Source organism: Citrus sinensis, chromosome 9 (assembly GCF_022201045.2).
Source record: "Citrus sinensis cultivar Valencia sweet orange chromosome 9, DVS_A1.0, whole genome shotgun sequence".
Lineage (NCBI taxonomy): Eukaryota > Viridiplantae > Streptophyta > Magnoliopsida > Sapindales > Rutaceae > Citrus > Citrus sinensis.
Window position 1 is genome coordinate 5,807,134 of NC_068564.1, and position 71,763 is coordinate 5,878,896.

A 71,763-nucleotide genomic window follows, 5' to 3' on the forward strand; every position below is an offset into this window, starting at 1 on the left:
TACAAATTTTGTATCCCAATTTTCATATAACCGTCATCATCTTATGAGATCATGCGATTAGTAACCACTCAATCATATCACTTCTTATCAAATGGTGAATTTTAATTGGTATCACATTAATTGAAATTTAAACGATGTATCTTAATTTTGTAAGTGTATCACAACTCTAAACCGGTTGTGCTACTAAAAATCGAGTGGCCACCGGGCGTAGAAGACCTATGTGATTACTGATGCATCTCGAACTCTTCAGGGACAATGTCATGGGCAATATCTAGATGACATGAACAAGCGGCAATAATAAAATACACTGTAACATTCTTGCATTGCTATTGATCAAAATTCCAAAACAATTTTCGTGAAGGACAGAGAAAGCCATGCCCAAGAACATTCAAATAATGTAAAATCAAGTTGGATTTACATACAAGGCAAACCAAAAAAAGAAAAAATGAGGCAGTATTTTAGTGCATTGTTCACAGAGGAATTGAGTGCTCCTGCGAACTAGAGAGCTCGATACTCAGAAGACTAGTCCTTGTGCTGAGGGAATGAAGTGCTTTCACTACTTCAAACATTGATGGTCGTTTTTCAGGCATCACAGAAGTGCAGCGCAGAGCGATTTCCAGTGCTCCAAGCATCTGTTGCTGATAACAGTTCGCTATCTTGGGGTCTAGAACTTGGATTGCCCCATTGGTTATGTTGATTTTTCTACGAACCCACTTCACAACGTCAAGAGACTCTGCTGGCTCAGCTTGCTCAGCTTGTCGGCCAGTTATGAGCTCTAATAACACAACACCGAAGCTGTATGCATCCATCTGTTCAGTTGCTTTCTTACTGTATCCATATTCTGCAAGCAAAAAGAAAATTTAGTAATGTTGCCATTTCAGTTTAGTCCCCTGCCTATTTAGGAATGGCTAGTTTAGAAGTAACAGTGAGTTATCTAATATATTTAATAGCAACCTAAGTTTTCCTTTAAGCCTTCAAATTCGTCTTTTACATACATTCACATTAAAAATACAGCAATTGATACAACAATGTTGGAAGAAATGATGCATAACGAGTTGAAAAAGAATATGTATGAGATCTTAATTATACCTGGTGCATTGTAACAGGAGAGTGCATATTCTGAAGACATGGTTGATTGAAATGCAGCTTCTCCCACAATTCGGTCAAGAGCAAAATCTGTGAGCTTTGGTTCAAAATCAGCATCCAGGAGAATATTTTTGGACTTTACGTTTCTATGAAGTAAATGTGGAACATAATCCTTGTGAAGGTATGCCAATCCCTGAGCAACCCCAATGGCAATTTTCAATCTAATACTCCACTGCAACTGAAAATCCTGCCTGCAAATCAAATCGCCTAAGCTCCCCATTTGTAGAAATTCGTATATCAGAAAGATTGATTCATCTGAATGAAAAAACCCCAGAACTTTAACAATGTTCTTATGCCTGATCTTGGCTAACGTCTTCACCTCAGTCTTCAAAGTTTTCGAAGATTGGCATCCAAAATTGACCAGCTTCTTAACAGCAATTAGCTCGCCACTTGGTAGGCTTAAAATGTAAACTCTACCAAAAGGTCCACCATTTCCCGCAGAACTTTTCTCGTCCATCCCAATCACCAAATCATGTTCAGTGACTCTGAGTGGATAAAAGAACAGTGAGCGCCAAACACCTGCTTGAGATTTCTTCTTGGAATATCGATGAAACACAAAAAACCCAGCAGCAACCATCATAATTCCAACAGCAACTGCTAGAGAAATCATCACACATGCCAATGCTGTGGGGCCAGAAGTACGATGTTTTGGCTGATTTTCGTCGCAAGAATTTGACAACCCAGGGCCACAAAGTCCAGGATTCCCTTGCAAGTACGATGCTGGGAGACCTGAGATCAAGGAGTAGGGGACTCTACCAGATAGTTTGTTGAAGGATACATTAAACAGGGCAAGCTTCAAGTTCTGAAGCCCCTGCGGGATTGGACCTGTCAGATTGTTATCCGACAGATCAAGGTAGGTTAGCACAGGCAATTCAGCTAGGGATGGGGGGATTTCTCCGGTAAGACTATTGTCTGCTAATGACAATGAGACTAGTTTCCTACACTTTTTCAGCTCTGGAATTTGACCCGAAATTGAATTCTGGGAGAGATTAATGATACTCATGACAGGGGAATCACAAAAGTTTGGAGGAAGTGAACCATAGAAACTATTCTGAGAGGCAGAGAATCTGTATAAGCTCTTAACTGACCCAAGACCCTGAGGGATGCTACTAGTGAATCTATTGTTATCAATTTGAACTTGCTCCAGTTGAGCAGCCATAGATATTGAATCTGGTATTGCTCCGGAAAATCTATTGCTTTCAGCTCTGATGAGCTTAATCCTAGGTAGTGACCATAATTTATCAGGGAAATCACCAGAAAAACCATTGTCTTGAACCTGGAACCTCTCGAGATTCAAGCATTCATTAATGGAACCGGGGATTGAACCATTGAAAAAATTTTTATGGAGACTAAGGTTTACAAGGCCATTTGCTGTGCAAATACCATTTGGGAATGAACCTGAAAGCTTGTTCTGAGAAACATCAAAAGACACTAATTTCAACAGAGAAGAGCCAAGGGATTGAGGAACCTCACCGGTCAGATTATTCTGTGAAAGGTCCAAAATGGACAAACTTTGCAACCCCACAAAAGAATCAGGAATCACCCCATGAAAACCAGAGCTTTGCAGAAACAGCTGCTCAAGCTTCTCAAGCTTGCCAATATCACTAGGAATTTCACTGATCAAATATGCATTTTGTGACAAATCAAGAACAACAAGCTCACTAAAATTCCCAAAAACAAAAGGCACACTACCCGAAAGCAAGTTGCTTCCCAAGTTGAGAACCTGAAGATTCACCAATGAGCCGATGCTCTCTGGGATCTTTCCTTCAATATGGTTTCTGCTCAAATCAAGAACTTTCAAAGAACCAAACTGAGAAATCTGATCTGGGATAGTACCCCAAATGAGATTATTACTAAGATTCAAAGTCTCCAAAGAGCTACACTGAGAAAGATGTAAAGGTATAGGCTGGTTAAAGAGATTGTCAGCAAGGTTCAAGTTACTGAGTCTAGAAAGCTCACATACTGAAGATGAGATTTCACCAGAAAGATTCAGACTTTGAAGATTGATGGAAGCAACAGTAAGTGAAGCTGTGGCAGTAGTAACACAAGTGACCCCAGTCCAGTTACAGTAGTGAATGTTCGAAGTATTAGACCAGGTTGAAAGAGAGTTCTTGGAGTCATCAATGGAGGCCTTGAAGGAAAGAAGGGTATCTTTTTCAGTTGAAGCAGAAGTGAAAGCGAAGAATGTTAAGCATACAAGAAGGTGGAGGCAAAGAAATGAAAGTGGGGAGGAGGCCGTAGCCATTGTCACTGAAGGAGACTGAGAGAGTGCTTTGTGTTGATTTGTTTTCAATCTTTTTAATATATCAGTAGATCAAAGTGAGACTTTATGAGAGGTCGACTGTAACGCAGAGCATCTACACAGAGCTACAAAACAGTCATAATGACTTTTGTTGCTGAAGATTTCATAGAGAAAAGAAAAATATTACAGCAAAGTTACAGGAAATCAGCTGAAAATAAACTAAAGCACGTAAATATTATATGTAGACACCATTGTCACAAGATTATTAAAAAAATAATAAATTAATGTCCTATTTTTGTCACATTATAAGCTTGAAAATGGACAATGCATATGGTCAATTAATGGGTTCAAAAGGTACAGGCATTGATATGGGCAATGTTTTTTGGACCTTATACTACATGATCAACACAGCATGTTTCTGAAGAATTACTACTGTAATTTTGATTCTCAATAATTATTATTATTATTATAATAGTACTGTAATTTTGAAAAGAAAGCTGAGAATTTAACCTCTTTATGACTTTTCTTGCTTGTGGGCTCAACGTTAAACTTTATTACTTTTTCCGTGAAATACAAAAAGATAATACGATTTGACCTCCCAACAACCATAGACAAGTCTTTTTTTTTTGCTATTTAAAATTCAATAGGTTTTACTTATTTTTACTTTATTTCATAGTACTAATATGTTCAGATGAAAAGATTTTGACAAAAACATTATAAATTTGATCGAGTTCCTTTATTTGTGTTCATTTAAATTTTTTTTTTCAGTTAAGGGTTTTTTTTTTTAATTCTATTATGTGTGTGTTGACCTGTTTGTGCAGCCTTATGGTAATAAACAGAAATGAGAATCAATTTTTATGATATTATTAAGAAAGTGGTAAAAGTCTGAAAGTCAAGACTTCGAAAGAAAAAAATAATAATAATAATTATAACAAAAATAGACAAAATGCAAAACTCGAAAAGTTCTCGTGAGCTAGTGATAGTGACGACAAAAAGATTCTGAAGAGACCAGACAAGACTTCCCTTGGCACGTGTCCACATCACGAGAGAATACGATTATTTTTTGTAATTTAATATCTATCTATATATATAGATTGATAATTATAGAATGCGGAGAGATTTAGAGAAAGATGTGGTCGCCGTCTGATCAAGAGGCTGATTGGATATGATGAAAGTGAATGATCACCCGGCTTCGGCGCCGGGAGGTTCCAGGGAGGGATGAGATCGGTGGTTGCCACATTTTCTTGATTCCAACGGTGAAGATCTAATCAAACTTGGTGGGGGCCACCAAGGAGTTAACTGAGAAATTTATAACGATGTCGTGATCATTCCAAACAAATCAAAAGGCTATAAAAATATAGCCTACGTTGGACCACACCATACGCAATTCATAATTCACTCCAATTATAAGGGTGCATTTTTCTTTTTTCTTAAAAGAAACAACTTGGAAATTTAATTGGAAATCTTCAATCAACAGGATCATGATGTAGTTGGTATATTTTATCACAATTTTAAAAACAATAACCCAATATAGTATATGAATATGATGATGGTGCCTTATAACCTATGGTTACTGTACTTTCACAATTTAGACACCATTAGATGATGATAAAAAAAAAGTCAACAATTATCAACAAATTCTTATTATTTAACGGTGCCCAAATTGTGAGGAACAATACTCTTGGAGTGTCGTAGTCATAACATTACTATAAAGATAGTCTAAATATTTCTTCAAAGGTAAAAAAAACATTTAAGTAAATCAGATCCATTGTAATAACTTTAGATTTGTTTGGAATGATCTAAAAATTTATCATCAAACTATTGGACGGTCTTCTCGTAAAAGCGTGTGAAAGAAGAGTAAAATTCTATTGAGTGTAATAATTATACAAGCATGCCCAGTCAAAGAAAAATTACTATGAGATTTGTGAAAATAAAATAGTTACTTTCCCTCGTGCTAAATACATTATTGGATTCAATTTTTTGCTCATCTTATATAAACTTTTACCATACTCCCTTTTATTCAAATCTTCTCATAATCATTATAGGCAGAGGGGGGATGTATCAAATTGTAGTTCATAATCACAAGTAATTTAATTTGAAAAACCAATTAACATTTTCTTAATTACTTTTAAATGAATCAAGGCATGCCCTATTGCCCAAAATTGATTGTGTTTTGTAAAGGGCAAAAATTGATGGAGGGGGGGGGGGGGGGCGTAGTTACTGAGTCCGTACAAAGTTCATTAAAAAAAAAACAAAGCGTAGTTGGTGGGGAAAACCAAAAATGTCAAATTTAATGCTTTTTGGCAAGAATGCTAGTTGACTTTTCAGACAATTAAGAAATTGAAATTTTTGACTTTTACTGTATAAGTGGAAAATGAAGGACAGCCATTATTGCAGCCTCCTGTCAAAAAATCTATACAAAATTTTGGCCTCATGTCAGCCATAAAGAAAAAAACAATCAAAGAAAGAAGGCAAGAAAGAAAGAAAGAAAGAAAGGTATCCTAAGAATCTTCTTTACACTTTACACAGCCTGCTTTTATTTTTTTTTGAACTTCCAATGACAAATTTCAGGCATGGTTATTGGACTTTCAAATGGGTACACTTTACATATGCTTTTCAATAAAAAGTTTCATGTGAAAAGAACCATCCAAGACCAAGAATAGCTTATCATGTTTCTAAAATGTGATTTGTTGTGAGAGCAGGTTTAGGGATGACAAAATTTCGGGCTCACGTCGGGTTTAGTAAAGTTTAGGTCCGTTTTTTTTTTTATTATTATTATTTTATTTGTGGTTAAATTGGACTTTAAAAGTTATGATTAAATGATTTAAAATTTTAAATATATATTATGGGTGGGTGGACTAAATATATGTTAAATATTGTATTTTAAATAAAATAATATTTATTTTCTAAAATTTTTTAAAGTATTTTTCGAGCTCGAGCTTCACCTAAAAAACCGGCCTGACCCATGATACTCGAGCTCAGGCCGAATTTTTCTACCATCCCTAAGTAAGTTTCCGCTTGGATTCGAGGTTGTGGGGGTTCTTCTTCCTCAAGTCTATGGTAGTTTTGATATTTTATTTGTGTTGGAAATTATTTTCTAGATGCAGATCTAAAAAATTACTAGACTTAGAATAACCCCATCATTATGCAAAGTTAGAAGAGTAGTTAGAGCCCACTGAAAAAGAATAATTTCATCGTGTACACGTTACTAGTGAGTGAGTGAACTACTCCTTGTGCTGATGAATTTCCTAGGTGTTCTGTGCTGTTTTATTGTTGGCTGAGTAATGAAATTATTATTATTATTATTATTATTATTATTTTGAAAGGACGAAATTATTATTTTGCACAAAAGTATTCCATCTATGATATGAACACCAATTGTGGGTAATGTCAAAGAAACTATCATACACACTCACAAAGTCAAAAATAACATGGTAGCCCATAAGTTCCTTATTATTTCCATGCAGAAATTGAACAGTTTGTTTACCGTGAATAGCAGCAAATTAACTTTGCCTACATAAAATTTACGACCAAAAAATGATACTAGCTAGAAATTGATGGGACTAAAGTTTAATATGTCAACCATATAGAAAAAAAAAAAAAAAAAGGTGTCCAAACCTCGAAAGCATCCACACTTCAATACTTTATCGTTTAATCAATAATCACTATTTTACTAAAATTTATACAAACAATATGAGGCCAGAATGATTATTGTCATATACAATAATAACACAAGATAAGGTTAGTTGATGCAATTCAATTTGTTGCTTTCTAAAAGTTTTCTACTCGTATTCACGAGTCAACTTTTAATATCAAATGAGAAAAAGGGGACTGAATTTGAAGCATCCAAGGGCGTTGTTTCTGTGTGTTTTGCCTTTGGGTCCAAAGTGCATATGATAATATATATTTTAAAGTCAATAATGAATTGTTTTATGTTTTGGTGTATGCGCGCTAGTTGTTTGTGCTGCAATATTCCCTAGATAAAGAAGCCCTCAAGTCCCAACAAAAATTTTGAGGCAGCCCTTTTTGTCTTCAATTTTGATGATCATGATTCATGATTTGGTGGGTGGTGGTGGTGGTGGTGAGTGAGTGAGTGAAAGTTGGCCGGCAATGCCCCAATTGGCATTATCAAAATTTTCACTTAATTGCAATGAAGAAAGCTATATACATAAAGAACAATAATAATAATAACTACAATGATACACATTATTTACTTTTGAGGATTACATTGCTTTCTGCAGACGGTGCGCTGTGTGGGGGAGAACAGCCGGCCACCTTCCTCAACAAATCTTCCTTACTAGTTGCTGGCTCGCTTTCTTCATTATATCATCCTTTGGCTTTTATTATTGTCCTTTCACCGTTAATTTTAACCCTTGATTTCCACAAATGCAATATATGAGTTTAAAAAAAGAAATACAAAAATCTTATTGCTCAACGATGCGCGTTAATCTTACGTTATGAATAAAGTCACTTAGCTTGTCATAACCCAACCCAGACCTGATAAGATATTATCCGCTTTGGACTTAATAAAATCCGCACGATTTTGTTCTAGGAGCGCCTATATACCCCAAAATACATCTTGTCAATTAAGGTGTGTATCACCCTTTATAAACCCAGCATGTGTGTTTGTCGATGTGGGATTTACTTAGGGTGTTACGTACACCCCCTTAGGGACTTAGCATCCTCGTTGAGGTTTTTCCCACCATTGTTCAAGAGGACACACGGAGCTGCGTTGATACCATCTGTCATGACCAAACCCAAACCTGCTAAGATATTATCCGCTTTGGGCCTTAATAAGACCCGCACAGTTTTATTTCTGGAATGCTCGTACACCCTAAAAATTTTGGGAAGTTTGGACTGGGTCATGACATGGCTTTATTTTTTTGTTCGAAATTTGAATAGATTTAAGAATCAAAATACAAATGTCTAAATGATATATTTGTTATTATTTTTCTAATATCTAAAATGTAAATGGTCTTTTTTTATAAATAAAAGAAATTCTTAAACATAATATTTGACATTTACATCTTTATAAGTAAAAAAATAATTAAATTTTATAATTTACGAAATAAATATATTTAATAGCAATATTTTTAAATATAATATTTACTTCTCATTCAAATAAAAATCACAAAAATTCACTTTTTTCTATTTAAATGTAAATATCTGAAATTCAAACATAAGTAAACAAAAAGACAAACTAATTTATAAAAGTATCTAAAATTAATAGAACTTATCGACTTTAAATATTTAGCAAAAAAAAATCTTCAAATGCATTTAAAATTTCTACTAAGATGACAAAAGAGTCAGACCTGATTTTTAATCCGATTGACCCGACTCATAATTTTCGGGCTTTGAACCAAATTTAAAAATCAAGAATCAGACTCAAGCATATATATTAAAGCCCAGTTAAATTCAAGTCAAGATTCAGACCCTACATACTCCAACTCGACCGGCCCAACTCTGAACTTAAAAAAAATAAATAGTTAATATTTATTAATAGTAACTATTTATTAATAGTGATGAACCATAATGATATGACTTTAAATAATTAAAACAAAACATATTTTAGGATATGAAAGTCACTTAGCCAACACGTTTTCCCCCCGAAATTTGAATAGATGTAAAATCTAAAAATATCCATATGCAAATGTCTAAATGATATACTTATAAATCTTATTACTCTAAATATAAATAATATTTTATTTATTTTTATAAATAAAGAACATTTTAAACATAATTATTTGATATTTATGTTTTATAAGAAAAAAGAAGAATTAAATTTTATAATTTAAGAAATAAATATATTTAATATATTTTTTAAACATATAATATTTACTTCTCATTTAATTAAAATAAAAAAATTCACCTTTTTATTAAATTTAAATATAAAAAAATCAAACATAAGTAAATAAAAAAGACAAACAAATAGATTTACAAAAATATCTAAAATTAATAAAACTTTAGACATTCAACAAATAAATCCTTGAAGTGCGTCTGAGATTGCCAAAAGGCCCATAAATCTAATATGTTCTCAAATTGCGTTTATTTTCACTTATAATCCACAAATTTTTTATTTAATTTTCCAAGTTGTAGCTAAGAAATACACGTGGTAAACATAGAAACATAAATAAACAACATCCATCGAGAGAGACTAACGTTGACACCCGAACCTCTAACCTCTCTCTCAGCTCCTTTGTATTGTACACAGCGTATCCAAAGACACAAATTATCTGGTAAGTGGTAACAATCTCACAACACACAATGAATAACAGCTTTAATGGCTCCGGTTCATAGCAAGAGAGGCACGAGGGATTTAGCCTGTCCTCCTCAGAACTAATTAAATTTAATGTTATATCTCAACAAATTCTTTATAGGCAAGGTGAACACCGCATACAATTCAACACATTTCCTGTTCATCAAAAATAGTGAAAAGCTGGAAGAGTCCTCAGAAACAAGGTAATGGCATTACTAACGAGGTCAAGAACATTCATGATATTGATGTTAATATGGTATTATAACCATAAATATATGTAAGTCAGCAAGGAGTCATAGAGTCAGAACAATGATTCTCAGTAGAAAGCAACTATTCATGCAAAGCGTGCTATTTTAGGAGGAGAAGACAATATCACCAAACTGCTAGAAGAAGATGATAAGTACTGAACCAGATGGCAGTAGATTAGCTTCAAAGATGCACCTAGTGCCGCAAATAAATATCTGTTTATGAAACAGAAAAATGCACATCAACCATAGAGCAATAACAAAAAGCATTCAGATATGGATACAACAACAGCGAGAGATAACTGAATCTAACTGAAAGTAGTGAGAAGAAAACATCAGTCGCAATCAGTGCAAAGCTCATACTTAAGGAGGATAAGGTGAGAACATAGACAACAGAAGGATAAAAGTAGTAATACAAGAAATGGCAGGAGAATAGTTGATAGATGTTTCGATGCACTGCAAATACCGATTTTTTTTTCCCTCATTTACTACTACAAAGAAATGCATACCAACCAGAAGCAATATTACAAATTAACCACAAAGTTGTCCATCAAAACCAGGCACAAATAGAGACTTACACACTGGAGCCAACAAGGGAATCCTTGCCAATCAGCAAGGAATATAACTGCAATGATGTCCTGAAAATCATGACCTGAAACCATTTATACCAATAAAGGACATCTAACCAGACAAGAAACCAACTTATATCATGCGTGCCTAAAAAGAAAAGCATCATATTCTTTGCATAAACCTTCAGTTCATCACTACTAGATTTTGTCAAGTTTCTCCGCCTTCACGACAGGGTTGGCTTTAGCAATTGCTTCCCGAGCAGCAGTCCTATAATCAAACGGACAGCCATGCTTGTCAGAGTATCGGTGAACTGCACAGAAGAGGTTCCCACATCTGCAATTGAACCCTGTCAAACCGACACGTTTATTGCAAGTTGTACACCTTTTAGGGCCTTCCTTTGCTTTCACTCCTGCGAACCCAAAGGAAGAACCACTAGATGGTTCCATGGAGAATTTCTTTATCTCAACTGGTCCCACTTGTAGATCCACGCTGCCAGCAACGATGGGCTCCTTGCCAGTCCCACCGGAGCTGCCATGCACAATGCTCCCAATAGATGAAGCTGCTAGTTGGGCCTGTTCCTGATTAAGGATCATGGCCTTGTGGCACTTGGAACACATATTCATGGTAGCAGCACTTCCGAAGAAGCCACAATTGTTGACGCAAAGAATGGGGCCTTCTGGAGCTTGGCATCCAGTTTCATCATGTGATTCCATCTTTTCTACCTCCTGCCAGGAAATCATCTTATCATCTATATTACTACATACAACTACTAAACCATACAAATGATTCAGCCACCAGCTCAATATCAATCAATATAATCCCATACAAAAATTGAACAAACTCACAGACCATGATGCATTCAAGAAAACTAACAAAACAAATACAAAATATGGACAAAGAAAAAGGAAAGAACTTAATCTGCACAAAACAACTTCAATCAATGCCACTAATCACTATAACTAGTCAATTCACTGCAATGCATCATGATTGACTAAGCATAGGAAAAGAGTGCTCTATGATATTAAAAAAAAAGAAATGACCAGGATACCTTAGGTTAAGACTTAAGGGTGACATTTACAGAACCTAAATCAGCGGCTATCAGCCAGGAGAGGACGTAAGAGCTTAATAGAGTTAATTGCTAAAAGGGATACAAGCATATATCATACATAACACAGTTAATCTATAATATTCATCCTCAAAAGTTCAAAATGGAATGAAAAAAAAATCATAAAACAATAGTAGGTAGATGGCTCGAATGCATTCACTCGTTATTCAATTGGGTACTGGTTTCAATAATATCCAAGAAACTACAAAATACCTACACAAGTATTCATGTTCACATCCAGAAGGACTTAGAGTTCATAAATGAAAATATTTCTAGGACTCGGGAAAACTCTGTTATCCATCAGTAAGCTTGCAGGTTGTGCGCCTACAAATCATCAATCTCGTGACAGCACAAAAATTAAATTTACCATGGTCGAAACTGGTATAGCAAGTGAACATAACACTATAAATTTCAAACGAATCTGAAACAGATATGAATTGTTTTCACTTTGCACAAATCCCCTAACCCACAATATTTGAAACAGATACAAAAACCAATTAAAAAAAAAAGAAACAAGTAAACACATACGAAAGGAATTATAATCTCGACCAATTAACCCAAAATTCAGGATGGTTTCACAGAGCACAACCCCAACTTCTCATTTTGCCTCACACTTCAAAACTTTGAAGCAATCAAAGTTTCTATTTTTGAAGCCATAATCAGAAATCATCAAAAACCTAGCACAAAAATTGAGAAAAAAATCTCATTTTTAACCAACTACTATGTAAACTAAACTATAATTCCAACTAAATAATTAAATAAATAAGCAAACTCCCATAAATAAATAAATAAAGAAAACCCTCACCTATTCGTCCGATCTTGATTTACAAAATCGAACCGAATTAATCTGTAAAAAAAAATTCCCCAAAAATCAGTTTCAAAAATCAAGGTTTTGATCAACCGACAAGACTGAAACTAATCGACGTCGTTTTATGGACGTGAAAGCTTGCCTTCAATCGAAGAGATAATCGTAGGTAATAATATTGAAAAAGAAAAAAAAAGTGAGGCCAAGCAAAAATAAAAAAGAAAAGAGACAGAGAGAGAGAGAGAGAGAGAGAGAGACGGGGCGTTTTATTTTTTTAAAAAAATTTTCTTCCAAGTTCTCTCTCTCGCTACGGCTTTGCTCTATTTAAGACGACGCTTCCACTTTTTCATCACCAACGAGAGCTTTCCACCGAGTCGGTGATGCTTAACTCATGCCCTGGATGCAGTTTCTATTTGCTGCTTTGCCATTCGCGCTTGATTTCGTGGCTGACTTGGGTTGGTTAACCCGCTCTGTTGTTGCGGGGCATCTTGCGCTGGGCTGGGCCTGGGTAGGTTTCTGGTGGCACTGCTGTCGGTATGTGAGGTCCAATTTGTCCAAGTATGACCAGACCAGTTGGTGTATATGCTTAAAATGGATAAACTTTGGATACGTTCTTGTTTTATATAAATCTCAGGGGTGTATATGAAAGTAAGTTTGTTAAGTGACAGGAGATAGGCAAGTGAAGCAAAATACAAATAAATTTTTTTAGTACAAGTTTATATTATTCGATAGTACTGTTTACCATATGGACGGTTGTTTTCGAATTATTGTGAGATGTTGTCGTATGTGATTTGATAAAAATCATTATTGATATTAATAAAATATTTTTAGTTAATTTACGTTTATTTATCTAGGAAAATGATTGAATGCTTATTCCAATCAAGAAACTCTTTAACCAAGCCACAAAAATTTGATAATGATATTATTTTTAGAAATGAAACGTTATCTAAAAATAGGTTTAAAGCTCTTTCTTGAGGTAGACTTAGCTAACTAATGTAATGCTTAATTCCTCGCTTTTCTTTCGCACCTATAACCTTAATAATTGCTGTTTGGCGGGCTGTATTTATCATCGGCATTGAAATTTTGAGCCTTCATGTTATTGCGATGTTTTGGGGTTATAATGTTGGTTAGGGGTGGGCATTTTACCTGATCCGACCCAATAAATTTCGGATTCAGGTTGGATCGGGTCGGGATTAAAACTCGATCAGGTTGTGATCGGTTCGGGTCAAACCCGACCCGATCCAAATACCCGATCGGGTTGCAAAAAAAAAAAAAAAAACCTAAGCTAACACTGCACACAGCACACACACATACACTGCACACACACAAGCTACACATCACACACACTGACACACACGCTGCACACACATGCTGTACACAATCACTCAACAATTCACATTCACAAATTCACTCACAAACCTAACACACACACACTGTCAGCCACACACCACCATCACAAGTTCACAACTTCACAAATCACAAGTTCACTGTCAAGCTCAAACACAAATAAGGCAGCAGCAAGTTCGCAACCAGCCACCACAAGACTCACACACACCAGTCCACGATCTGCTGCTGCCAACTGAAGTCGCGACCAGCTGCTTCCAAGTCAAACCTGTCCAGCCGTGAGCCGTGAGTCGTCCGCATCTCCGCAATCTGCTGCTGCCAACTCCCAAGTGAAGCCGCGATCTGCTGCCAAGTGAAATCGCGTCCAGCCGTGAGCCGTGGCAACCGATCTGCTGCTTGAAGGCCGAATCCTCACAACCCGACCCGACTTTCTCCCCACCCAAACCCGATTTTGAAGCTTTCCATTTCCACTTTCCACTTTCAAGCTTCAACTTTTTTCAAGTTTCCTAAGTCGTTTCATGGTATATATATACTATATAATTAATTAATTATATATGCTTAATTGTTTATTATGTAATTCAGTAATTGGTTATTATTTAATTGTTGTAATTAATTAATTATGTATTTATAAATATTAGTAATAAAATCAAGGAAATTTTGTTAATTATTGAGCTCTTTAGAAATTATTTTTTTTTCATATATAAAAAGGAATTGTTGATTGGTGGGTTTTGTTTTTATTTCATTGATTGTTATCGTTTGCTCTCTTTAGCGAATAGACCATAATAGTCAAGCATAAAGGACATATGAAAATGTTGTTAGCTAGCAAATAAGAAAAAATTTGTTAATTAATAATAATTGAAATAATATTAATTGATATTTGTTAATAATTGTTAATAATTGATTTTTTATGAATAAATTATCACACTAGGTAGATTAAATATTAAAATTAAGTATTATGTTGTATATATTTTATAATTATAATGTGTTATGTGATTATGTGCACTTGTGCAGTAGCTTCAAGCTTTCAACCCTAAAAAAATTAATAAATTCAATTAATATTTTATTGTTTGTTAATCATCCGTTAAGTTGTTAAGTACAAGTAACTTGGACTTGAAATTAAAGGATTTAATTTATAATAAGAAATAAGACATAAATAGACAAATAATATCATATTATTATGGGGAATGGGTAATTGGATATTATAAATTAATTAATTAATCATGAATTTCTTACTTTTTTTATAGAGCATGAACAACTTGAATTGAAATTACTAATTTTTGTTTATGGATTATGTTAATAATATTTCTGTGCTTTGATTTTTGAATTAATGATTATTAATTATTATTTTGAATATTCAGATGCTTGGACGCTCAAGATCGAATTCGATGAGTGACAATGAAGACCAAAGCGTACAAATGGAAGGAACCCATAGAGGAAAGGAAAAGGCGAAGCGGAAAAGACCGCCAATGAAGAAAAAATTGGCAGTATAGAATCATTTCACTTTACTTGAAGATAATCCAAACAAATGTATGTGCAACTATTGTGGTAAGCAATATCAATGTCATTTAAGGCTTGATAGGATTACAAATATGACAAGGCATATAAAGACATGTGAATCATACAAGACATTTCGGGCGGAACAAAGTGGAAGTCAACAAAATTTGACATCTGAGGGCGGCGAAGAAAATGCTAGTAATTTAGTTTTGGGTAAAGGATGGAGTCAAGACGCGTGTCGAAGGGCAGTAACTAAAATGATTATTATGGGTGAGTTGCAGCTCAATTTTGTAGACAACAAAGGATTTAAATATTTCTGCAGTGTAGCTATCCCGCAGTATGTTATGTCATCTCAAAGAACTATTGGTAGAAATGTTATGGAGTTATTTTTGGAGGAAAAAGGCAATGTTGAAGAGTTTGATTTGCAACAACAAGCAGCGAGTGTCTCTTACAACTGATTTATGGACTTCTGTTCAAAACATGAGCTACATGGTGATTATAGCTCATTTTATTGATAGTTATTGGTGTTTGAATATGAGGATTATTAGTTTTAGCGCAATCGAAGATCATAGAGGGAAGTTGATTGGTAAAAAGATTGTGGCTTGCTTACAAGATTAGGGGATAGAGAGGTTGTTTGCAATAACTGTTAATAATGCCATTGCAAATGATATTGATGTTGGTTATGTCACTATGCAGTTGCTTAGTTAGAGGAATGATGATGCGCTTGTGTTGGCGGGACAATAAATGCATGTGCGTTGTTGTGCACATATTTTGAATTTGACTGTTGTTTCAGGATTGAGAGAATTGCATGCTGGTGTTACCGTTATTCGGAATGCAGTGAAGTACGTGACATCCTCCAGCATGAGGCTGCGGACATTTAAACAATGTGCTGAGCAGGTGAATTGTCCAAAATGAATTGTTGTTTTGGATTGTCCTACCAGGTGGAATTCTACTTATTTGATGTTGATGACTGCGTTGAAATTTCAAGCAGCATTTCATAGAATGACAGAAGTAGATAAACCTTATGAGGCATATTTTACTGAGAAAGAAAATAATGTTAGAAGGGTGGGCCCACTTGGACCGAAGGACTGGGAGAGTGTTGAACGAATTGTGAAGTTTTTGAAGTATTTTATGATGCCATATTATTGTTTTCTGCCTCTTTGAGTGTGACTTCTAATCTTTGTTATGATACTATTGGCTTAATTGAGAGTTCATTGATTGCACTGTAAGAAAATACAGATCCTTAAGTATCCTCTATGGCTTATAATATGAGGGAAAATTTTGATAAGTATTGGGAGTCCACAGGAAAGATAAACAAAATGTTGATTATTTCCTCTATTCTTGATCCACAAACGAAAATGGATTTTGCTAAATATATTTTTGAGATCATTTTTGGCAATGATAGTTTGATGGTTGAACAAATGACCAAATCAGTAAATGACTTGTTGAATGAGTTTTATGATGTATATAGTGCATTCTCCGCTAGTTCCACACCATCGATGTATGGTGAGAGTGGTCTTAGTGGCTATGGAGGTACAAGTTTTTCTCAACGTTTTACAACTGAGGCTAATTTAGTGGATGTTGCTGGTGGTGAATGTGATGACGCTTTTCAAGTTGCTCGCCCTTTCCTTGGATATGCTAGGAAGGTTTGTGTTCAGAATGAGAGTAGAAGAGTAGTATCTGAGATGCAAAGATACTTGAAGGACCCAATTGAAGATTCCAGCAATCTTAAACTTAATGTTTTGCTTTGGTGGAGGGTGAATGGATTGAGGTATCCAATTCTTGAGAAAATTGCAAGAGATGTCCTTATTGTTCCTGTTTCCACAGTGGCATTTGAGTCTACCTTTAGCACCGGGCGTCGTATTATTGATGAGTATAAGAGTTCTTTAACCTCGGTTATGGTTGAGGCATTGATATGCACTGAAAATTGGCTGCAGTCTAAACTTTTTGCCAATTCCATCTACAAACTCTAAGAAGATATCAAGAAGCAAATGTTTCATATGGAATTATAAGAAGGTAATGTTTTTAATTTTTTATCATCCATTAAATACATAATATATTTAAAATGCATTATAACTTTATATAGAACATCTACATGCAGTCATGCACTTGAGTAACTAATTGATTTATTTTTTAGATTTTATAGAGCTTATAAGTTCACAAGCTTCGACAGTGAAAGCGGTGAACGCCAACATTTATGTTATGGATGTTTGAAAGGTAACTTTTAATATATATTATTATTCATAATTTGATATTATAGTACTATTAGTATTTGGTTGTAATTTAAGCTATAATTATAGTTGTTATAGTTTTACATTTTAAGTCTAACTTGTAATTGTTTTAGTTAGACAAGTTGAAGTTGATAGAATGTTATTATTGTCTAGTATTATTATTAACTTGATTTGGTGATGAATGCCATAAAATAAGCATAATATAATAGAAATATATAATCAAGTGTGTGTAGTGAAAAATTTGGTAAACATATATATTTATTTGTAATTATAAATTTATAATGATATAATAGAAATTAGAAAGATTGTAACACCCCTTTAGCTTAATTAAAGATATGAATTGGATTTATTTATTTGTGTTTGTGTTTAATGTGTAACCTTATGAATTTGGTTTATTTGCTCAATTTTTTATATGAATTGAGTTTGTTCATTTGGAACGTGGCTTAAAGAAAATATTTATTGTACATTTTCTCAATCTTTCTCTAGGCAATCGGCACTTGAACTTGGAGTTCAAAATTTTGAATTTAGAACTTGTCAAAGTGCTTGTATGGAGCCATGGAGGAACCAAGGTGGAGGAACCAAAAAAGCTTATTTAGTTTTAATGTTTGAACTTTGAACTTTGTGATTTATGTTTCTAAACAATTTAATTTTGTGACTTTGTGAGTTTGTGTTTCAAACTTTGAAAGACTAATATTTGGAAATTGTGCTTTGGACTTTGTAAGTTTGTATTAATTTTAACTTTTATTTTGGATTTTGTTGGTTGAGCAAATAATAGTCCTAATCCTACCCTCCAAGCCAATAGGCAAATAATCATATTGTAGCATTTTAACTTTATTCATTTAATTTAATAACATCTTCTTTTCTTTTTTTTAGTTGAAAATTAGTAAAAATGACTACAATTAAGAAAAATGTCTTAAAACTATCATAAAAACTACAAAAATAGGAAAAAAAAAGAGCTCAAAATTGCATTAACCAAATTTGACCCGACCCGAATTGACCTGATTTCAACCAACCTGAACATAGTTTGGATCGGTTCAGGTCGGGTCAATAATTCGGGTTATGTCGGATTGATTCTTATCTAACCCGAACAACCCAAAACCCGATCGGGTTGACCCGAACCTGACCTAAACTCGATTTTGCCCACCCATTGTTGGTGATAGGCGAGGTCGAAATAAGCAGAGGGTGTATATGCAGACAAGCTCAAACTTCCGATCCGGTTATGGGTTGTTTAAACCTCAGGGGTGAGTGTGAAATTTTCTGGACATCACTCTTATCATATGCAGCGCGAACTATGATATGTTTCAATCTCATTCAACACATCAAGTAGACACCCACGCTACGCCCCAACTTAACTGGCCCCATCTCTTGTCGACGATGTGATTATTCCAATTTTTTATCAAAAGCTAATATACAGTAGCACTCACCTGATCATTCCGGCGGGAAAAGAGCCGAAATGGCGGGAATAAATCGGAGACGAAAATTTTATTCAGCACCAATACTACCACTGGTATAAGAACCCCAACCCTTTACTTCTTTCACTTTGGAAAGCAAAGTAAAGAAATTTATAAGGGGTAAAATGGGAAAGCAGAAGAAATCTAGGGTTTCGCATGAAGAAGAAGAACTAAATCAGGAGAATCTGAATCGATCTTCTTCAAATGATAAGGACCTTTATGAGGTATCATTGTTCTTTTGGGCGTTTTATGTTAATTTTTTTTAATAGGGAGTTTAATTTGTTAAGTTAGTCGTACTTTAGTATCAAGGGTTTATTGTACTGTACTTGTGATGCTGCAATAAAAATTAGGGTTTTATTTCATATTATTAGTGTAAAATTCATTGCCTTCGTCACTTAGCACAGCCAAGTTCTGATGTGTTTTGTGAATTGGCTTAAATGCAAGGATTTGTTTTCTGACTGGAATTCTTTTTTTTTTTCAATAAATATATTTGTCTTTTACAAGGCAATGGCATTTGGTTTGTTCTTGATGATCATTTACCCCTATAAATGTACTCTCAACTGTGTTGCTTGTATGCCTTTAGACTCTCATTTTCAGTTTTCAAGCTTTCGTGTAGAATATCAAATTGCTTTGGAGAAGCATGTGTATTCTGTAACATGCACGGTAAACTTTAATAGTCTCAACTAATTAATTTGGTTGGCTTTGTAGTGATTATGATTCCAAGAATTTGAATGCTTTCATCGAGCTATTGTAAACTTATGCACCCCACTTACCACCCATCTCCTTCCAATTTCCTGTTGTGTTGGGTTTGCATCCTCTTCTGAAGTAAACCGAGATAAATCTAATACGGATGCTCTGCTTGCAGGTTCTTGGTGTTGAAAGGACAGCATCTCAACAGGAAATAAAGAAAGCATACTATAAATTGGCCTTACGACTCCATCCAGATAAAAATCCTGGTGATGAGGTAAGGAGAAAACTTAGTTACCTGCATGGCCGGTCATTTTTATTCTCTGTTGTGATCTATTTTATCTTCTTTGAACAGGAGGCGAAGGAGAAATTTCAACAACTACAAAAGGTCATTTCAATTCTTGGTGATGAAGAAAAACGGGCTCTTTATGACCAGACCGGTTGTGTCGATGATGCTGTGAGTGTTGAGAGAACTATTTGTTTTCTAGTAATTTTATTTAGATAAATTAAAGTCTAGGGCTAATAGAAATTCCATGGTGATGAAAAATATTTCATTTGCACTATATGGTCTTAAGGAATCCATCCTTTACAGTTCCCTTTTTATTGACCAACTTATACCTGGTCAAAAATTGGCAATCATAACTATATGCGAGAGATTGGGCTTGAATGATATTCTTTCTTAAAATTTGGAATATTCACTTTCAGTTTTTTTATCTTTTCAACTGTTGCTGCATTTTGTGTCTCATTTTTATCCTTTTTGCTGGTCAGGACCTGGCTGGGGATGTTGTTCAAAATTTGAAAGAGTTTTTTGGAGCCATGTACAAAAAGGTTAGATGCTTTAATCATGAAAATTTTGAATTAATGCCTTGTATTATTCTTCTTTTCCATTCCATTTACTTGACAGCTGATATACGGATTGCAGGTCACTGAGGCTGATATTGAAGAGTTTGAGGCAAACTACAGGGGATCTGATTCAGAGAAGAAAGATTTGATTGATCTGTATAAGAAGTGCAAGGGGAATATGAACAGGTTAAAGAGCTATGTGTTTCTTTTCCCTCCTTGGACTTGCCTATTTAAGTTTGATGGCTTAAAAATTCTTTCTGCCACAGGCTTTTCTGTTCAATGCTTTGTTCGGACCAGAAACTTGATTCACACCGTTTCAAGGATATTCTTGACGAGACAATTGCTGCAGGTAAATGTTCGTATCACTTTTTGCTTATATACCCAAAAAGTTTAGTGTTCTAGACCTCAGAAGTTTCAAGTTCTGCCTCTGAACTAGGTTAATTGCAACTTAAGTGGACAACCAAGACTTTAAAAGATAATTGATTGTTCCACGTTAGAGGGCCACCTTATAGAATAAGAATATTCAAATTTGTTTTATGTTCTGGATTATCTCAAACTTGTGAGATCTCCAATACTGATCTCTCTTTCTCACTTGTATAGGAGAACTGAAAGCAACTAAAACCTACCAAAAATGGGCCAAAAAAGTATCCGAAACAAAACCACCTACCCGTCCTTTAAAAAGGAAAGCAAAGTGAGTTTTTACTGGCCTGTCTCTTTTCTACTAATACTTTATTATCCTCTTTTGACAAACTCATATGATATGAAATATATTGTGGCCATGTTTTCATCTTTTACAGATCCAATAAACAATCAGAATCAGATCTATATGCAGTTATATCTCAACGCCGAAGTGACAGGAAAGACCGGTTTGATTCTATGTTCTCATCACTAGTGTCTAAATATGGCGGTGCTGCTGCAGGTTCAGAGCCTACAGATGAAGAATTTGAGGCTGCACAGAAGAAAATAGAAAACCGCAGAGCCTCTAAAAAATCAAGAAGGAAGTAACTTTGCTCAAGGATTTGATTTAACTGTACAAATCTTTATCCTACTATTAGTCTGCGAATCTCTTCTATCATTCAAGTTTAAAGTTCTAATTGATTTCATGTCAACTGTCAGCCTTTTAATGTATGCTTAATTATAGACCCAAAAAATTAAAATTACATATGTCGAGTCTGGTTACATTGATTAGTGCAGGGACTTGAAGATATGTCTTGGATGCTCTCAGCCTATTGATAAAATTTCTGCATTACATTTACAAAAGATACAGAATACAGATAAGGAGTTGTGACGATGATCTCTGATAAGAATGTGGTATTATAAGGGTCAAACCTGGAACACATGGTTTTGGTTTTGATTTGGGAAGCTTCCCTATTATTGATTCATAAACAGACAAGCTTAAACAATGGCACTGGTTGGTGCTAGGCTTCCGTGGAAAGTGCCTCGCTCAAAAAGGACAAACGTTACATTGGAAAAACAAAAGTGGACCAATTTGTCTCCATCTCTATGCTGGGATTAAGCTCCCATTTGAGAGCACCCTATGCTGCACATAAGATTGGTGTCAAAATTATGCAATTTTTTTGTTCATTTATCTTGTGTTAAATTGTTAATTGCAAATGAGAAATCCCTTTCTCACCCAAGCTCTTTGATCGATTATTATTGTTAATTTTCTATCTGTTGTCGCTCTACAAGGCCAAAAGAGAGGTTGCTCTAGATCAAAAGACATCCATCGTTTTCTACACCGACAGTATACCTCATGAATTATTTAACTCAAAAGCAAAGAAGGGATTTGTGTAAAAACCTATATGGGAATTTATTTTGTACCAATTACCAAATGTTTAAAAAGTAACTCAATTTGCTTATCTCTACTACTACGGCCTTCATTAGCTTAACATATTTAAGATAAATAAATAAATAATTCCCACCCACCAAATTTTATAATATCAAAAGCATGATGATTATATATTTTATAGCCAAAAGTGAATGTATAATGAAATTCTTTGTGCCTTTAGTAAAATAAAAGTTCAAGCCATCCATCAATCATCATTAGCCTTAAGCCTACCAACTAATCTTATACCAATTGCTGGCCAACCACAACACAAAAACAAATAAATAAATAAAAGAACTAAAGCAGGAAAAAAAAAAGGAACTTACAACCGTGTGATGCCATTGGAAGATTGCATCTATTAAGACCAAAGCTCAACAAAAACTCTAATTGGGGAATTTCCCTTTTTCTTTTTTTTTTTCCCCCAATCTAATTTCGTGAAGACACTGACATCACAACAACTACATATTGGGAAACAGTCTTTAGAATTTAGTGGTATTTATATTATATAGCTCTCATGAATCTGTAAATGCAAGCAAAGCAAAGCAATAGTCTCTCTCTTTTTCCTTTTCTCTTTGGTCTTCAATACCTGTCACAGTGTCACTCTTATTCATTCAACCTTTCAATTTACCAATTAATTGATTAAGTATTATTATATAAATATATATAATATTTGCATTAGCCTTTGTTTCCTTTACTTCGGTTGTCCTTCCATTTTGGTAAGTCATCAACCTAATTCTAATTATCTTATTATTATTGCTTTTGCTTATGCTCCTCCCTCTCTCTCTCTCTCTCTCTCTCTCTCCCTCTCTCTCAACTTGTGTGGTGTAAAAAACATAATAATTAGTGCAGCTTTAGTCATCTTTATGTCTCTTCATATATCAGATCATTGTATTTTGCTACTTCTATAATCTCAAGTCATTACTCCTCTTGAAGAGATAGAAATTTGGTAAATTTTTTAAACAGAATTAGTCATTTTCCTGCTTGAATTTGTGCTAATATAACAAATTTGATCTGTTGCTGAAGTGGGTTTGGTGTTTTTAATGTCGTTTGGCTTTTGAAGGAACCAATGGAGACTGAAAATGGCGATTCGAAGTCGAAGCTGGAAGATTATGAAGTGATTGAACAGATTGGAAGAGGAGCATTTGGAGCAGCTTTTCTTGTTCTGCATAAAATTGAAAGAAAGAAGTAAGCCAGTTTTCATCAAATTCTGTTCACCCCCCCCCCCCCCCCCCCCAAAAAAAAGGTCTTAATCTTTAGCGAATTCAAGAAAAATTGGGAAATGATATTTTCAAGAAAAATCAATTAGTGGGTACAATGTTTTATCAAAATGGCGACTTGACTTGAGCTTGCGTTTTAGATAGTGTAGCTTGCTTTCTAGATAGCGTCGGCACGACTTGCTGTTTCTTAGTGGAGAAGATTGACTTTTAGCTTACACAGTGTGTGGTTGTTGATTTTCTTTTTCCGTTAGGTATGTGTTGAAGAAGATTCGATTGGCCAAACAAACTGAGAAGTTCAAACGGACAGCACTTCAAGAGGTTGCTTTCTTCATAATTTTTTTGTTTCATTTATTTATTTAGTGATTCTTGCAACATTATTTATGTTTTTTAGAAGCCATCAATTTTTTGACATTGCACTTTGCCTATTTATATTTTTTCAATCCTAATGATAATGTGTTTAGAAATTAGTTCTTTAGATATGCAGAATATGGTTATTTTCGTTTGTATAGACTTGTTTTTGAATCTTTAATGTGTAAAATTTGATTCGTCACTTTAATTTTGCAAAGCCATTTTTAAAGAACTCTTGATAAAAATCTCATTTTTAGCAAAAATGTTTCGTATTTCATTTTGGAAAAGGCTTTTTTATTTTAATTTTGGACAATTTTTATCTAAACTTATATTGATCTGATTGTAAATTATAGGCCTGGGTACCCAGTATCCTACACAGCATTCAACAAACGCATATATAGTCATCTGAGAACCTTTGGTTATACGTCTTTATCTTACCAACAGTTAGCAGATTCTTCAGTTCATTGGCTCCTCATTTGTTTTACTGAATTATTTTTTGCACATTGATAATCCAAAATTGATCTGGGAAGTTCTTACTGAAATTGCACTTATGCTTTCCGCTTTTGGATTGATCTGCTGTAATACTTAACAGAATCATGATAATCAATGGAAAGTGAAATGAAGTTGTAGCTTCCATCCTGAAACTTGCAGTTTGGTACTTCTAAAAAGACTTTCAAACTTGCCATCTTTTAATGAGATTGTATATCGCTGTCTGGTTTTAAGATTGTAGATTGCCATCTAGTTTTCCTTCAACTTCTAGGAAGATACTTACAGTAGGGCCTCAGGCCCAGGCTTGAAGCCTAAATCGTTTTAATCTTCAATGCTCCAAGCAAACCAACTTTTCTTTCAAAAGACTATTTATGTCCATTTCTTTTGCAGATGGACTTGATTTCCAAATTGAATAACCCATATATAGTAAAGTACAAAGATGCTTGGGTGGACAAGGTAAGCATGTCATGCATTTATATTCCGGTCTATGTAGAATTTGTTCCTATGAGACTATGTTACCTCTCTATTAACATGCTTGTTTCTCTTCATGTTTCATAGGGAAACTGTGTCTGCATCGTAACTGGTTACTGTGAAGGAGGAGACATGTAAGTTACCACCATGTTAATCTTTTCTTACTAGGTTGTGTGAAATTGTCGGGGTAGATTCTTGGGTCAAATCTTTACTAATAGGAAACAGAAAAGTATTGCCAAGAATGTATTAGTGGACTTTCTCAGGAAATGTGAACAGATCGTCAAGATTCTTGTTGATTCTATGGTGTAGGTTGCATGTTTGTTTCAGGTAGCACTTCTTGATCATTGAACATACTTACATTCATTTTTGTCTCTTTGTGAGAATTCAAGAATTGATAATTGAAGGCTACTGGTGATCTTCACCTGTACAGCCTAGAAGCAAATTAAAAGCTCGACCTGCATATTTTTTAAAATTTTACATCTTATATCAGAAAACATTATGCTAAAATATAAATTTCTCTTTGCATATAGTTGTCAACTGAGGATACCTTTGACGAGATTTTACTAAACCAAAAATGCAAAATGTAGAATATGGAAATGCTGTTCATAGAGGACTAAACCAGAAACATTGTGTAATTGTCCTGTTTTTAATTTTTTTTTTTTTTTTTTTTAACTCAGGGCTGAAATTATAAAGAAGGCCAGAGGAGCATGCTTTCCGGAGGAGGTAATCCTTATCGTGTTAATGAAATCATGCCCTATACATGCATGCATGCATGCATATATACATACACTGCTGACTGAGGCAACATTCACCCATCCTGTATTTTGTTTGGCTTTGCTCAGAAACTCTGCAAATGGCTGACCCAGCTGTTGCTAGCTGTGGACTACCTTCACTCCAACCGTGTCCTTCATAGAGATCTTAAGGTATACCTATATGTTATAAATTTTTTTAAAAATTATGAATAACATGTTTTTGATTTAATCTTGTTCAATTACAGTGTTCCAACATATTTCTTACGAAGGACAACGACATCCGTCTAGGTATGAAGGAAAATTGTAGTTGGGAAACAAAATTTTTCACTCTCATCAGCTTTGGCTTACAAGTTAAGATGTCTAAGAATTGTATGTCTTTTATGAACTATACAGGGGACTTTGGGCTTGCAAAACTACTGAATACAGAAGACCTTGCTTCCTCAGTATGAACTCATACTTGTTTTTGATACAATGCATTTCACTTTGTTTTCAACTTGAATCTAAAACAAGTTGTCAACTTTAAACCCTGTCAAAACTCTTTATTTTATGAAGCTATCATGCCCACAAGCACTTTTAAGTTACCATATCAAAATTTCTTATAAAATACACTGAATACGAATACTTAGTATACATACTAACAAAATTTTATGGTTTCAATATCTTAAGAGCTTCTTTTAAAGACACTTTATTCAATTTAGTCATTCAGATAGTTTACTGTCAGTGCTGTTTCATGTCTCATAGGTTGTTGGCACTCCCAACTACATGTGTCCTGAACTCCTAGCAGACATTCCTTATGGCTATAAATCTGATATATGGTCGCTCGGTAAGAAATTCAGTAAGATTGGTTGTCAGTTTACCAAAATTATTTCGAGATTCATTGTTAACGGTAACATACATGTGTTGTTACAGGTTGTTGTATGTTTGAAATTGCTGCCCATCAACCAGCATTTAGAGCTCCTGTAAGTTTCAGCTTCAGATACATGTAATTACCGTACAGTGGCAATAAAATGTGTATATTTACTTTATGTAAAAAAGCCATAATTAAATGTATTTATTAAGAACTCAACAGGATATGGCTGGACTCATCAACAAAATAAACAGATCATCCATTTCTCCACTCCCAATTGTGTATTCCTCCACAATGTAAGTATCTCTCGCAATCCTATTACAGATATTCGATGTTTCTCAAGGACCACTCTAGTTCATATAACACACATGCAATTGCCCTTTTTCCCCATGATTCCATATTTTATCTTACAATATCATATATGTATTTACTGAGATGGCATTTTAATATCACAGGAAACAAATTATTAAAAGCATGCTAAGGAAGAACCCAGAACATAGACCAACTGTGAGTTTCAGTTACCCTAACCTCATATCTGGTCTATTTAAAAGCAATTATTCATTCTTGTGCCTGCACTTTTTGAAATTTAGGCTTCAGACCTGTTGAGGCATCCGCATTTACAGCCATATCTCCTTCGATGCCAAAACCCATCTTCTGTTTATCTTCCAATAAAGCCGACAAACATTATGAAGGAGAAAACAAGAAAATCACCATCTAGCAAACATAATAGTCGCAAGGATAAGGGGGAGAGAGAGGCAGCAGCACCTAACCAGTTGGAAAATGTTCGTTCAGTAGCGAAAAATATTGCTGTACAGCTCAACAATCTACCTCTCGATGACAAGCCAACTTCCAGTACTAGTACAGAAGACAACCTTGAGACCAAGAAAGTTGATCCTACTAGCTACACAATGGAAGTCTCCAGCTCCATCAATGATTCCAAAGAAAGGTCCACTCAAACTGAGACAAGTGATTGCAGCAGAGACAAGCAAGCTCACTTTAATGGCAGCACTGGCTCTGACTTAACCTCAGAGATCACAGCAAATTCTCAGAATGAAATACAAGAACCTGCTGATGCACATGTACAACCCGCAGAAGAGATAGATGTCGAGACTGTGAAAAGTAAAGATCAAAATCCATTTAGCGATCGAGTTATTGAAGAAGCTGATATAGAGGGTGAGAGCGCTGTTCCCTTGGACTGTGGGAAAATGACGCCGTCCAGTGCAGGCTGCAACGGTAACAACGAGTCTCCTGACGATAAAAGTTCATCATCAGCTATATATGAACCCGAAGTAGCACCTGGAAGTTGTTCGCCAAAGATAAATAGCGACAATGCACAGAATGGGGAAGCTCACATGGGCAACTTGTCATCTGCAAGCAATGATGCACTTCCTTGTAAAGATGAAGCTCAGACAAAACCAGATAATACTAGTTGCTCCATGCAAACAGAGAAAGATGATTCTCGTGCATTTAATCTGGCACCAAGCGACATCTCATTACTAAGTACCGTTACGGGGATAAGTTGTGATGAAATCAGGGCAGAGTGGGAGAATCCAACCCAGCAAAGAGCAGATGCTTTGGAGTCTCTTCTTGAGTTATGTGCACGGCTGCTGAAACAGGACAAACTTGATGAACTGGCTGGAGTGTTAAGACCATTTGGTGAAGAAACTGTCTCATCTAGAGAAACAGCTATCTGGTTGACAAAAAGCCTCGTGTCTGCACAGAAATTTAATGGGGGAACGGGAAATTGATTATCTCGAGGTATTGCCATTAATTTTTACAATTTTTTTTTTTTTTTTTGGGAATGTTGAGATAAAATGGTTTTCTTGGAGTGTTTGATTGAAGATTAGAAGCTTGAATAACATAATTTGTAGATTTAACACACGGTTGGCTTTCGTGGGAAATAAACTGGATTGATTGATTTATTTATTTATCTTAAAAGCAATTTATGTCAACAAGTTTCTTGTGGGATTTGGATGGCAGTTAACGTAGTAACTACAGATAGTGTTCATTGCATTAGATGCTGATGCTTCAAAAAAAAAAATCTTTTTTAACTGAATTATTAAAAAGGAGAGCAATCAAATAATGGGGTAATTAGGATAAAATCAAGGTGTGTTTTATTCCGACATAAATTTCAAAAGCAAAATACAATTTAGGTTAAAATTCCGCTCACAACTAGGACGAGGATGAGGGGCTTGGTTTATAATTATACAATAATTCGAAAAAAGAAATACCACCTACCATGGCAAATGAAATTGAACAAGAAAGAAATTAAAAACCTTCCTTAGTATACATATTGACTATATACGCATATATAAGATGGATCATTCTTTTGAAATTTGAAGCTTCAAGCACACGTATTTTTCATTATCTAAGTCTTCAAATTCGCAGCAAGACTAATGCCAGTAGTAGGCCAAAAATGACACAAGGGATGCCACAACCAAAGAACCCATAACGGGCAATGTCTCAGCGGCCCCATCAGCGGATGGGCCGAGGGCTGAGTCCGATGGGGCCATGCTCGGCCCTGGGCCACCAGCCTCAGGACCTTGTGCCGGGGCTGGGTCTGCGGCCACGGCAACGCTCAAGCAGGCGGCGACGGCGACGAGTACAGCACAAGAGATCTTCCTCACGTCCATATTGGATGTAGCTGATTAATCTGATTGGTAACCTAACGCCTGCCTTGGAGTTCAAGAAATAGCCCTTCTATTTTTCTGGGATTTTTTTTTTAAATTAGCGAATACCTTTTTTATTCTACTTTTTTGGGTACTTTTGGCAGGTCTGTATAAGATGAGTGATGTAGAGGGTAATATATATATAAGAAGAATTGGGGTTATTTTTAGGACTAATTGGTTTTTTTTAGTTGAAGATTTTTTGTTACTTGTTGGATTTCACCATGAGAAGAGGATGACCATGCAGGCTTGCGGGATGTGTATGGATATCTTTTGTTCTCGTGCATGAGGCAGAAAATTTTTAGTTAGAGTTTGAACAGTTTCTTTTTTTTTATTTAATGTAAAATTTAAATAAAAAATCCCAAGGAAACTAGCTTACCGTACCAATTAATATCATTGTCTCTCAAATCGGTTAAGATAGATGAATTAGGGAATAAATAAATAAATAAATAAATAAAGCATGATATTCCTAAGGTTTACACTTAATTTACAAATAAACTCATAACACTTCATGAATAAAATTACACACAAACAATCTTTTGTTAGAACTTTACATTTATTTAGGGACATCGAACATATCATCATACTTTACTTTTTAAAAATTACGCAACAGTAATATGACATATCAGACGTATATACCTTCTACTGAAGGTTAACTTTTAATTATATTATTTACTCAAACTTAAAATAGGTACAAAGTACATTTATAGACACTTGAGCTATGCCCAAGGGACTAGATTAGTGTGCCAATGCTGTCACCCAATTGTTCGAGACAAACCACTATAGTTGATTTATTTTCGTGTCATTATTGAGGTTGAGAGTTTAAGTCTCTCCATACACATTGTGGGAGTAGATTTTCTCCTTATTCAAGTAGGTTTTCTGGCTAACTAACATAACATAACATTGTTCGTTCAGCGGATAAAATCTCTCGTGTCAAATACAAGAAATAGCGCCAACATGTGGAGAGTTAGAATCTTGAGGGGGCAAATGCCACAGTCAAATTGAACTTCAATGAAATTGTTTTCTTTGCCAAATTAAAGATTGGGGGGGGAAAAACTGTACTCTCTCCGAACAAATAATTTGGCCGACAAGACTCAAGAGTGACAACTCACGTATTGTTGTAACTTCAAAGACATGCCTAGAGAAGTTAAACGGCTAATTTCAACTTTTTTTTCATCTGAAAGCTGCTCTGTCTCTAAAAGGGCAGCTCACCTCTTTTGCGTACAAACCTTAATTTCACAATGACTATCGCCATCGACTTTCAAATAGCGGAGGCGTCACTTATTTTAGCCGCAACAAATCAATTTTGTGATGATCATTTGCCACCTTTCCCTATAATATAATAACGAGAAAATTAATTATGTCCATATGGTGTACACATTCTTGCATTTTTATAAGTTTTTAAGATACATAAGACCTATTAAAACCATATGTTCTGTCTAAATTATAGTGTTCATAGTTGACTCATTTAACATTATGCTACCTTTTTTTATTTTTCCCCCCCTTAATTGGTATCTTTGGACTGAATTATTTTGAGCTTAGATTAATCCGATTCATTTTAGACTTCAACAAAAGAAAAAAAAGAAAAGAAAGGTAGCTTAAATATATAAAAAGAAGATTAAATCACACAAGTAAAAGCAAAAGTGAGTGCCCAACTGCAGAAAAATTGGACCATAAGGTGAACCGTACCACATGAGATCTGAAAAACGGATCTAGTCATTTATTGCCACGTGTTGGACTATCTATTAACAACCGTTGATCAACTACTTCGTGGTGCCCACGCTGGATCACAACCCTATACCTTAATCAGCAATGGGCCCTTATCTTGACCCAGGCCCAAGATGACGGAAAATGATGGGCGAACGCTTTTCACGTACAACGATGAATGTGGAACCTGAATTTCACGGAAAAAATATTTTGTATTACATGCCACCTAAGACCTTACCCCATTTATAAATAGTTCAAAGTTTCATCCATTTTTTTTCAAAATATACACACAAATTATTCAACAATTACTCGAGTCCTGATTTCTTTTAGTAGCCTCTCTGAGCTTTATCCCATTTTTCTATCAAAACCTTTTCGGAAATGGCACAATTTGGCTCAATTTTCGGTCACATTGCGGCGATCATGATCATGGCATTGTTCTATATATCTGCAACTATGGCACAAGACAGCCCTGCTGCTCCTTTGCCGGCGATGGATGCCGGAGCCGGGTTTTCTTTGCCGGTTTGTTGGGCTCTGATAGTTTCTTCCGTTGTGGGATCCCTCGTTGCTTTTGTCTTGCATTGAGTGAGATATCGGAGTTGTGAGGATGATGGGTTCATATGTATATCATTTCTTGTGGTATTACATAAAGAGGACGGTTTTGATTTTGTTGCTGGATTGTGCTGTGATTTGCTTCTTCTTTTGATTTATTAATATCTTTTTGTTTTGGTCATTATAATGTATCATGATTAATGTATAAACGTCCTGTGTGATTGAGTTAAATGATTTTGAATTGCTTAAATGCCCCCCCCCCCCCCCCTTTTTTTTTTTTTTGCCTATTTGCCTTATGGGTCATTTTTGTAAATTTGCCTTATGCGTACTTCTTAAGACATAAATCATCATCATCTTTTAACCCATAATATTTTCACATTTCCTAAAAAAATCAAATTATTATTATTTTTTTTTTACAAAAAGCTACAAAAATTTAGAACATGTCTATAATATTTAAAACACTATCGTTTAATTTACATTATTTGAAAGGAGTTGATATAACATATTACAATTGATTAAATTGAAAACATATTAGGACACATAATTTATTTTTATTTCATACGTTATTTCAATCAATTATATGTTACGACAAAGGATAAAAGTCCTCTCATGATTTGATACTTTATCTGAGCAAATGCAATCACGAGATTGGTAGTTGATAAAACGCATATATAATAAATAAATAAATCTCAATTAAATACAGATAAAAATGTATGTTTCAAAAGACCTTTCAAAAGTTATGTCTTTATTTTAACATGTCAATAATATATTATGCATTAATTGTCAATTAAAAATTTAATATGTACTGCAATAGATAGATAATCAAGAAATGGAACAGATTTTCTATCAATATTATAAAGAGATGGGCATTAATTAACAGAAGAATGATAATATACATTAAAAGGATAGGTGAGTGTTTGGTAAATAAATGGGGTTTGTTTATCAAATTTTATGTTGGCCATATTGGGCCCATAGAGGCAACGGTCACAGATTTGCAAGACCAACCACTTTTTGAAACGTGTCGCTCAAAACCACTGCTCCCCCATACGGCGCCGCACCAGCCCACCGACAATGGCCCCCCTCAATCATACCGAACAAGCAAAATACAACCATACAAGCTACACGGCACACAACTCACCTGCACTGTTGTGATGCTGAGCTGTAATGTGAACGTTGAGTTCGCCAGCTGTCCACTCTCTCGTGTCGGCCCCACGCGCCGCAGATCGTATCCCTATAAATACTCGCCCGCTCCCGAAAACCCTAACCACCGTCTGCAGAAAAGGCAAAAAAAAAACCACAATCTTCTCTCATTCTCTCCATTCGTGCTCTTTCGATTCGAAAAAATGGCCCAAATCAGCAGCGTCTCTATTGCATTGCTCGTCGTTTTGGCGATGACGGTCTTCACGGTCTCCGCTCAGGAAATTTCGCCGTCGCCGGCTCCCGCTGCCGGATCTGGGTTTTCTCTGCCGGTTTCTGGTTCAGTCGTTGGATTCTCTTTGGTTCTCTCCCTCATGGCTCTTTTGAAGCATTAGATTACTATTGTTATTATTATTACTATTTGTAATTTTTGTTGCTTCGAGTATATTGGATTGATTCTTTGTTATTTGGTTACGTTTTTCGTAATAAAACGTTTGTGTTTCTTTGCGTTTAATTATTTCTTTTCTCTGTTTATTATTACAAAATCAATTATCCAAAAATAGCACTGAATGAAGACTAATGCACGTAACGAGTGAGTGAGATTGTATTGGATAACAGTAATATGGTAACTAAAGAAAGAATAATAGTGTGTTCATTAACTGTGAACGAGCAGACTTCAAACATCAATTTGGGATCCTGGGGAAACTTACAAGGTGCAGTGTGAACACGAGGGTGACCATAAAAAGTATTTGGACATAACTCATCTTCTTCATCAGCATCATGTTGGTGGTAGCAAATGTGTACCGACCTCACCTCGTATCGATGTCCTAAATAGTCTAAATGTTTCACTTACCATATTCTAATTAATAATAAATTGACATTTTGATGATATTTTAAAAAATATTTGAAATTAAAATGAAAACTTAAACACCCAAGATACAATTAAAAATTGATAATTCTCTAGTATAATTGTTTTATCAAAGATCTAATTTACAAATAAATGAAAATATTGAATTTGAAAAAAATTGATGTAAACTTAAAAATTAACAAAAATGGTTGAAATGGGATCCAATTGAGATTTTGAGATTTTAATTCCATATTATATCTTAATCAGTTAAATGAAACTGTTTGGAAACTATTAAATCAAGCACCGCCACTAGGGGCAGAAGAGCTTGAGTTTTTATTTGCGGAGCCAAGATTAAGGATTAATTTCAGTTTTAATCTTCAATTTGTAAAAACATCTGCTAAGCCCACGCTCTAAATAGTTCCCACCAATTTAAAGTAAAAAAAATTACGAGAAATGCAATTTTGTTTTAAGAAATCTTAATTAATTATCTGTTATTTGATACAAGAAATTTGTAACAGCATGCCTGCAGATTCTTATCACAAAAATTAAAGAATGAGTTATCAATGGGTCCGTTTATTATTAATTAATAATACAAATATTGATGAAAAAAAAAAGCAAAGAATAAATGGAATACTATATATATATATATATCTCCATTCCCTCAAAATACAGCCTCTTTTCTTTGTTGACACACAACAAATTTCCATTCAATGCTTCAACAGAGCAAGAAGAGATAAAACGAGGGAAGAACCAACGACGGCAAGCGAAACCGGCGGAGAGAAGCCAGCTCCGGTGTCCATCGAAGGAGCCGGCGCCGGCGCCATCTCGGTACTTTGCGCTGACACGGAAGCAGCCATCGCAAAAGTTGCCAAAACCAACACCATCATCACATTCATGGCCTTTGATGAGCTGCTAACTGTCGCCATTGTATTTTATATAATATTGTTAAAAGTGTTCAAAGAACTTGAAATTGCTATCCGAGCTGAGCACAAGTGATTTGGTTCAATATTTAATATTATATTAGAGTTTCTTTTCGTGTGAGCTACTCACGTATAGGTACAGCTATGCCGCGTATACATACGTGGTCGGTGATGATTGGTCTACAGGTTGGTCAGCAGCGTATAAAGCAGCTGGACACGTGGGAACATGTATGGTCAGTTGAGCGTGAATAATGTTGTGATGGGAGTCCATACCAAAGCCCATGTGCAGGTGACCAGCGCAGAATTAAAAAGGGTCGCAATCTTCTAAGCCAAGAAAGTAAAGCTTAGAAGAATAAACTTCAGTGTTCTTACAGTTTTCTACGAACTTCGTATCATGAAATGACCGTATTCTCCTTGACAAATGACAACCTGGTAGGCTCAACGGTCGGTCACCAATTGTTACTCTTATGTAGTAGGATCAGACTGAAGAAGTGGTTTAAGATTGTTGAAAAAGAAAATTAACAAGAAAAATATGATAAACGGATAAAATAATTCGATGTGGGGTTACAATTTTATAAATAAAATATTTAAACTCAAACGAAATTATAATTATTATTTACGCTATCCTTGTACACTTACTCTGTTCTAATATCACTGCTAATTAGTTAATTAATGTTCAGCATTTAAATAGATTAACATTTGGTACAATTTAGTGCATTGATTTTTCTTTTTTTTTCATTAATTTAAAAAATCTATTAGAAAATTAAAGGGTGATGTGGCGTGGCAACATCAACGATGACTTGACATGATGGTGAACATATAAAATTATGATATCCAGTTCCAGTTTTGGAGCACTTACGGCAGAACATTAACTGGTGTCAAGCTTTCATTTGGGAAGTGATTATACAACTGCGAAAAATAGATCAGGATCCTACATACATATAAATATTTTTATTTAATGAATGTTTAGTCTTTTCACTCTTGAAACAATGGAAGACTACTGTACATCAGTACAAATCTTGCGGGTTAAGTGTCTTTTTCCCTCTTGGCTCTATATGTTTATAAAATTGTAGATTATACAACACACACACATGGTGGCACCTCTTAAAACTTTCTTAATGAGATGATTTTGCCGAAGAAAAAATTACGTGCAGAACTATCTTATCTGCTCAGCATGTTGAGTTAATGAGATAATCGAATGGTTGATAGAGCGATGAGTTTTATTGTAAGATTTACTAATATTTTTAATATTAAATTTAATAGATCTTAGTATAAAATTCACTATTGATCTCACAGTGAGATTACTGTTCTATCACATGATAAAATATCATTAGATTGTCTCAGATAACCTCACAAAAATCGTTCTCTATTGCCAAATTTGTATAATAAAATCCTACTGAACCATGTATCCATGGTGTTAAATAATTAAAAGGAGATAAAGATAATGACAATGAAAGAATTAAAGAAAAAAGAATGGCTCATCTAAAATCATACTATATAAATAGATAACATATCAAGATTTTTATCGGTAGTGACCGGTTATTTTTTCATCTAATAAAAGAGAGATAAATCTTCATAGGAGTAAAAATTATCCTTCAAATTATGCTAATACTTTTTTATAAATCAAACGCTACGTCAAGTATCAGACGGTCATGCATAAATGAAAAATGGATGCTCGAATCAAAAGACGAAACATTTCCTAGAAATGAATGATTTGGAGCCCCTTCAATATATATATATATTAAATTTAATGATCTTTACCCACAAACAATCTGTAGATATGAATCAACTCATTACACATGCTTGGTATACAACATGATTAAGGCACGCAACCGTTTACCGACTTAACAATGGTCAACATCGTGAGTCCAACTACCCCGTGCCAACGTGTTCCAGATCCCACTCGGTCCCGACCAATCTGAGTCTGTCAAGATACGCTTTGCAGCGAAAACCAAACCAAACACAACTAGTTTGCTGTCACACAGTTCAGAAGCGGGCTCCACAAGCCGCGCATAAACCTCACTATATAAGCACCACCGAACATTTAACGGAGTCATTGCCAATAACTTGATTACTGAATCAATTCTTTGATTTCACATATAGTTCTTGCTTCTTGTTTTTCTTCAGCAATTAATATTAACACAGATGGGGCAAATTAGCAGCTTAAAGTCAGTCGTGATGGTGTTCGTTTTGGCAGCTTTTGCAATGGCTGCTGCTTCAGCTCAAAGCACCGAGATGGCCCCCGCACCATCTCCTTCATTGGACACCGGAGCAGCCTCTTCTCTGCCGGTTTCCGGTGCTGTTATTGCATCTTCGCTGTTTGTTTCTCTTCTCGCTCTCCTGAAGCACTAAGTCGTTTGGTAACGGAAGAAAACTATTACTAGGATATTATTTTCGAGGGTGATTGGAGATTAATGTATTGAATTATTTATTTGTTCTTTTCATATTTCATACTATTAATGACATAATAATACTTATTCTTTCTGTATTCATTTGGTTTTTCTTTTGAGTTCAATCACTTGTAGTTTATTATTATTATTTAAGTAGTATGTTAATTTCTAACGAGAACAAGTTAAGGCCTGAGTTGGTATTAAAGTTGGACAATCGGAACTTAAAATTATGATTAGATTACACTTGTTCAAATAATAATATAAAGTGAAAATATCTCTAAATGGTTCATTTAATATTTTTTTAGGTACTTATTTACTTAAATATGTGATAAATAGAAGCGTGAAAAAATAAATTTTCTTAAATACTCTTTAAATAAAAATAAATTTATGTTAAATTATATTATTTTTTAATAATATAGTTATATTATGTCTATCTTTTCAATATTGATATTAAAAAAATAGTATTATTTGAGGAGAAAACAATCACTTTTCAATGTTGATAAGAAAGGAGGACAATCTTATTTGAAGGGAATTTTAAAATCTTTACTACGTACTGATGTAATTTTTCAAATGAGAAGAAAAATAGTTTAAGATTATAAAAAATGATTCATTAAGATTATATTAGTTAATATCACTAACCAAACGTAGAGAGATAAATAATGACTGATGAGTATTTTTCTAATTCATATGTTTTATTTAATAGATGTCATTTAATATATTATATATAACAAGGAAAGTTAACGTATATTGCAGGTGTCAATTTCTTTTTAATTATAGATGCAAAGAAATTCCACAATTTATATTAGGTTATCATTATCTATTAAAATAAGGAAATAAATTAATAAAAAGATACGTACACTCTCAAATTAGATTAGACTTTGTTATTCCATGTAAAATAATGAAATAGGCATTACATGTGGATACAAATGGATCCAAGATCTAGTACAGAATAACAGATGGTAATGGTATGAGAATATGAGATGGGTCGGAATTGCACAATCCCGATCCGGTCCGATCCCAATCTCTTTAAAATGTGTACGGGTCTCGTATCAATGTCCCAAATAGTCTAAATATTTCGCTTACCATATTCTAATTAATAATAAATTGACATTTGGATGATATTTTAAAAAGATTCGAAATTGAACTGAAAAACACCCAAGATACAATTAAAATTGCTAATTCTCTAGTACAGTTGTTTTATCAAAGATCTAATTTACAAATAAATCAGAATATCGAATTTGAAAATTTGATGTAAAATTAAAAATTTAAAAAAAATGGTTGAAATGGGATCCAGTTGAGATTTTGAGATTTTAATTTCTTATTGTCTCTTAATCAGTTAAATGAAACTGTTTAAAAACTATTAAATCAAGCACCTCTAGGGGCAGAAGAGCTTGAGTTTATTTGCCAAGATTAAGGATTAATTTCAGTTTTGCTCTTCAATTTGTAAAAACATCTGCTAAGCCCACGCTCTAATTAGTTCCCACCAATTTAAAAAATTACGAGAAATGCAATTTTGTTTTAAGAGATGTTAACTAATTATTTTTTATTTGATACAAGAAATTTGCAACAGCATGCCTACAGATTCTTATCAAAAAAATAAAAGAATGAGTCATCAATGGGCCCGTTTAATGGAAATTAAGATTTTTTATAGATTTTTTTTTCTCAGTAGTAAAGAAGAAAAACCAAATGAATAAAGTGAGAAAAAAAAAGATGAAATATTATTAATTAATAATTCATTAATAATACAAATATGAGAAAATATCCACCGTCCACCTGATTTTGACAACTTTTTCAAAAATACACAAATTCTAATTTTTTTAGCTGCGCTCCACCTGAACTTATAATTTTTTTCACATTTCCACCTCTGTCTGCAAACCGTCAAGACGTTGCTGACGTCATAAGGCTAAAATGATAATTTTACTTGGGCTTAAAAAACAACATCGTTTAAGATTTGTAATAAGCAAAAAAAAAAGTTATTTCAGTTTCAAGAACCCAAACAAAAGCTTTGATAAACTCGAAGCTCAAAGCTTAATTATTCTCTGGTCTCTACTCACCACATTCGCATTCATGGCTGCACAAGACACACAAATTGAGAGCGAAAATAAAGACTCAAAAGAACCCAAAAACCTGTTCGCACACTTTACAAACTTATTATTTTCTGCTCCAATATTTAATAATAAGCAAGAGAGAAATAAAAGTGAAGGTGAAGAAAGAGAAGCTGCAGAAGCAAGCAAGAAACGAGAGATGGTGAAATTTTCGGATCCTAAGCCGATTGCTCCGCCACCGATGAAGCTCGAGGTTGAAGATTCTGAGCAGAATCCTGCTGCCCGCTACTTGGTGATTAATCTTCTTTATCAATTAATTAATTTTAGTTCTTTATGCATGACTGAGGACCAATAAATAATAAACTCTTTTTTTTCTGAATTTTTATTGTTGTTTTTACATATCACATGCATGAAAGAAACACCCTCCACACCTGCTAACAGTAATAAACTAATATTTTATACAAATAAAAATTTTATTATTAAGGGTTATATATATAATTTAATGTAGGCAAAAATAGACTTAAATTATTTTTATTTGTTTTTGTAAACAAAATTATATAATTAATAATTATGAAGACGCCACAGTCCACACTGCTTTCTCCGCCGCTTCAAAACTTGCTTTTAAAAAAATAAAAAAAGAAAGAAAAAGCAAAGGCAAAGCCAAAATCTTCTACTCTGAAAGTCATTGACCGTAGTCATGGCGGAAAACACAAAAATTGCTTCCAGTCCCAGAAAACAAGAAAACAAAAGCATACTCTCGCTGTTGCCGAAATTCCAACTCAATCGCCCTTTCTTCTTTAATCAGCAACCTAAGAAAGCAGAAGAAACTGTTGTTTCTAAAGGGACTGCCAAAACGTCAACGGTTAGTGAAGCCGATGACGGTAATGCTAGGAGTGTGAAGCCGAGCTTGGCTAGGTTTCCGGACGCCACGCGTCCGATTCTTCCGCCGCCGATTGAGCTTGAGGCCAAAGAGCCCGCCGGGCGGACTTCCAATCCTATCGTTCTCTGGCAGGTTCGCTTTCTTCCGTCTGTTCCTGTTTGGTTCCCGAGAAAATGTGGGGTCCTTTTGTGTTGCGAGATTGCGAGATTTTATAATATTTGTTTAAAAAATAAAATTTTTGAAAGGATTTAAAGATTTTCAGTCTTTATTTAGGGCTACAATACTCACAAAGCTAATATTTTAAAGTTTATTTAGGATAAATATGTAATTTTTTATTTTCGGGGTTAAAAAGTAATTTGGATAAAATTCCGTTAGTTTTATTGACGGTTTACAGACGGAGGTGGAAATGTGAAAAAAATTATAAGTTTAGGTGGAGTGCAGTTAAAAAAATTAAGATTTGTGTATTTTTAAAAAAATGGACAAAATCAGGTGGACGGTAGATATTTTCCCTACAAATATTGATAAATAAAAAAAGCAAAGAATAAATGCAATACTATATGTATCTCCATTCCCTCAAAATACAACCTCTTTTTTAACACACAACGAATTTCCATTCAATGCTTCAACAGGGCAAGAAGATATAAAACGAGGGAAGAACCAACGACGGCAAGAGAAACCGGCAGAGAGAAGCCAGCTCCGGTGTCCATCGAAGGAGCCGGCGCCGGCGCCATCTCGGTACTTTGCGCCGACACGGAAGCAGCCATTGCAAAAGTTGCCAAAACCAACCCCATCATCGCATTCACGGCCTTTTTTGAGCTACTAACTGTGGCCATTGTATTATATATATATACTGTTAAAGTGTTGAAGAACTTGAAACTGCTATCCGAGCTTACAAGTGGTTCGGTTCAGCGTTTGTGATGGTTATATATAAGAGCTTCTTTTCGTCTGAGGTAGCCACGTGCAGGTACAGCATATATATACGTGTTGGTGATGATTGGTCTACGGGTTGGTGAGCAGCGTATAAACATATATAATCATGATATCCAGTTCCAGTTTTGGAGGTCTGTAGGCACTGACAGGTTTGGTTAATGGAGCAATTAAGGCAGTACATTAACTGGTGTCTAGCTTTCATTTGGGAAGTGATAAAACGACTGCGAAAAATAGATCAGGATCCTATATTATATGATGACTCGTATATAAATATTTTTATTTCTTGAATATTTGTCTATTCACTCTTGAAACAAATGGAAGACTACCGTGCATTAGCACAAATCCTGTGGGTTGGGTGTCTTTTTAACTCTTGGCTTTATATGTTTATAAAATTGTAGATTATACAATACATACACATGGTGGCACCTCTTAAAACTTTTTTAATGAGATGATTTTGCCAAGAGAAAAATTTTGTGCGGAACTATCTTATTAGCTCAGCATGTCGAGATAATGAAACAGTTTAAAGTTGGCAGAACGATGGGTTCTATTGTAAGATTCACTGATATTTTTAATATTAAATTTAATATATCTTATTATAAGAATTACTATTGATCTCATAATGAGACCACTGTTATGTCACATGACAAAACACTAGTAGACTGTCTTAGATAGCCTCACAAAAGTCCTTCTCTATTGCCAAATTTGTATAGCAAATTCCTATTGAACCATGTATCCATGACCTTAAGTAATTAAAAAGAAATAAAAATAATGACAAGGAAGGAATTAAGGGGAAAAAAAAATAACTCTCATCTAAGATTGTACTATATAAATAGATAACATATCAAGATTCTAACTAGTAGTGGCCGACCATTTTCTCATCTAACAAATGAGAGAGAGATCATTAGAGGAGTAAGACTTATCCTTCAAATTACTCTAATATTTTTTTATAAATCAAACTCTAAGTTAAACATCAAAGGGTCATCAATAAATAGAAGATGGATACTCACAACTTTAGGAACGAATCATTTCTTAGAAATGGAGGATTTGGAGCCCCTTCAATATATATATATTTTTTAATTTAATGATCTTTACCCACTGTCAATCTGTAGATTCTAATCAATTCATTACACATGCTTGTGAACTACATATTTAAGGCACGCACCGTTTACGACTTAACAATGGTCAACATCGTGAGTCCAACTAGCACGTGCCAACGTGTTCCAGATCCCACTCGGTCCCATGTTTTTAGTTCCGACCAATCAGAGTCTGTCAAGATACGCTTTGCGGCGAAAACCAAACCAATCACAACACGTTTGCTGGAGAAATGGTAAAGGTCGGGAAAACTGAGAGAATCCTGAGAGAAACGGCAGCTTGTGCTACCGTTTCGTTCTCTCAGCTCCCCTCCAATATGACTAAGAGAAATATGGCCCCTCACGTGAAAAAACACTCCCTTTTATTAGTTTTTTCTTCTCTTTTCCGACACTTTCTTAAATGGTCAACAAAAAGCAGGAGTAGGCCCCACACTCAAGTCACTTTTGCCAAGTGAAATATGGCTCCCACGTGATAGTCACCAGTCCCCAAAGCTCACTCCGGCTCATGACCAAGCAAAGCTAAGTTTTCTCAGGGATCAGTTGCTCGTTCACTTTTTTGCTCATCACAAGCCATTACTTCAATTCGTCCAATCAGTGGCCGATCTAGATCTTGAAACAACACCCAGTTGGTAATTATCTCAGCATAAAGAATTTTTTTTAATTTTTTGTTATATCATAATAATAGAAATGTACCTGCATTTACCGATTAAATGATAATGTGTTTGATTTAGAATTTTTTAGAATCTTTTTATTTAAATTATATGTTTGATTTAGAATTTTTTAATTTAAATTTTGTTTGAACATAGAATTTTTTTAATTTAAATTGTGTTCGATTTATAATTTTTTTAATTTTAATTTTTAGAACTTTAATGGATTAAATTATTGCTGGATGGTGTTTGAAAAAAAATTATAATAATTTATTCTTAATTTAAAATTTGTTCCCACATTGAATTTTTTTAATTTAAATTGTGTTCGATTTATCATTTTTTTTATTTAAATTTTTAGAACTTTAATGGATTAAATTATTGATGGATGGTGTTTGGAAAAATTTAAAATAATTTTGGCAAATAGAACACTAAACTCTCTATATCTTCAATATTTAGAGGACATGTTCCTTAGCATAAAAACTATACGCAACTTAGTAGCTAAAGTAGCCGTAGCATATACGCAACTACTCCATTATTGTTGGTTCACTTGTCAAGAAGCAATTTAGAAAAAAGCTACTAGACCAACAACAATTATAGAAAAAAAAAAACTACAATTGTGTAATTACATGTTCATCACTATAATTAGTTCGATTTAACCAGATTCAAACATCAATCACATCCATTGTTGTCTTTATTATGTTGTTGATGTAGCAAATGTTGGAAACTTCCACTTCCAGATCCTTCGTACGTCATCGAATGTGAAGGATAATGTGGTTGCAAAGCATACGGCGGGAGTGATTGCTGTAATACATAAAAATTTAAAACCTGATATGAGATTTTAGAAATTAAAAAATATAAGTGTACACTAACAAATTGTGATTTTTAGATAAAAGCTTACTTGTTGCCAATTATAAGGAAATGGTTGATAAATATTGTGCACACCACCTTGGGTTGGGTATATAGGTACCTACACAAATGAAAAAATTATATATGTAAAATCGACATTAAAAATTTAAAATTACAATTTCTTCACGAATTACATTATTACATTATAGTAGCCTGAAGTCCTGTATTGGTTGAGATTTGTATTAACAACACTTTGTTCGTGTGATGTCTATATATGTTCAACAATATTGTTAGTTATGTATATTCAAAATAAAAGAAAAGCTTAACATAAAAATTCACAAACTTACCACGCCCACGTTGCTCTACTGTGTGGAGAATTCATTAGGTACTTGATAAGATAATGGTGCATCTTCTTCTAAATCCTATAAATTATAACAACCAATTTAACATAAACATTCAACAAAAAAATCTAATAAAATTTAACATAAAAAATAACCAACCTTATTTTTTTCTGCAGATTTTTTTTTCTTTTGGGTCGATTTCTTTCGAATTATAGATTGCTTCCTCAAGCAAGGAGGACGAACTTTACGACGAGTTGCTATTGGATCATTGATTACATGTTCAATATTGTTGCTGCTGCAACTTCCTTCACATATACCAGTCGTTGGTGAAATAGTCGTTTCGACACTTGCACACCGAATTTGCTTGGGCAGGTCTTTCAGTGCCTTATTAATCCAATCCAATACAGATTTGTAATTGTTTTCATCATCAGCAGCTATGTCTGCAACCTCACTGAAAGCATTACACATTTTGTCATATCTCTTCTGCTGAATTGACAAATGCTGCCCATCGTAACTAACTTTCACCTTGATGTAGGATCTCCTCACATCTCTTCTCCACCTTGCCAAAATGTACATTTTCGGAAGTACTTCAACACCGTTACATATCAACATTGTAAGGGCATGTCTACAAAGAATTCCCCTAAATTGAAACTTTGAACATATACAGTTAACTTCACCTGCGGCTTCTTCAAAACAACCTCAAAGCTTTTTTTCTTACATTTCCCAAATGATTCACTGATTTCATATATTGATCCCACACAATTAATTGTGTCACAATACATCAGTGCAGTCAATTCTTGTTGGAATTCTTTAAACTTAGAAATAGTATACACCTCTTCAAATTGTTTTTCCATCTCATATCTTGATACACAAAGAGTTTTTTTTGCTGAAACACTTGGCATCTGCTTGCCATTCTAATTCAACTTTCCTTCTTAGTGCATTTTCGGACTGCTTCACAAACTACTTCAAATTTATTTTTGCGTTAACAAATCCATCAAAAAATGCATTCATGCTTTCACTTCGTTCAGTTGTTGACATTCCTGCCCAAAAGCAGTCATTCAAATAATATGGAACCCAACGATACCGCTCCTCATATAAACCGTTCAACCAATCATTATCCCATAAATTATATACCATCATCATGTCATGCCAAGCTTCATCAAACACATTCAGACTTAGTGAATCATAAACAGCAGAAAGCAACAAAGAAATAATACATTCACTTTCTTTAAAAGCTCCTAACTTCTCAAGTACCTTATTCATTATATGCCACAAACACCATCGATGCCTAGTCATAGGAAAAATATTTGTGATTGCCGTTTGCATTGCTTTGTCTTGGTCTGTAATAATACCAATGGGAGGAGAATTAGACATGCATGATAGCCACATCTCAAATAACCACGTAAATGTCTCGGTATCCTCGTGTGAAATTAATCCGCATCCTAACAAAATAGACTGACCATGATGATTGACTCCGAAAAAAGGAGCGAATGGCATGTCATACTTGTTGGTAAGATATGTGGTGTCAAATGTGATGACGTCTCCAAAATATTTGTAAGCAGCCCTACTCCTCCAATCTGCCCAAAATACATTCCTTAATTGATTATGCTCATCCAAATCAATACTAAAAAAAAAAACCATTGCATTCTACTTGCTTGTTCTAGAAGTACTTTAGAATTGCCATAACATCTCATTCTCCAAGCTGTAATCGCTTACCTTTGTCAACAAGATTTCCACAATCTTTTTCTAGAAATGACATGTTTTCATATCCACCAGCTTCAACAGCAATAGAATTAAAATTCCTGGCAATGTTAATTCATGCACAATTATTCATTTCAATACGCTTTCTTGCACTTGCACTAATGTTGCAGTTACAAGGAAAATATCTAGCTTTATCCAGACTCAATCCATGATTATGTTCAAGGTTTAAAGTTTGAAGAATTCATTTTCCATCTTCATTTACACAACCTCCAATTCTAGCATCACAACCAGTTTTTGCAATAGGTTTTGGCTTCAGCACATCAGTAGATTTACTTTCTGACTTGCCACTACGACCACATGCAAACGTCACGTACCTTATAATTCCATCGCTCCCTTTTTTACTAGTTAGCTTCTTAACAGGAAACCCTTCTTATTTACCATAGGCTTTGTAAAATTGCCACATTTCCTCATGGCTGTCAAATAACATCCTAATAGTCGGCTCATATTTTTCCGATTGCGCATCTTTGACTCCATCTCCATGTTCTAAATTATCTATTTCTACAAAATAATTAATATTCGTATTAAGAATAAATTATCATCAATTTATACAAACACCATCCAGCAATAATTTAATCCATTAAAGTTCTAAAAATTTAAATAAAAAATGATAAATCGAACACAATTTAAATTAAAAAAACTCAATGTGGAAACAAAATTTAAATTAAGAATAAATTATTATAAATTTTTCCAAACACCATCCAGCAATAATTTAATCCAATAAAGTTCTAAAAATTTGAATTAAAAAAATTATAAATCGAACACAATTTAAATTAAAAAAAATTCTATGTTCAAACAAAATTTAAATTAAGAATAAATTATTTAAATTTTTCCAAACACCATCCATCAATAATTTAATCCATTAAGGTTCTAAAAATTTAAAAAAAAAATGATAAATCGAACACAATTTAAATTAAAAAAATTTAATGTGGAAACAAAATTTAAATTAAGAATAAATTATTTTAAATTTTTCCAAACACCATCCAGCAATAATTTAATCCATTAAAGTTCTAAAAATTTAAATTAAAAAAATTATAAATCGAACACAATTTAAATTAAAAAAAATTCTATGTTCAAACAAAATTTAAATTAAAAAAATTCTAAATCAAACATATAATTTAAATAAAAAGATTTCTAAAAAATTCTAAATCAAACACATTATCATTTAATCAGTAAATGCAGGTACATTTCTATTATTATGATATAACAAAAAATAAAAAAATTATTCTTTAAGCTGAGATAATTACCAACTGAGTGTTGCTTCAAGATCTAGATCGGCCACTGATTGGTTGAGCTGAAGTAATGGCTTGTGATGAGCAAAGAAGTGAACGAGAAATGAACGAAAAGTGAACGAGCAACTGATCCCTGAGAAAACTTAGCTTTGCTTGGTCATGAGCCGGAGTGAGCTTTGGGGACCGGTGACTTTCACGTGGGGGGCCAGATTTCACTTGGCAAAAGTGACTTGAGTGTGGGGCCTACTCCTGCTTTTTGTTAACCATTTAAGAAAGTGTCGTGAAAGAGAAGAAAAAACTAATAAAATGGAGTGTTTTTTCACGTGAGGGGCAATATTTCTCTTAGTCATGTTGGGGGGAAGCTGAGAGAACGAAACGGCAGCACAAGCTGCCGTTTCTCTCAGGGGTCTCTCAGCTTTCCCGACCTTTAGCATTTCTCCGTTTGCTGTCACACAGATCAAAGCGTGCTCCACAAGCCGCGCATACAGCTCACTATATAAGCACCACCTAACATTTAACGGAGCCATTGCCCATAACTTGCTTACTGAATCAATTCTTTGTTTTCATATATATTTCTTGCTTATTGTTTTTCTTCAGCAATTAATATCAATATAGATGGCGCAAATTAGCAACTTAAAGTCTGTTATGATGATGTTCGTTTTGGCAGCTCTTGCAATGGCTGCTGCTTCAGCTCAAAGCACCGAGATGGCGCCGGCGCCGGCTCCTTCATCGGACACCGGAGTAGCCTCCTCTCTGCCAGTTTCCAGTGTTGTTATTGCATCTTCACTCTTTGTTTCTTTTCTTGGCCTCCTGAACATAGGCGGACCCAATTAAGGCCCAGGAGGGGCTTCAGCCCCCCCTGGGCCATTAAATTTTCTTTTAAATATATCCCAAGTCCCTTCTAAAAAAGTTAGATAAAAGAATTTGGACACATTTTTCATATATCAAGAGACTTGTAGTTCAATGGGAAGAGTGCTATTTAATGGTTTCAAAACCTTGGTTCAAATTCCATTAGCCACATTATTTTATTTTTTTAAATATTTTGTGGAAAATACTTCGAAAAATGATATTTTTACGCATTTAAAAAAATAATTTATTACTATTATTATTTAGAATTTAAAAAAAAGTAATAAAATTTGAGTTTATAAGACTTAAAATGTATTCAAGTGAACAATAAAAAAAATCTAAGTTAAAATTTTTTTTTTAAACTAAGCCCCCCCCTCATTTTAGTTTCTGGGTCCGCCAAGCACTAAGTCGTTTGGTTACGGAAGAAAATCAAAATTATTACTAAGATATTATTTTCGAGGATGATTGGAGATTAATGTATTGAATTATTTATTTGTTCGATTAATATTTCATACTATTAATGGCATAATATACTTATTCTTTCTATATTCATTTGGTTTTTCTTTTGAGTTCAATAACTTGTAGTTTATTATTATTATTATTATTTAATATATATGCTTATAATTAGTATGTTAATTTCCAACGAGAACAAGTCAAGGCTTGATTTGGTATTGAGATTAGATAATTGGAGCTTAAAATTACAATAAGATTGCACTTGTCCAAATAATACTAAGTAAGTGAATCTTCAAAAGACTAATTTAATATTACTTTTTAGATATTTATTTATTTAAATGTGTGACAAATAGAAGCGAGAAAAAATAAGTTTTTTTTAAAGGCTCTTTAAATAAAAATAAATTTATGTTATTTTAATTAAATTCCTTTCTCTAAATTATATTATTTTTTAATAATATAATTATATTATTTCTATCTTTTCAATATTGATAATATAAAAAATATAGTATTATTTGAAAAGAAAACAATAACTTTTCAATATTAATAAGAAAGAAGAATAATCTTATTAGAAGGGAATTTTAAAATCTTTACTACTGATGTAATTTTTCACATGAGAAGTGAAATTTCATTTAAAGAACTTTTGAAAAATAGTTTAAGATTATCAAAAATGATTCATTGATATTATATTAGTTAATAACACTAACAAACGTAGAGAGATAAATAATAACTGATGAATATTTTTCCAATTCATATGCTTTATTTAATAGATGTTATTTAATAAATTATATTTAACAATGAAGTCTCCAACCGACCTAAAAATAACGAACTGCTCATTAAAGATTAACTTTACAATTCGAGCTGCTCGGTCTTTGGGTGAGTTGTGAGCTATTATCTTTTGAATCGAGGTTAATTTCTTTATTAATAAGTAAAATATATATCTTCCAATTTATGAAAGTAAAAATTTGAGTTATATTATAATAAATTTGATATAATTTCAACAAAATTTTAATTATGAATAACATATACATATAAAAAAGCTGGGAAGTGTGAAAAAAATTAGTACAGCAAAAGTTAATTGAATTTGATGGATTTATGATTTTTCCGCAAGATCCAAAACAGAAGTAATAGCCAAGAATTAAGAATTAGAGGTGTATAAGAGGAGAGTCTTTGGTATTTCTAAAGTATTGATTCTTGTCCACTTAATATTTGTCATATGCATATGAATATTGTCGCAATTAGTTGAAGTATACGCGGAGTAAGAAAAACAGAGCAATGATTTTGTAGCTTTGCAAGACTTTTAGACACAAGATTTAGTATAGATTCGCATGTTGGTATATAAATAATTTCTAGCTATCTACCAAATAAATTTTTTTTTTTAAGAGTGTAATTGAGTGGTTTTCAAGTATCTTTATTTGATTGGTTACTAAAGTTTAAATTTTAAGAGAGATAAGGGGGGGCTAAAAATAAATCTGACCTTTATACAACTCCTCACTTTTTTAATAAATTATAAAATAATATAAATTTTTTTGAAATTTTTGTTTGCCTTCTTTAATAAACTATAAAATAATATTAGACATGTACGATTTTGATTCAACCCAAGGGATCATATTCATTACAGCCATTAACATAAAATAAAAAATCCTATATGAATTTTTGTTTAGATTCTTTGTCCCTTCTGTCATCACAGTTGTAGCGAATCAACTAACCCGACATTATAATTAGTTGCTGAAAAGCCAACCCATTATTTTTCTTTAAATAAATAAAGTAAGGGATGCTTGGTTGAAAGAAACGGGGGGGAGATGAGAGAAATGGAAAAAAATAAAAATAAAAAAGAGGCGTGAGAGTTAATTGATTCGCTTGCTTTAGTTTAAGTTAACGTTCAAGAGTTGTGGTGGCCATTGCATCTAGCAAGCTGTCACAAAAGCTCTCATTTTCACTGTGCTGGCTCTCCTTAAGCACTGAACGTTGTAATTGTGAAAATTCTTATAATCTACGGTAAAGATTGCTTTATATTCTTGATTTTGTGAGAGTGGGGATATTGTATGGAACCTGCTGTTTGCCATTCAACACGAATTTACTGCTTATCTTAATAAAGTTAAATGCCCATTTGCTGATCATGCCTTGATTTTTACTTGTCTATGTCTTAAATTTTAACTGTCATTAACCGTTGAATCACAGGGCACTTGATGATCAATCTCATTGCTTCTGTTCCTGAATGTTGGTGACTGTTTCTGTTTGAATGCAGAATCTGCTCACTGCAAATAACACAAAACCATATGATATTTTGCGGAATTGTTTTTATTATTGTGAATAGCAAGTATTCGATTCATTTTACACTGTTAAGATAATCTCAATGCTATGCCCAGCACGTATACAAGTAGATGGGGTACTTGAATATTCCCCCCACCCACATTCAATGTATATTCGATTAATTATTTTACAAATTATACGATTGCAGTTTCAATCCCTTTCAAGAAGCAGTCCCTTTGGACTCCTGAACGTCTAACTCATGCTCCGCTACCATGATGCAGGAATCGGCTTCCAGTGAAGAGACTGAGCTCTTGTTCTTTAACAACGATTCCTTGGGTGAGCTCAGCATGTCTGTTGTGCACTGCACATCAGGCGTTATGCCAACCTGATCTATGTCGTGAAGTGCAGGTGATAGATACTTTGCCACCGTGACAAACAGAGCTGATCCATCGTGCAACTCTGTGACACTCTGTAGCAAGAATGATTCAGAAGCAATGCAGCATAAGCTCAAATGACTAGAGGCAGTTTAAACTTGAAAGATCCACACAATGAATCAAATTGAGTGTTTGAACACTCAAGGCTTGGCAATAAGGAACATTATATACCGGGATCATAGATGCAAAATGAGTTCTGCATGCCTAGAATGGTCACCATAACAGACATTTTGATCATGCAAAGTGAAACATCAGAGCCTTCAGCAGTGCTTAAATTATGGATAGATTCCAATTTTAGATTATTTTGAGACAATGCCGGGGCCTTCTGATATTTCAGAGTAGGTTCCATGTTAAAAATATCGTTTCTGGTGGTGCCAAGACCACCGATTATACCTGAATTTTGCCTTTGCCAAAGGTTTTGTGCCCCACAAGGATGGCACGACCATTATCATGCAATGCCCCCGCTAAAATCTCACTCGCACTCGCACTTCCCTCATTGACCTGTTTCAAGCAATAAAAGGTACGCAATTAACTTTAGAAGCTAGAGAATAATATAGTACCGGGGAAAACAGTCAATGACTTAGGAGATTGATGATTTTTCTGCAAGGATTTATCTCAAATACTAGGCACACAAGTTTCTGAAGACAAATATGAATGTATGTATATCACACTGCAATTCTCCAGATTTGGTCACACTTAATTACTTAAACAAACTGCCATATATTCAGTATACTGATAGCTTTGCTGGGAAATGTTACCCAAATCTAAAAATGCACCTACTACGTCTAGAATTTGCAGTTCTTTTACATATTAAACAATCTGAATTTTTATTTTCTGTAAGCACTGAATTATATCCAAGTACAACACTTACAAGAACCACCAGTGGATCATGAGTTATGGCATGCCCATCGACCATGTTAATAGGTAACGTATGTCCTTCCCTGTCAACTGCGTTCACAAGAGTCTCGTCTCCATCTAGCCATATTTGGGCAACATCAAGTCCTGCTTTAACCAGACCCCCCGGAATATGGATAGAGAAGGGGGAGAAAAAATACCATGAATAACCTAAGACAATGGTGAAACAACTAATGATTAAAAATTGACTGCTAGCAAAATGGAAAACTTAGAATTACTGGATTGTTCCGCAAATCGAGTATGTATGAGTGTGCTCCTTCACTTTCCAGTTCATGAATTGTATTTGCCATATCAGCAGCTGCAGTCTGTCAAATGGAACAGAAAGGATGTAAATTTTAGATGAAAAGCATAACTGATAATTCAACATTCTGACTTCTGATAAGTAAGATTCAAGTTGATGGCAGTTTTTTGCTACCTGAGAGAAAGCTGACAGCTTCACATAACCAGTCTTTGTAAGATGTCCATCAGGAGTTCTGTGAGGGATGATGGTACGAGATATAGGGGAAAGCTTAATGTACCCACGAGGTATGTTGACCTTCAAGTAGATGAGAAATATTTCCAGAAAATTTTTCAGAAAATAAACATTTGTCATCGAGAACAGAGTATAACATGTTTTCATTTATTGTATGCTTTTTAATGAAACAGAAAAGTCCGACTCGGAGCTTCTATGGAGTCCGATAGAAATCAGTGGCACTACATATTTAGTCTAGGACTTGTAATATTGAGAAATGGAAGGATTCAATACCTCTCTGGTACCAGACTCCCTTCCCACATCTTTTCCCTGGGGAATATGCCATAAATTAGTTATCACAAGCAATAGTAGTAACTAAGAAGATTAAATCTCAGCTTGAAAACCCAAAACAAGATCATTTTGTTTCTATTAACCTTAAGGTTGATGTTTAGAAAATAGTTGTATCAGCTATAATGCACGCCCACATAAAATTATGGTACGAATTAACCCAAATGTTCCTATCTTACAATATTTCCAGCTCCTTATAAATTCGAAACTGCCAATAACTATGCAATCGACGATAGTCTTTGACTTAAAATATATTCAAAAAAGGATTTTTACTAGCCAATATGAAGTGGGAAAGAGAAGACTGAAGGTCCTCTCTCATTTAAGGATGCCATGACACAGAGCACATATTACCGCAAATATTTTATTTGCATAAGGATACAATAAAACTATATGGAAACCATATTGTCACACTTTTGAAGCAAAAGTATGAAGACAAATCGAAGACCAGACCAATCGAAATTCTTGTATAAGGAAAGTATATTGAGCCTGTCGAACCAGCTATACTTGGGAGAATAGGAAGATGGAATGTAATGGAAAATTTATCTTGCAAAGGAGAAGAGTTAATACTCACACTGTGAACTTTTACTGTAACTGGTGTTCCCGCACGCCCTCTGAGCTTCAGAGCTGCTGCTTCACTATCAATACCATCAAGCCTCTCCCCTGTTGACCACAAACAGCTCTCAGAATTAAGATATTTTATTTTAACTGACTATAGAACAAGAGGAACATGAGCCATACCATTTCATTTCACAAGGAGACATATTAGCAATTCAGAAAGTAATTACATTTTTTGAAGAACAAGAAATTTTCATCAATCAAAAGAAAAAGGAAGTTTAATTCCAAACTATTCAAAAAAAAACTTGAGTTGAAACAAAATAAAGATGAAACCCTGCCTATGTTCAACCTGATAAATTGTCTAAGCACCTGAACAGCATTATCGCGCCAGGAAGAGTACTACTGAAATTTATTCTGCATTGTAAAATATACGTACTGGCTCGAAATTATACAGAGAGAAGACATCTAGGCTCCTACTTTTGAGAGATTTATGGAACCTGATTCTTAGTTTGTTTCCTCCTCATAAAGATAAAAGTCACGGACAAACAGTTCCATCTGATAAAAGGAACTGCTCCTTCTGTTGTTCTAATAATCTAATGAGTAAGCAACAGTGGCTTTTCAGCCACATTGCATTAGTAGTTTCCGAAGCATTTTTTGTAAGAATATGCCATGTTTTCTAACAAGGGATGGAAACCTTTCTAGTTTTAATACTTGACAATAATTAAGAAAAAATAGAAAATAAAATTAATTAAGTTGCTGACAGACTAACAGTGATGTCAGTTAATGAAAATGAACAAATGATATTCTCTTTATCGGGCTTGAGCATTAGGTTCTGAGCATTCCGACAGCCTAGCACAATGTGCAAAGATATTATTTAGTTCAATCACATAGATCTTATTCAGCTTTCTAAAGAGAAAAAGACAGCCGCATTATTCCTAAATACCATTAATCTCAATCAACTCATCCCCTTCATGTATCCCGGCTCGAGCTGCTGGGCTATCTTCTACACAAGACAAAACAACCTGAAAATAGAAAAAAAAAAGTTGAACAAACGAATAACATAGCATGGGTGAACATATGTTAACTCTTCTACCAGCTAAAACGACTAGATGTACCGCTGGTTAATGATAATCAGTATTCCTACTTAGGAAAAAAGTATCACAAAGCCAACCAAAAACAACTTTGAATTGCACATCTTTAGCCATTCATTGACATGAAAATTAGGAAATAAAATGACAAAATCCTTGGGAAATAACTCAATATAATCAGATTGTGAGGATTTTTTTCATTAAAGCTATGATATCCATAGTACAGGCCATGTCAAAATTCAGGAGGTCACCAGCCATCAAAAGACTAGCAAGATATCTTTGAATGTAACTCACCAAATGCCCTGTTCGTGGTTCAACGCTTATGAAGAGGCCAACTCCTTGCAAATTTCCGTCGCTTCCAATTCTAAAACTTTGGTACTCCTGTAAGTAAATACCCTTGTTAGACACATTGCGACAATGAGTTTTCTACACATGTCTTCCAATCAATTAGAATGTGTTAGCATCATAGAATGGATAAAAGAAAACTAATAAGAATGCCACGGCCGTATGATAACTCAAGAGATCTTTTATTGATCAAGGTTGCAAATGCCAGCTTAAATTAATGAATGTAACATATATCAAAAACCTTGGGACTAATAATTCGAGTAAACGGATCTCCAAGAGTTGAAAGCATTCCACTGATTTTGCTATACGCCGCATCAGCTGACTTTAATGGAAATATTTCCACCATAGTCTGCTGCAACTTTGAATCCCAGTCTGCAAACCAGCAATCATCTTAAATCCATCTTATCACTTCATTGAAATTTGTTGAAGAATAAAAGACAATATCCAAGTACCTTGATGATTAAAAGTTGGGTCAACAAATGTCTCTCTAATTAAACCCCAAGCTTCAACAAGAGTTCTTTGAACTGTATTCACCTAATAAACAAAGAAAATTAACCCAAAAATATAAACACTCAACTGGAGAGGAAAAAAAAAAAAAGATTACCTCAGGAGCGCGGGAAGCAGGAAAAGCGACGGTTAAAGACTCTGCAAAAGCTGGAGAATCGAAGCAAATTGAGGCCAAAGCAGTGGCTGCAGCGGCAAAACCAACAAACCCTTTTGCAATTGATTCAATAAAATCTTTCCTGTTGTTCAGCTGCAACTTGGACGACTCAGCTAATTTCACATTATCTGAAGCACAAGAATGCATTGGCATGCTCCATTTCTTGCTCTTACAACGATTTGAACACCAAAAACGATGAGGATAGAGCTTTACTGGAATGGGGTTTGGTGATTTTGGTGAAATAATCTTTGGGGCAAGAGGCTCCATGCTGAATTTTCTTGTAAACTATTTTTGGTTTTTGTGAAGCTTTGAGAAGGGAGAATGGTGGTTAACAATTTGTTAACCGTTATTTGTTCTTGGGAATCTTGTGGGGTCCAGTTGAATCTTGTGATTTGTGGTACTGAGACCTGTTGCGTTGCCGTTTTAGAGTATCTGATTGTAATGATCTACGGAACCTTTAAAGTATCTGCACGTGTACTGCATATATATTATGAGGTAAGAGTTCACTGTCTGAAAATCATTGAATTTTTGAAAAATTTTAGGAATAGGATTTATGTATTTTTATTCAAATGTGAGCCAATGCCTCCTAAATTACTCAATAACCTTTAATTTATTAGTTAATTTCAGGCTGTAAATTGATTCTTAAGATTGCACTTGTTTGATTAGGGCGCTTAAAACTCAAACTAATGTTTTAGCCCCCACTTTTCTAGGATTTAAAAATAGATGATCATTCAATGAAAATTACTTGATCAAGCTACTTGAAGTATGTTAATAATATTCTTAAATGACTTAAAAATATGTTGACACAGTGCAAATATAAATTTTGATCAATTGTGCGACATCACGTATGGTAAGTTATGATTAGGGGCTCTATATTATGGGTTCCACAACTCTTTAATCATAGTTTGTCACACGCAATATCGCGCACTAGATCAACCCTCATATAAATGTAACACGAATAATTACTCGTGCTGTAAACAAATTTTCAAATTAAACTCTTGAATAATATGACACGATTATTAAATGATTGATGTGAATATAACACAATTGACTTCTCTAAATATTGTATATAATAAATACTAATCCATTATTTTCTATCAACATAATAATGGATTTAACATTAAGATTGTCCATTGTTATTTCAAAATTTTGGAAAGGGTGGTTAATTTTAGGGCCCAGAATCTGTACAAGTAGCCCAAGCATTTGAGGCCATAATTTTCTTTTTTCACCGCAGGGAGAGCCCAAACAGTGCTTTGTTGGGCTACATTTAAGATGGGTTTACACGCCACCCGCTTGTCTTTTGAAGTTCTGACGCAAAAGCTTGAACAGGTTTTTAGTGACTTTGCATTACAACAATTAATAATATTAGAGATACTAATATTTAACTTCCATTTAATTTTTACCGTCCTACATCAATTTACACAATCAGGACAGCTCATTTAAATTTTAAGATAATATATTTTTTTTTCTTTTCTTTTTTGAAGTACACCATTGCTTGAAACTTAAATCCCTCCCCACCATCTACAATGGATGGATCAATCACATCATAATCAACATGTGCAGTAATTAATGTACTTTGCCAACATTCCATGTGCCCATTGTACAATCCACCAAATGTAACTTCAAATTTTAGGGAATCCCAATTGATAGTGCCCTCCACAAAAAAATGTACCAAGAAAATTAAAACATACACTAGTGCACAACCGATTGCCCACACAAATTAAGCAAGAAATAATTCAACATTTTCAAAAACAATTATCAATTTTGAAATCCACCCAAACCCATTGGAAACCAAGTGTATTAGTTTCTAGATCTAATAATTCATGTAACAGATTGGAACTCTTGTAGACGAGCTGTTTATTTATCATCATACGCCTAAGTTTTCAAGTCTAAGTAATAATACAACAAATTTAAACCGTGTAGAGAATGGACATTACATTGAGTGAAATTATTGAAACTCCAACCATGTCATGGAAAGTTAGGAACATAAATAAATATGTGAAAGAGGATTTTCATTAGAATTTTAAAGCTATGTGTCTGGTTATGTTTCCTTGATTTAGAAGAAAAGTGGAATTTGATTGGATTTCACAAAGTTGGATTTCGATAAAGAGTATGGGAAAGAGGAAAATAAAGAGGCGAACAATTCATTTTCATTTAAAGCAAAAGAGAGGGGAACATGCATGCACATATTATAGTGGTTTCATGATTTCATCACCCACTGAAGAATGCAAGTGACCCAGCTGCTGATACTTCTTTTTTTTTTGTACAAAGAAACCATATATTTGCTACTTTATTGGGAAGAGAAATTAATTTTTGGACACAACAAACAAAAATTAAATATGGGTTGAAATAAAAATGGAAATTCAATGGTCTCATATTTCGGAGAGAAAATAAAAGCTATCTGAAATTTCCCAAACAAGACAGTGACTGTGATGAATAATATCAAGTCAAAATGAGATCATCCATATCATATCCTTGATTGATAAAGTTTCAAGTATGGGCAGGACTGGCAGAATGGTGAAAATCATAACAAAGTTATTAAAGGGACTGGATTCTCACACATTTCTAAAGAAAAAAAAAATGTAGGAAAAAGGAAAGAAATGATATGAAGAAGAAGAAAATTTTTATACCATGCTAAGTTCACATTTAACTTATTAAGATAAAAGTACTCAAACAAATATTATTTTAGTTCATTTTAATAGTAAACTCCTGTGGTAATAAGGAGCAAGCAAGCTTAAGTTTTGGGATCGAATTTCAATAAGTGAATGTGTTCTCGTTAAAAAAAAGAAAAGAAATAAATAATTGTTTGTTGCTTAACATGATTAAATTAAATTTAATTGCTGAAAAATTACCGAGTGCAGAAAACATTTACTTCAAGGAAACATTTAATTAATTTCCTATTGATTTGGTACAATCAAATCACAATAAAAAGAGATAAAAATTGGGTTCCTTACAAAATATTTGATGGAGGACGTAGGCCAACCCCACATGATATGTTTTCCACGTTGATCAAATGAGACATTCTTTAACCATCCCTTTCGGTAGTTCTATTTTTTGGTACGAATTTTGTATGCAAAATTGCAAGGCTTCAAAGAATTGACACTTTTGATGGAAATAGACAAATAGTTATGGACCTACGGTCAGATATTGCAGAAGCTTTAATTCTATTAGTTAATGCACCAACTATTTGGGCTTCAATGATTCCACCATTTTTATTTTGTTCTTGTTCTTGTTATAGCCCAAATGCCTTCAGTATATATTAATTTAAAAACAAGCATTATATATATATATATATATATATATATATATATATATATATATGGATCCGCCTAAGTTACGGTCAACCTCTAAAATTTCATCTAGCCCCCTATTCTCTGTGTTATTTATATTTTATTCATGACTATTATAAATGTTTTAAATTATAAAATTTCGTTTAACCCCTTACACTCAATTTTATTTTATTAAAACCCTAAAGTATGAATTCGCCCCCATAATTTTAAATTCTCAAATTAACCTCCATTTAATTAAAAAATATAATAATTATTAAATGAATTATAATTATTATTTTATTATAATCATAAATATAATTATATTTTTTAAATAGATTGTTGTTATTATTAATAACAAGAATAAAAAGCATTATAATTAATTAATCTATTAAAAAATTAATAATAATTTTTTATTAAATTGTTAATAATAATAATTAATGATAATTATTATTAATAATTAATTTTTGAATAATAATAACAATAATAATAATTAAAATACAAAATAATAATTATGATAAAAATTAATTAAGGATTTTATAAAAATTGGTTTACAATTTAACTCATTCTGATTTGATTCTGAAACAAAATAAATAAATAAATGGTAATACAGCCCATTCTAATTATGATTTCTTCAGTTCAAGTAAATAAATTATAATGTTATTTTGTCTATTTTTTTTATTTTTCTCTGAAACATTTTCTAAAGAAAGAGAGAGAGAGTGTGTGTGTAGATTTTTTAACTTTTGAAAATAATCACATTTTGTAAAATATTACGATAGAATAAGATGTAGATCGATTTTAACTCGATGAAAATATTTTGGTTGTTAAAAAAAAGTAAATTAAAAATAAATATTTGAGAAAATATATTATTAAATGAATAATAATAATAATAATAATTTTAATTTATTTACTTAAACTGAAGAAATCGTAATTAGAGTGAGTTGTATTACCATTTATATGTTTATTTTGTCTTAGAATCAAAATTAGAATAAGTTAAATTGTAACCAATTGCTATAAAATCCTTAATTAATTTTTATCATAATAATTATTTTATATTTTAATTATTCAAAAATTAATTAATAATAATAATTATCGTTAATTATTATTAACAATTTAATAAAAAATATTATTAATTATTGTTAATAGATTAATTAATTATAATGCTTTTTATTCTTGTTATTAATAATAACAATAATCTATTTAAAAATATAATTATATTTATGATTATAATAAAATAATAATTATAATTATAATTCATTTAACAATAATTATATTTTTTTAATTAAATATAGGTTAATTTGAGAATTTAAAATTATAGGGGCGAATTCATACTCTGGAGTAATAAATTGAGTATAAGGGGTTAAACGAAAATTTACAATTAAAAAAGTTTATAACATTCATAAATAACATATAAATAACATAGAGGATAGGGGGCTAGATGAAATTTTAGAGGCTGACCGTAAGTTACATTGAATGTAACATAGGCGGACCCTATATATATATATATATATATATTGAAAAGGAACAAACATTATAATTTGTTTCCATCATATTTATATCAATGGCCCTTGATGGCTTTAAGTGTTTGTGCCCATTGGTGCTTTATTTGGATCAAGGTTGTGTTATGAGTCGTTTTTGACATTCTTCAAATTCTTTTTTTTTTTTTGGGAAAAATAATTATTATGTATTTTTGGATTAGAAAGTCAATCGTAGTATTTTTATTAGATGCAATTGACAAGCGCTTTAAGCACCAAACACTTATGTTTTTAGTTAAAATTATTTCCTATAAGCAAATCTCAAAGCTCGCCACATTCAGTCCGATATTATTATTCATGTCATTTGTAAGTATTATTTCTGAAAAGATAAAAAAAAAATTCTTTATTTTCATCGATTTTTTGATAAGGTAACAGTAGTCATAATATGAGATATGGCATCCTTGTGTTACTCTAATTAAACCTTATAATTTATATTGATAATACGATAAATCTTTTGTAGAATATCTCTATTTAAAGGGGATGATCATAGCCCAAATCTCCAATGAAAAGAGAACTTATGACTCAAAGAGTCAATAGCATATTGAAAAAAAACATTAAGCATGAAAGTCGTTGACTTACTTAAAGGAGCTTCTAAGAAGCATTTCTGAATCCATATCATGAACCTATAAATGCATCAACATCATAGAGCCAATAGGCATGTGCATTTGTCCTCTGCACGAGCGTGGCTCTTGATAATTTGATATGGACATGCTTAGCTGGGCATAGTGTCTTGCTTGGGAATAAAAACTTGTATACGTGGGTCACTTCACTATGCTGAGATATCACCTGCTCTATTGGGAGGTCAAATATGTCATGTATTAGGACCCATTCAATTTAGTATTGTAAATCAATTTCCTTAAAATAAGATCGAGTAGATTTGGAATTTATCAGACTTCACGGCCCGTTTTAAATTGTTTTTGAGAGCTTAAAAAGTGATTTAGAAAAATTAAAAGCTAATTTTAGTATTTAATAAGTTTTTTATACATTATTTTTGGCAAAACGAAAAATCGCTCCATTTTACAGCAGATTTAAAAAGTATGAAAGGAATGACTTTTCAAAATTTAATTTTAAAAATTACTTTTATATTTAATCCAATTCCATACATATTATAATAAAAATCTAAAATTATCCTCATTAATTAAAAAATAAAATCATTAACTTTAAAGAGATTATTATCATTACCAAATATATTGAGACAAACATTAAAATAAAGTTAAAAATATAAAATATTTATTTTTGTTATCAATTATATATGTACACAATAAAAAATATATATACATGTTTATAAATGTTTAAACAAATTTTATTTAAAATTATGTCCAATTTAGTTATTTAGATTCTTATAACAATTTAATAGCAAGATTTACCAAACACATATGACTGATTTTAAAACTCATGGTACTTTTAAAAGTAATTTTATCGAATATTTAATTGATTTTCTTCACAGCTGATTGTTTCTACAGCAAGCTAACATTTTTCTATAGCATAAGTGCATAACTAAGAACAATTATTTTAAAAATTACAATATTACCAAACTTTCACACTGATTGTTTTTACAACATAGCTAACATCACAGCTGATTGTTTTTACAACACAATTAACTATGATTATTTTAAAAATTAAAGATTTCTTCTAATTACATATATAACACACGTCTTCTAACAAAAATAACGATTGCCAATATTTTTTATATGTTAATTAAAGTAGTTAATTATTAGAATCATCATAATTTTTTCATAATCAAAAGGTTTTCATTTACTTTACAATTTATTTATTACATGTTTCAATTTTTTCCGTTGACAAAACAAAACATTTGTAAATAATAATAAATAAAAAAAGACAAAGGACGGCTGTAATATACAAACCGTTGGAAAGTAGTTTCTCTTAACTTTCTTATATAATAACAATTAACATGTAAGGAAGATTCAATCATAGGATCTTTAAACCAATCCAATTTTATCATTTTGGAAAAAAAAATGGCTAAACAAGCGATCTAACAAATAAATAAATCTCTTTCTGTCATATTTTTGGGTAAATGTTTCGTTAGTCTATATGTTTAAGTCAATTACTCAATAAGTCATTCTCTATTTAAAAACTACTCAAAAAGATCCTTGTTACATATTTGCTTCCATTAAAAAAACTCAATTTATTTACCATCTATTTTCTACATATTGCTTGTTAGATTTGTTTGAAATTTAAGTTATATTAAATAGAAGTACTATTTTACCCTTAGAATATCAATTCCAACAAAGTCAGCTTTGAAATTAAGTAACAATATGTGTTTTTTGGATAATTTTTAAAATACAATACTAACTAAGTAATTGGCTCAAATTGTAAATTTTTATTCAATATGATAGAATGAGCCTCCTTCGGTTATAAGTTATATTAGATAGAAATATTATTTGCCCTTAGAAAATCAGTTCCGATAAAGTTAGCTATGAAATTAAGTAACAACATGAGTTTTTTAGAAAATTTGTATTTTTTCTTTGTAATTAAAAACTACCTTCTTTAAATAAGGGTAAAACTATAATTTAAAACAATTCACTCTTAATTCAAGACAAAATAAACATATAAATGAGATTTTGATTCTTTTTTCATACTCTTATTTCAGTGTAAGTAAACAACATGCTCTTAATCCCACTTCACAATCCTAATTTCAGAATTCCAACTCCTTAGGATATACACTCTAATATAAAAAGTAAACGCTATCTTATTTGCTTACTGCTATTGGAGTTATACAACCTAACCACCAATTAATTTAGTTACTGGTGTTGATTCATAGAATTTCATATATCTTGTAATGTAGACGTACAATAAATTAAGGACTGTTTTCCTAAATAATATAAAAATATTATTTTGATATTTAACTAAAAGGAAGATTAAGTAGATATATAGATTATTTCATGATTACAAATTTTTTATCTACTAACTTATTATGATCACTAAAGAATTTTTTTCCCCTCCATTTTTGGCTATAATAATTCCACGCATTTGCTTTTATGATATTCTCTCTTTTTATATCATCTTATAAATAATATATTTCCCTTCTCATGCATAAATAAATCAAATAAAAAAAAGTGCTCTTTTTAAAAGAAAAAGATCTTACTGTCTTTTAATTTTTCCCCCTATTTGTTCTTTTCTTTTTTAATTCAAATTGAAAAATAATGTTACGATACATTCCTCAGAGTATCAATCTTCAATGGGTCCTATCCTTCACAGTCCATATCTAAGAGTGGCCCACAAAAGCATTGATCCAGACCATGTGATTTCTCGATCAATATTTGATGTCTTGATCAGACTATTGCTAACCATCATAATTATCCCTTGTAATATTAGGTTAATTGCTTATGGTAACATCTCTTCACCTTGGGCCCAAGACTTCGACAAGTAGTTTTTAAATAAATTTTTGATCAGGCATTTGAGTTCGTATCGTAAGAGAGATAAGGGCTATGCAATTTCTTTTTTTTTAAAAAAATAAATAAATAAAATTTGCAAGTATAGATATTATTAAGGAAATAATGCCACATCGACTAATAATTGATCAATCAATCTTTGACTGAGTCAGGTCTATGAACTTTTAAATAATATGATACATGTGATATGAACTAGACAAAAAGATTGGTTTGTATGTGATGAGAATATGTTAAAGAGATAGTTACACATTAGTTGAAAATTTGATATGAGATTAACTATATAAGACTTGAGCAACCCTCAATTATTAATTTTTGAGTATTAGTTAAGCCTATGAACTCATATAGATATGATTAAAAATAAGCTTTGATTTTCAGAATACATTAAAACTAAATCATATTTAGGTAAGATTTCGAAAAATTCCCAAATACCTGTCATATTTAGGTAAAGATTTGGAAAAATTCCCTATAAGAATATATTAGTAGACATGTAATATACTTTTAAAAGAAAGAAGGAAAAATGCTTGTGATGCTTGTGCACGTTATCAATAGCTAAATAGAAACTTTCATCTCCTTAAATGAACTAATTAAACAAGATAACTAAAATCAGAAATAATATTATTGGCGGTGTCAGAAACAATCTCTTGTGAATACACTATAAACATCCAACTTTTTTCCTTCTGATTCCTTGCACGAAAAGCAGGTGATATAATCGAATAGGTACATCAAAATACACAGTTTCTTAAGAGTGGCCATGCATTCACGCTTGGTTAGAAATAACAACTTTCTCATTAATCGACATTTGCACGTGGCTGGAAGCAATTAGGTTTAATAGCATCCATACGTCAATTAAATAATTAGGTTTAATACCATCGAGCTAGCCGAGGTTCATTAATGAAAAAAAGGGAAAAAAAATGGTTTATGGGGACAAACATTAATACTGAGTTAAAATAACATCATTATTTCTTTAGTATAGAGAGCAATAAAACAAAAAGGAAATTGGAAAGAAATAAACATCCGACACAACAAAATGAGAGACCAATGCCCACTTAATTTCAGCCATTTGAGAGTTTCACTAGGATTAAGAATAGAGATTTGGAGTCTCTACAAAAAGCGTCATGCCCCAAGGCTTGGCCGAGCACTTTTTTTTCAGCTGATCATTTGAGTTAAAATCTTGTGTGAGATACGAGACTAAAGAAATGATTTACCACCCTCCTGTCTTTGTTAAAAAAAGAAAGAAAAAAGCGTGGGGGAGATCATTAGACTCCGAAAATATCCAAGACCAAGTCATTATGATTTTTCGTCAAATAAAAGGGCAGAGGTATTATTGCTATATATTCTGCTACCAAGTTGAAATTGCAAGGAATCTCCGATCTCAATAATCCTTCGATGTACTTATTGAGCTTTTTCCTGTGGGGGGATTTTGATTATATACTTAACATCAATGCTCTTCGATATGGGTTTCTTTTTGCTTTAGTTCTTTCTTTTCTTTCCTTTCCTTTTTAAATTTATAGGATCTTCATCAGCAAGTAGAGACATGATTGTCTAATGGTCCTTTAAAAAATTGAAATTATATATACCTATTTGATTTGATTGCCATGATCGAATAAACGTCAATAACAACTTTTGTTCCTGACTTTGAGCAGAGAGAAAAGCCTAGATATTTATGCCATGCATCTTTGTTGTGAGTATGCTAGCTCTATTTCTTCTCTTTTAAGTTTTTGCTTAATCTTTCTGTGTATTATAATATTCTCTATACAAAGATCTACCCATTATTTGCATACAACTTGGAGAATCTCCGTGCACCAAAGCAAGGCAACTTTACCACAACAAACATTTTTTATCAAATAAAGCTTATGGCACGGATAATGATCATGGGCAAAAAAAAACCTCTCTAATTATAGTCCAAAAGAGGGATTTTTGTTTGCTTTTGTTTTAAATAATTTTTTCATTAATTTATGCAAATTTTCTTTTCTTTTCAAAGGGTACGTAATTATGGGTCAAGATTTTTTTTTTTTTTTTGCCTTTTTCACTTTTCCTTTTGTTCATTGGGACCTCTCAAAGAAAGTTGTCTCATATACTTTGAGGATCAAAGCTACCTAAAATTGGCGTTTTTATAGTTAGGGCCATCAACTTTGATGATCACATTATTGTAGGTACGTGAGGCAGTGCTTGATCATCATTTCACTGAAAATCAAGTGTTTTTTTCTTTTTATAATAATAATAAAAAAATTATGATCCTTAGGAGCCCCAGCTTTTATATAGATCATGTTCATATTTCACATCTATCAAACTTTAATGTGTCGATCCATCATGGCTGAGTTGAAAGCTTGTACATAATATTTTGGGTCTATATATAATTCTAAAGATTGGTTTAAGTTAGTTACATTGTATTTTTCTTATAACTGCATGTGGCTACATTGCTACTCAATCCAGAGAGAAAAGAGGATATTTTATTTACTAAAATTAAGGGCACAGAGAAATATATAGATAAAGATGTATATTTTTTATACGAATTTAGAGATTCGAGAGAGAAAGGGAGACAAAGCTGTCCCCCCTTTGTATTGGAATTTGAATACAAGGGGAAAAATAAAATCGTATACATATTCTCTTATGTAGGAAGATTGGTCTCCTTGACAAGGTCATTGGAAAAAGCATACTGAAATTATACAACTAATTAAAAAAAAATAATGTAGATCATGATAAAATTAAGCTTGAAAACAAAGATTAAAGGATCTTGGGATTTTAAACAAGGATTAAAGCCTGTGTATGTTCAACTGTTAGGCGGGACAGGAATACTGGTTATGTTAACCTGCATATGCATGTTTTCTAATCTGCTATTACAACTCTCTCCTATTCAGCTAAAATGCCAAAGATTTTGCTGTTCTTAATTAGATCTGTTTGTAGTTGTACCTATTCTTAAGGCAATGCCTGCAAGTACATCAATTATCAGGATACAATTCTCCACTCTCCGCTTAACTTAAATTTTCATCTAAAATAACTATTATATCATAACTTAATTAGGAGATAAAAACAAAAAATTGAATATAATCAAGAACTTAAGGTTGACAACAAAAAATGCAGAAGATTATAACTGATCATATATACGTATTGTAATCATTCAGTATTATTAATATGTAGAAATGAGTGGTGTCTACATGCATGAAATTATAAATACTTACAGACATATATTTATACAATTTCGAGAGCAGCTGAAGCATTTAAGATCATACACACATTAATTTGTACCCTAATTATAAATCAGATTGTTTGCCAAGAAAGTGACTATACTTTATGTAGAGTACAAATACAATCAATGGGATATAGAGAAAAAAACAAAAGGGTGATTGAACTTTGGAGAGAGAGTAATATTTATTGCTAATGGGAGAAAAAGAGGTGGCCCCCAAGAGGGTCAATTCTTGAAGGGTTGATCTCCCCTACAAAGGGGTAAGATATTGATTGTCAATAAATGCTGTGCGCAGTGAAGTTCTGATCAATATTTCTTAGTTGTAAGTTGTAACTGTTGGTTTGATCTAGATTGCATGTAATATTGCAGAACAGTATACAAAGGTATTAGTAACCCCACATGCTTTCAACTGACAGTCTAATGGGGCTGATATTGTGAAAAATAAGAGACTGAGAAAGGACTACATAAATTGAAAAAAAAAATTCATTAAATTTTGTCTCTTTGAATTTTGCTCATAGTATTCCTCATTGTAATTATTGTTTCTTGAACACAACAACTTGCATACACACATAATTCATCACTATTTAACAGCAATGGCAGGCTATGTATTTCAAGGTTGTGTTAGTGAGAGGGAAAGAGAAAGAGAAAGAGAAAGAAAGCTTGGTCAAAGACCCATTGAAATGTCCTTTCATTCTACAGTTTATCCATCAGAACAAGATGTGTATGCACTGTAGGAGGCATCAGTATCTGCAGCAATTTTTGTTGCATTTTTGCCCAACCAACAGTGTTTGGGCTCCACTCTGTTGCGGTCTTTAGCCTGCACTATGCCCATACTTGCTTGCTAATTTTCTCTCAATGCCTAATGCTCTGAATCCGAAATTTGGATCACAGTTATGATTTAAATAATGTTTATTTTTAAAGATTTTATACTCCTTTGCATTTGTAATTATATATAGTCAAGATTTAATTATTTTTATCTGATAATAATTAATTTTAACTGTGTGAAAAAATTAACACACAAATAAGATCAACACTAGATCTAAATTCCAGAATAAATACATACATTACTGTTTAATCCCATATAGGGATATACCATTAAACTTCTTGTTTGTGTAGCTAGCTAGTAACGGTATTGATATTTACCCTAGTCTTTTTTTTTCCTCTTTCTTTCCCTTAAAGCGAATCATTTGCTTTGAATTTTCCAAGTTATAGTGAATCTTAAATGGTATATGTTCCATCCATCAACAAACATATGTCTCTCCACTAACCAAAGCAAAAGGGCATCATAAAAAGCTGATATATTTGCAGGATGAAAAGCCTCTCTCAACTACATTTGGAACAAAATATACCGATCACCTGTCTTGTTTTCCAGTGAGAGTTTGCTACCTCGCTTTACGTTCATGCTTCACCACCCATTTGTGCATTTGGTGAAGACTCTGATATGAGGATATCTTAAAAGAAATGAATTATTAAAGTAAAAGGCTGATCAAAACCCCACTTATATATTATCCATAAAAATTTCAAGATCAGTTGATCTTATTAATTATTAATTTCAAAGGATGCATTCTGGTTTCGATGTCATGTCTTCCTGGATCTATTTATATATTCTTTTTCAGCCACTCGTGTTGGCAAGATTCAATGACAAGTTGAACAAAGATGGACAGCATATCTGATCAGGATTTTCAATTCATGTAAGTTTATGGTCTGTGGAAAAAATGAGCTTATAAGTCAAAAATCTTCCTTGAAAAATTTCCTATACTCGCTTCTTTAATTAATGTTCTCTATTGTAATTCCTCGATTATTAAGAGCATTGATTTCTCATTGTTAAAAGACTGTGCATATTAGTTTAAATTTTGAGGTTAAACAGTTTAGTAATATAGTAGTAGAGTTGAAATTTCATATTTGAACTTCCACTCGTCTGATCTCTCTACATTAAAATATATTTTTAATATTTTTTTAAAATAAGATAAGGATTCACTTTTAATCTGATATGTTATCTAAACAAACATATTTACATGATTGGTAATTAATAAATGAAAATAGAATAATTATAAATAAATCATACATATTAATAATAAATTCATATGTATTGACAAATCCTTTAAAATTCAGATATAATCATATCATCAAATGATTCTCATCCTTATAAATAATCTTAACTTTTTAGGTCAAATAGTTTCATTGATATTATTTAATACAATTCTCTTTAATAGAAGCCTGATTAAAATCCTTTCTATTAGGAAATGCTGTGTTAGTTTCACTAACATTCACCCTCTTTCCTCACAAACCAATTATCAAACGTCTTTAGAATCTCCAGCCTAATTGGCATGAATACATAGAAGTTCATATATCTAGGTTTCACTTCCCATTTTTGCATCTTTTTCAATAAATAAGTGGTTACCAGAATAGACGATCAAACTGGAAAAGCTCAATAAGAACAAGAAAAGAAGCCATCCAAATTAGTTGAAAAGAAAGTGAGCAATTTACAAGAACTTAATTACCTAGCCTGGCATATATGTCTCTAGTACTCTAGAATTCTTAGGAAAGCTAAGAACTGAAAAGATACAATTGAAAAAAAAAAAAAAGGTGTCTCTCCAAGTAAATTGATGCTTATATATATAGGTTCTTACTTGGAGAGCCGAGGGCTATGTCAATCCCAACAGATCAAGATCAAGCTCACAAATTACTGAATATTCTAATTAAACTAACTTTAATTAATTATAATTGTACCGCCTATTTGATCTATGTCACTGCATGGACTCATTATCTTGTTCTACTTCAGATGCAGGCTCATCTTCTTCTTCGAAACCATCGATGCCATAAGCTGCATGGCCATTGCCAAAAGCCTTAATATGGTCTTTAAGAGATCTCTTGTGCTTGAAATCAGAACCACAAATGCAGTACCAAAGCTTCCCACAATTCTTCTCATGAGTCCTCCAATCTCCCCTCACCGCAAAAGCCTTGCCGCATTTCCTGCACATGAAAGGCTTAATCCCGTGCTTCCTCTTGTAATGTGTTTGCAGGGTTCTAAAATCTTTGAGAGGCTTTGCTCTTGGATGATCAATGTTGTTTCTGCACCCTGGGGCACAGCAATAACAAGGAAGCCTAAGCATGCCGGTCGGTTGAGTCCCTCTTAGAGATTCAGGGCCTTTTCTATACTGAGATCCATGCCCCCACATATGCATCTACAAAAACACAATTCATTCATTCAAAGATTCACAAGGATTACAAAAAAAAAAGATCCAGAAACAGCAAAAGGGATATTAATTACAAGCACACATATTAAGGCCTAAGTTATGGCACTTAAAAGAATCGATTTCTTTGTGAGCTCAAGGAGATTTATTAGTGAAAACGGCCTCAATTTTTCCCAAAAGCTATTAGTTGGTTACATCTGATAACATGAACTACCTATGCAGTATTTACTTCAGTGAGGAAGCGATATTACAGAAAGGATGTCGTTTTTAAGGCACTTAAATAATTTATGGAAAAATTAATAATTTTTAGGTTAATTTCTTTGGGTATATCCGGCTGATTATAGGGTTTTGATGTCTTTAAATTAATTGTTTTGTTACAGACTTTTGGTGGTTCACAAATCTGATTACACAGATAAAACTTGTTCCTCTTCATTAAGATCTCCTGAAAAAATCTGCAAAAAAATTTCAGTTGTACTCAACACACACACACGCCTGCAGAATCAGTGGAAGCACAGACTTTAAAGTACCAACAAAAACATAATAAGGAACGATATTGCCCCGTGTGTTGTTCAATCAAATAAATAGAAGGTACTAGTCTTGGTCTCAGTTTCGATCAGAAAAGATATCATTATGTACAAAACCATGCAGGAAAAAAAAAAAAAAGGTTACCTGCATGTTGTTGTATCTGTTGAAGGTCTTGCAACACACAGGGCAAGAAAATTGAGTAGGGCCAATAAGAATCTGAGAAGGAGTAGGGATCCAGTACTGACCCTTGTTGAGTCTGTTGAAGGGGTACCCTGCAGAAGAATCATCACCACCATGATCTCCATTATGATCATGACCACTGATTTCAGATGACGAAGATAACAAAGAAGCCATTTCAGAAGCACTAGGGCTTGGAAGCCCTATGTGAAGTGCAACTGTAACAGCTGTTGTTTCATCATCATCTTCATGATGAAGAGCAGCAGTAGCAGTAGAACTTGTACTACTGAAAAACAAATTACTTTCCTCCACTAATTTGCCTTTGTTCTTGTCCACATCCATGGCTGCGGCAGCTTCAGCAATGTTGCAAGAATGTTGATGATGCTCTTCCTCTTCCTCTTCTTCTTCTTCAGCTTCTTCTTCATGCCTTCTGGGGCTCAAACTTAAAAGGGGTAGGGCTTCTCTTAGAGGAGGAGACGGAGGTGAGCTTTGATATTGAAAATAATAAGGGTGGTGACTTTGGTTTTGGTTGAAGGCGAAGGTGTTTGTTTGAGCAAAGTGTCGTTGTTGTGAAGCGGGGTAGTGTTGGTAATTTTGGTTGGGAGAATTATTGAACTTGAGCAAACCAGAGAAGAAATTTGAGTAAGGGTCAGCCATGGTGATATGATATGATATGATATGATGAAGATTTGTGAGAGAGAAGAATAGTGCTGCTTTGCTTTTATAGAGAGAGAAAGAGAGAGAGTACAAGATGACTGAAGAGTGTGTGAATGGTGGAGAGAGTTGATTAAAAAGAAGTAAAGGCAACAAAGGAGAGGAAGAAAAAAAAGGAAGATAAATAATAAAATTTACCTAGTGAAAGAAATTAATTAATTATTTATATTGATTATTATATATTATGTATTACAGTAGAAGAATCTGACTTTTTTTTTTCGAAAGAAAATAAATTTGTGTAGAAAGAGTTTTGTATAGAATCTTAGGAAAATACCGTTAATGGTGGTTTTTATTTATGGAGTCTTTATATGCGTATTTGATGCATTAATTATGGTTAGCATATTGACTAAAATGCACTCACATCTTTTCCTAATGACTTTTTTCTCCCTCCAGCTGGTACTACCTTTACACGAATTCAACAAATGCTTAGGGGTTTAAAAGAAAAATGCTTAATAAGAAGGGCTTTATTCTACGGAGGTTGGCTCCTTATACTTGCTCTCGCCCAATTTTCTAATGGGGGGTATTTTATATAAAGAATCTACCGCAGTACCCAACAGGACAAACTAATTAATAAGATCTTATTGATGTGTAAAGAGAAAACTTAATGCATTAACAAATCTCTTTGTATACCATCCTCACCAAATGTGGACATAGTAAATTCAATCTCTATGAGCAACACTCTTTCAACTCTTTCACATTATCCTCCGCCACTTGAACAGACCATATCAACTAATTCAAATGAAGAATATTCAGCTACTATTTGTAATTGTCAAGATCTAAGACTAGAACTACAAAGAAAACACATAATAATAATAATAATAATATAGAAAAATGTGTTTATACAACTGAGATAGAGAAACGAAAAAAGGATTTCAACTGGAAAATTTTTCTTTAAAGATCTTGTAAAATTAGTTAGAGAATCACATTTCTCTCAAGAGTTTATTAGGGTCCATTTGAGATTGATTTTGGGAGGTTGAAAGTGATTTTGAAAAACTAAAAACTAATTATGGTGTTTGATTTTTTTTAGAAATCACTTTATCAAAAATGGCTTTAAG

General features: G+C 33.2%; 6 protein-coding genes across 13 annotated transcripts; 2 read left to right on the forward strand and 4 right to left on the reverse strand.

The window, feature by feature from the left end:
* Positions 1–295: 295 nt before the first annotated feature.
* On the reverse strand, positions 296–3,605 carry LOC102612018 (probably inactive leucine-rich repeat receptor-like protein kinase At5g06940). The gene is made up of 2 exons (XM_006489990.4): positions 1,090–3,605; positions 296–841 (listed from the first exon to the last, which is right to left on the reverse strand). The coding sequence occupies exons 1-2, from the start codon at positions 3,389–3,391 to the stop codon at positions 471–473; spliced, it is 2,673 nt and encodes an 890-aa protein (XP_006490053.2). The 5' UTR covers positions 3,392–3,605; the 3' UTR covers positions 296–470.
* A 6,619-nt stretch (positions 3,606–10,224) lies between these two features.
* Positions 10,225–12,743, reverse strand: LOC102612317 (zinc finger A20 and AN1 domain-containing stress-associated protein 8-like). 2 transcript variants are annotated; one of them, XM_052433550.1, is made up of 3 exons: positions 12,370–12,743; positions 12,093–12,241; positions 10,225–11,184 (listed from the first exon to the last, which is right to left on the reverse strand). In XM_052433550.1, the coding sequence occupies exon 3, from the start codon at positions 11,170–11,172 to the stop codon at positions 10,657–10,659; it is 516 nt and encodes a 171-aa protein (XP_052289510.1). In that variant the 5' UTR covers positions 11,173–11,184; positions 12,093–12,241; positions 12,370–12,743; the 3' UTR covers positions 10,225–10,656. The 2 variants fall into 2 exon arrangements, with proteins under 2 accessions (XP_052289510.1, XP_024958513.2); XM_025102745.2 differs by lacking the exon at positions 12,093–12,241 and having other exon boundaries at positions 12,370–12,411; positions 12,515–12,739.
* A 6,015-nt stretch (positions 12,744–18,758) lies between these two features.
* On the forward strand, positions 18,759–21,579 carry LOC102612826 (chaperone protein dnaJ 6). The gene is made up of 8 exons (XM_006489993.4): positions 18,759–19,113; positions 19,755–19,853; positions 19,932–20,033; positions 20,345–20,404; positions 20,499–20,605; positions 20,686–20,768; positions 21,020–21,110; positions 21,217–21,579. The coding sequence occupies exons 1-8, from the start codon at positions 19,015–19,017 to the stop codon at positions 21,422–21,424; spliced, it is 849 nt and encodes a 282-aa protein (XP_006490056.2). The 5' UTR covers positions 18,759–19,014; the 3' UTR covers positions 21,425–21,579.
* Positions 21,580–22,709: 1,130 nt separating this feature from the next.
* On the forward strand, positions 22,710–28,290 carry LOC102613123 (serine/threonine-protein kinase Nek6-like). 5 transcript variants are annotated; one of them, XM_052433496.1, is made up of 15 exons: positions 22,711–22,960; positions 23,127–23,190; positions 23,305–23,429; positions 23,713–23,779; positions 24,689–24,754; positions 24,857–24,903; positions 25,447–25,492; positions 25,612–25,692; positions 25,767–25,809; positions 25,915–25,964; positions 26,263–26,344; positions 26,431–26,503; positions 26,581–26,664; positions 26,824–26,875; positions 26,959–28,290. In XM_052433496.1, the coding sequence occupies exons 3-15, from the start codon at positions 23,311–23,313 to the stop codon at positions 28,114–28,116; spliced, it is 1,968 nt and encodes a 655-aa protein (XP_052289456.1). In that variant the 5' UTR covers positions 22,711–22,960; positions 23,127–23,190; positions 23,305–23,310; the 3' UTR covers positions 28,117–28,290. The 5 variants fall into 5 exon arrangements, with proteins under 5 accessions (XP_052289457.1, XP_052289456.1, XP_052289455.1 ...); XM_052433497.1 differs by lacking the exon at positions 23,127–23,190 and having other exon boundaries at positions 22,710–22,959; positions 23,295–23,429; XM_052433495.1 differs by lacking the exon at positions 23,127–23,190.
* A 21,653-nt stretch (positions 28,291–49,943) lies between these two features.
* On the reverse strand, positions 49,944–55,034 carry LOC102624481 (carboxyl-terminal-processing peptidase 3, chloroplastic). Of its 3 annotated transcripts, none has more exons than XM_052434485.1 (12): positions 54,644–55,033; positions 54,492–54,573; positions 54,281–54,411; positions 53,989–54,075; positions 53,550–53,628; positions 52,623–52,711; positions 51,998–52,033; positions 51,668–51,787; positions 51,470–51,557; positions 51,209–51,357; positions 50,731–50,838; positions 49,944–50,372 (listed from the first exon to the last, which is right to left on the reverse strand). In XM_052434485.1, the coding sequence occupies exons 1-12, from the start codon at positions 54,965–54,967 to the stop codon at positions 50,124–50,126; spliced, it is 1,542 nt and encodes a 513-aa protein (XP_052290445.1). In that variant the 5' UTR covers positions 54,968–55,033; the 3' UTR covers positions 49,944–50,123. The 3 variants fall into 3 exon arrangements, with proteins under 3 accessions (XP_052290445.1, XP_052290447.1, XP_052290446.1); XM_052434487.1 differs by having other exon boundaries at positions 54,492–54,563; positions 54,644–54,793; XM_052434486.1 differs by lacking the exons at positions 54,281–54,411; positions 54,492–54,573 and having other exon boundaries at positions 54,644–55,034.
* A 13,498-nt stretch (positions 55,035–68,532) lies between these two features.
* On the reverse strand, positions 68,533–70,772 carry LOC102624968 (zinc finger protein WIP2). Its single transcript, XM_006493832.4, has 2 exons — positions 69,962–70,772; positions 68,533–69,283 (listed from the first exon to the last, which is right to left on the reverse strand). Exons 1-2 carry the CDS (start codon positions 70,649–70,651, stop codon positions 68,846–68,848), a joined length of 1,128 nt encoding a protein of 375 aa, XP_006493895.2. The 5' UTR covers positions 70,652–70,772; the 3' UTR covers positions 68,533–68,845.
* Between the last annotated feature and the right edge of the window lie 991 nt (positions 70,773–71,763).

Coding starts and splice junctions, on each gene's coding strand:
- LOC102612018 (XM_006489990.4), bottom strand. CDS start 3,391: ATGGCTACGGCCTCCTCCCCACTTTCATTTCTTTGCCTCCACCTTCTT. Junction 842..1,089: donor CTCCTGTTACAATGCACCAG/GTATAATTAAGA, acceptor TTTTGCTTGCAG/AATATGGATACAGTAAGAAA.
- LOC102612317 (XM_052433550.1), bottom strand. CDS start 11,172: ATGGAATCACATGATGAAACTGGATGCCAAGCTCCAGAAGGCCCCATT.
- LOC102612826 (XM_006489993.4), top strand. CDS start 19,015: ATGGGAAAGCAGAAGAAATCTAGGGTTTCGCATGAAGAAGAAGAACTA. Junction 19,114..19,754: donor ATGATAAGGACCTTTATGAG/GTATCATTGTTC, acceptor CTCTGCTTGCAG/GTTCTTGGTGTTGAAAGGAC. Junction 20,769..21,019: donor TGACGAGACAATTGCTGCAG/GTAAATGTTCGT, acceptor TCACTTGTATAG/GAGAACTGAAAGCAACTAAA.
- LOC102613123 (XM_052433497.1), top strand. CDS start 23,311: ATGGAGACTGAAAATGGCGATTCGAAGTCGAAGCTGGAAGATTATGAA. Junction 23,430..23,712: donor CATAAAATTGAAAGAAAGAA/GTAAGCCAGTTT, acceptor TTTTTCCGTTAG/GTATGTGTTGAAGAAGATTC. Junction 26,345..26,430: donor ATCTGATATATGGTCGCTCG/GTAAGAAATTCA, acceptor GTGTTGTTACAG/GTTGTTGTATGTTTGAAATT.
- LOC102624481 (XM_052434485.1), bottom strand. CDS start 54,967: ATGGAGCCTCTTGCCCCAAAGATTATTTCACCAAAATCACCAAACCCC. Junction 53,629..53,988: donor AACCACGAACAGGGCATTTG/GTGAGTTACATT, acceptor TTCTATTTTCAG/GTTGTTTTGTCTTGTGTAGA. Junction 50,373..50,730: donor TTGGCAAAGGCAAAATTCAG/GTATAATCGGTG, acceptor TTCTTGCTACAG/AGTGTCACAGAGTTGCACGA.
- LOC102624968 (XM_006493832.4), bottom strand. CDS start 70,651: ATGGCTGACCCTTACTCAAATTTCTTCTCTGGTTTGCTCAAGTTCAAT. Junction 69,284..69,961: donor ACAGATACAACAACATGCAG/GTAACCTTTTTT, acceptor GTGTTTTTGTAG/ATGCATATGTGGGGGCATGG.